The sequence below is a fragment of the Taudactylus pleione genome, unplaced genomic scaffold, assembly GCF_031769625.1.
Source record: "Taudactylus pleione unplaced genomic scaffold, aTauple2 ptg000148l, whole genome shotgun sequence".
NCBI classification, from domain to species: Eukaryota; Metazoa; Chordata; class Amphibia; order Anura; family Myobatrachidae; genus Taudactylus; species Taudactylus pleione.
Window position 1 is genome coordinate 1,622,834 of NW_028284550.1, and position 53,333 is coordinate 1,676,166.

At 45.3% G+C, this 53,333-nt stretch overlaps 2 protein-coding genes across 2 annotated transcripts; both read right to left on the reverse strand.

Annotated features, from left to right (window-relative positions):
* Nucleotides 1–14,474: 14,474 nt before the first annotated feature.
* On the reverse strand, nt 14,475–38,619 carry LOC148522270 (uncharacterized). The gene is made up of 6 exons (XM_088474189.1): nt 38,537–38,619; nt 34,818–34,868; nt 31,630–31,664; nt 21,928–21,954; nt 19,647–19,747; nt 14,475–16,327 (listed from the first exon to the last, which is right to left on the reverse strand). The coding sequence occupies exons 1-6, from the start codon at nt 38,616–38,618 to the stop codon at nt 16,297–16,299; spliced, it is 327 nt and encodes a 108-aa protein (XP_088330315.1). The 5' UTR covers nt 38,619; the 3' UTR covers nt 14,475–16,296.
* A 2,412-nt stretch (nt 38,620–41,031) lies between these two features.
* On the reverse strand, nt 41,032–43,944 carry LOC148522271 (olfactory receptor 5V1-like). Its single transcript, XM_088474188.1, has 2 exons — nt 43,925–43,944; nt 41,032–41,974 (listed from the first exon to the last, which is right to left on the reverse strand). Exon 2 carries the CDS (start codon nt 41,968–41,970, stop codon nt 41,032–41,034), a length of 939 nt encoding a protein of 312 aa, XP_088330314.1. The 5' UTR covers nt 41,971–41,974; nt 43,925–43,944.
* Between the last annotated feature and the right edge of the window lie 9,389 nt (nt 43,945–53,333).

Sequence of the window (53,333 nt, forward strand, 5' to 3'; positions counted from 1 at the left end):
CCGACTACCCCCCATCACCACCCACAAACGACACTTCCTGTCATCACTCTGCTCTGGGTCTGAATAGCCTCTGCAAATGCAGTTTCCATCTCAATTGCTAGTTCATGCATAGGCATGCGCAGAACGCAAAATTGACCTATTGCGTGCGTCTTTGCAACTGTGTTCCTTGCTGAATCAGGCCCATTATCCTTTAGTAGCTTATGGGCTACTATTTAGCAAATTCTTCCAGAGAGGGGTGCTCTGGATCCCTCTCAGTCAGCCACCAGTGACATATGCACCGACCAACAGCCGTGCATGCACAGCGTGCACCGAGGACCCAAACCAGAAAGCAGTGTAATAGCGTTATGCCTTCCGCCCATGGCTTACACTGGGGGCAGCCATACCCACCTGCTAAGGTGGTTCCCTCTGTAAAAAAGCACTACAGATCACCTGATTGTATGTCCGTGTTCTAAGCAAGACATGGGCATCGGCAATGACTTATGGCGTTGTTGACATAGCGGCGCTGATGAAATGGATCATCAGCACCAGGACAGCCAGAGTAAGGGGGGAGACACATTCCTCTGCCCCCCTCTCTCAGGTGTTCTTATTAGGCCAGTCTGCAGTCACACTGCCTGTGCATTAAAGCACTCCTGAATAGAGATTTTTTTTCTTTAAATGGCTCCTTTAGCAGCGGGACCGTATGTGGTTAAGGGATTCAGCACACAGTGTACATGTATATCCCTACACTACATTTATTTCAACCCTGCTTACTCTGTTTGGCTGCACCCAATCTGCAAGCAAAGGCCACAACTCCGAATAGAGAAATAGGATCTGGGGAGCACATAGATCTCAAACTCGGTCCTCAGGACCCCAAACAGTGCATGTTTTCAGGTCTCCTCACAGAATCGCAATTTAAATAATTAGCTCCACTTGTGGATCTTTTAAAATGTGTCAGTGAGTAACGACTACACTTGTGTACCCGCTGGGTGACCTGGAAAACGTGACCTGTGTGGGGTCCCGAGGGCCAAGTTTGAAAACCACTGACATAGAGGAAGGAAAGGAAGAAATGGAGCAGGTAACACATTTCGGGGGTAGGGAGACTGTGGATACATAGCATTATTTTATTTTTTATATATATAATATCATCTCAGCTGATAGAGACAGAAGGGGGATAGAAATTAGAGAGACAGGAGGGAGGGAAGACACACACAGACGTGAGGAAGATGCCTGCTGCTGCCAGTGCTACTGTAAGGACTTAAGCTGGCCACACACACAGTGATTTTTTTACCCGATTTGGCCGATGTCGACGAATTCTGAGGACAAATCGTGTAAAATATGCCCAAATCGTGAGTTTCTACTCACGATCACGATGCCGATGCATGTCCTCACTCGTCGTACATCGCATCTTCAGATCTGCCGTGCTGTAGGGCAGATCTGCCAATCTGGGACACAATGCACTGGATGCACGATGGATCTTGAGTCAGATTGGACATTTTTTACTCCAAATCGTGACCATGACTGCCTGGGGAGAGTTCAGGGGAAATCTTACACATCGTGGGATTGAGAACACATCACTATGTGTGTGGGCACCTTTAGTAAATGCCATGGCCTCACATGCGCAGCCCACCCCTATAGCAGCCAGCGACAACACCCTTGCCTCTCTTCCAGCTGTCCTGCTAACAGTGTTACTGCGTTCCTACCAGCATCTGACTGCTGCGCTGTGTGTCGCTGGCTCTCCCCACACAGCTCTACCCCCACCATGCTGACACAGTGCTTCATCCACACATAGATCCCCCCCTCCCATAACACAGAACACACAGGAGGGGGGGGGAGATCACCTGCTGAGCCTGCATTACATTGAGAGATCATCACCAGTGCCTCCATACTGGGGGTGTGGTGTGGGCGTGGCGGGAGTAGCGAGTGCAGCTCCGCCCACACCACGCCCCCCTGGCTGAAAGCAAAGAGCTCTCAATGTTTCAGGCTCAACAGGTGGTCCCCTAAGGCCCCTCCCACCCTCCCGTGCCCTCCCTTTTTCCGGCAGATTCAGAGCCACTAGTGTATGTGCTGAGTCACATATGTAGTCTGCACATACCTCCGGGGGACCACCCTGTAGTTTCCCCAGTGCCCGTCTGTGTCTGCTGGGCTCCTTCTTGATCTAGTTGCACTGCTGCAGCCTGAGAGTGACAGCTGGGAGGCAGGCACAGGAGCCTCCCCGGCTGTCACTGGTATATGCTCTTAGAGCGCAGCGGCGGCCCTAGTGCTGCACTATTGTACCGGCCCGGGGGGCAGATGGCACCCTGCCCCCCGGCCCAGCCCGCCACTGGTTAAGATGCTCCCTTGCCCACCCTATTAATGCCTTGGTTAGTACTCTCTTGCCCAACCTATTAAATGCCTTGGTTAATACAAATTATTTGACATAAAATCAATACCGGATCCGCCAAACGTGCAACTTGGAAAATTATACTGGGTAATGCTGAAGATAAAGCAGCCTTGGAACGACCCCTGACATAGCAGCTACAGACAAACTCTGCCATACAATCATCAATCGTCTGAAAACTCCCGCTCTTGGAAGCTAAAAACCTTGCCAATCGCACAAAAACCGGCATGTAGGTCTTAATGTACTTGGTGCCAATGACTTCAGTGTGAGGCCCTTGATGCCGGCGCAACGATCCGCCAGGCATGGAAGGGGAAGGATAAACCATGTAAATTAGCAGGAGACGCGAGCGAATGAAACCTGTCCCACTGAACGATATAAGACGTCTGCTATCTCATCAGCAACGCCAGAAACATGCCATGCCCTAACTCAGTATTCCGTACACACATAGCAGTGTAAATGCCTAACAACCGTGAGGCCGGATCTAAGTCCGTCCTTAATTAGTGCCTGCCTATACCACACCTAAGTTATCACCAAAACAGGATTCGCCTATTGCAAAGCTTGCTGGACCGCAGTTCGACTGCCACTACAATTGAAAAAATATCAATAAGGATGTTCCTGTCTAGGCCCTGAACCCCACAAGAAACCGGCCAAGGCTCCGCGCCACACTCCCCTTTAAATGCACCACTTAAGGAAACAGGACGCATCTACAACAGTCTAAGTTCAGACTTGGCTATGGTTGACGCGTGCAGAACTGTACTCCGTTGAATTTGCGCATAAAAACCAAACAACTGCGCAGAATCTCCACTCCGCTCCAGATGGACGCATATGAGGTGACGAGGCTTCCTAACCCCTGCTGTGGCTCCCTCTAGCTGTCTACTGAAAAACCAACCTCTATGTATGACTCTAAATGCCAAACTGAGGGGGCCCAACAGCGACTGCAACTGTACTAGCAAAACATTTTTCGCCAAAATTAAATGCTACTAGCAACTCCCCAAAACGCCACGCCTTCGCCATAGGCAAGCGCCATAATCCTATCAATGTATCGATTTCTATGTCCAAATAAGATATGCGCATAACTGAACTCTCCTTCCTGTCACTAGGCACCAGGGCTCCCATAACAACGAAACTAAGGAAATGAATTAAATACTGGCAAAACTCAGGTATCTACTAGCCCCTTAACATGAAAACATCCAGGTAGTGGGACACAACAGTATGTCCTATACCCGCCTGGACACACTACTGCAAAAAGTACTAAAACACTTAAATAAAGTACACAAAATGGAAAGGCCAATCGGCCGGCATGTCAAAACAGTCATCTTAACCACGAGGCCATAAGGGCTTTCCCTCTATCTAACATAATAAAGCCATGCAACTCCAATCCCCCAATATTTAAAGGACTCGGGGTGAAATGGGCAGCAGTCGAAAAGCAGTTTCGATATCTGCCTTAGCTAGTAGAGCCCTCCCCCCGAAACGTCGCACCATTTCCAGTGCATATCTGCAAGATTGTTAAACGACGCAGTGATCTGACAGATATTTTGTATGATTGCCCAACCCTTCCATTTGGGTAAGACTCTGTAATTCCTTCTACGATGCCCCTTAGAAGTCGATACACCAAACCCTCTAAAAAAGGGGGGAGCAAAAGGGGCCGCACCTGCGCCCCCACCTGACTTCCGCCTCCACTTTACTCCTAACGACTTCTGGATGGTCATGTGCCGCTTTCAGATTCCTCCTAGAAAACCAACAATCAAGAGAAGACTTCACAAGAGTGAATATAGAGGGTTCACCACAAGATGCAAACCATTGGTGAGCCACAGAAACAGGAAGACTAGATTAGAGTTTGCCAAACAACATCTCAAAAAGCCATTACAGTTCTGGAACAACATCCTATTGACAGATGAGACAAAGATCAACTTGTACCAGAGTGATGGGAAGAGAAAAGAAGGATAGGAACTGCTCATGATCCAAAACATACCACCTCATCAGTGAAGCATGGTGGTGGTAGTGTCATGGCGTGGGCATGTATGGCTGCCAATGGAACTGGTTTCCTTGTATTTATTGATGATGTGACTGCTGATAAAAGCAGCAGAATGAATTCTGAAGTGTTTCGGGCAATTTTATAGGCTCATATTCAGTCAAATGCTTCAGAACTCATTGGACAGCGCTTCACAGTGCAGATGGACAATGACCCGAAGCATACTGCAAAAGCAACAAAAGAGTTTTTTAAGGCTAAAAAGTGGAATGTTATGCAATGGCCAAGTCAATCCCCTGACCTGAATCCGATTGAGCATGCATTTCACTTGATGAAGACAAAACTGAAGGGAAAATGCCCCAAGAACAAGCAGGAACTGAAGACATTTGCAGTAGAGGCCTGGCAGAGCATCACCAGGGATGAAACCCAGCGTCTGGTGATGTCTATGCGTTCCAGACTTCAGGCTGTAATTGCCTGCAAAGGATTTGCAACAAAGTATTAAAAAGTGAAAGTTAGATTTAGGATTGTTTAGTTTGTCCCATTACTTTTGGCCCCTTAAAAAGTGGGAGGCACATATAGAAACCGTTGTAATTCCTACACCGTTCACCTGATTTGGATGTAATTACCCTCAAATTAAATCTGAAAGTCTGCAGTTAAATCACATCTTGTTTGTTTCATTTCAAAGCCATTGTGGTGGTGAATAGAGGCCAAAATATGAAAATTCTGTCAATGTCCCAATATTTATGGACCTGACTGTATATATATAATTGTTTTCAAGGAGCTCTAAAAGAGCCCGGGGACCCTGCTTACCCACCTCTGGAGCTTAGATTCAGGCAGAAGTGTCAGGCTTGACCACTCCCCACTGTCCATAGGGTACAATGTTAAATGTGCAATCTGCATGTGGAGAGCACATGCAGAGCACATACACTTAAGTGGATTGGTTGAAGACCACAGGGCCCCCTGTGGTACTGTGTATTAGAGTAGGATATAAGAAGGCCTGTGAGCCTGGTTTAGTGTTTATCTTTGTGGACATCAACTGCTGTAACATCTGTATGCTGTACCCCCTTATAGCTGAGGGGAAGAGTCTTTTTCAAGACTATTGAGCAATAAACATCTTTGCCTTTACGACTGCATCTGAACCCTGTGACAAACAGAATTGCGCAAAACGGTATTCTGTTCTCCGGCTGTTCTGGATTGAGCCCAAGCGTCTCCAAGCTCAAGTCCGCTGCCAGCTACCATGTAGAACCTGGTTCACTGTGAGGAATCAGCCAGCACCGATCAGGAGGTGTGGCCACTGCTCGTCAACACATACCCAGCAGAAAGCAGTTTCAGGGCCGGTGAAGGACCTTGTGGTGGCAGCTAAGTATAACATGCCCACTGTGCAGTGGGCAGAGTCAGTGACAGGTGGTCACTGGCGGTAAGAGGGAATCCCTGATACCCCAAGACCCAGTGGTGATCGAAACCCAATCTGTGGTCGCTTGGGGGAGCTGAGGTCATCCCGCCACAAGGGGTAATCAGTGATCGTGGTGAGTGACAAAATTTGTGGGTCCCAGGGACCCACCACTTTAAAAAAATGGGGTCCTGTCTGACCATTTCTGGGTCTCATCATCATTTATGCTTTAGAGCTCCCCCTATGCCTCTCAGACCTCCCCACATGCCCCTAAAATGCCCATCTGATACCCCCAACAGCATCAGATATCCCCACAAGCCCCTTAAATGCATGTTTTACTGCCTCCACGATCTTTCAGGTAATATGACTTGTCTGTTCACAAAACCCATAGTGAATAAGTAGGCTTACCATATCATCCCTTTAAACTGGGACACTGATGGATTACACAGGTTCTGTGGCCCATTAAAGCCAGGTGAAATCCAGGCATGAAGTCAGCCAGCCACAGAACCTGTGTAATTAATTAATGAGTCCGGTTTTAAAGCGATAGTATGGTTAGCCTATGAATAACGCTTTAGGTTATAGGTATATTTATCAAAGGATAAATGCCCGGTCTTTACACATTATGCCACACATTAATGCCCGGTCTTTACACATTATGCCACACAGCAATGCCCAGCCTTTACACATTATGCCATGCAGTAATACCCCTTACAAATGATGCCTCACATTAATGCCCTTTACACATGATGCCGCACATTAATGCCCTTTAGTCCCCCTATGCAGTGCCCCCAGTAGTAGTCCCCCTATGCAGTGCCCCCAGTAGTAGCTCCCCTCTGCAGTACCCCCAGTAGTAGCTCCCCTCTGCAGTGCCCCCAGTAGTAGCCCCCCTCTGCAGTGCCCACTCTGCAGTGCCCCCAGTAGTAGTTCCTCTCTTTAGTGCCGCCAGTAGTAGTTCCCCTCTGCAGTGCCCCCAGGAGTCCCCCATAAGCCTCTCAGACCCCCTATGCAGTGTAGGTAGTTGTCACTCAAATAGGAGTGACCTGGACATTAGGCCTAGGTCACTAAAGGACAAATTGATGGGTCAACTACTAGGGACCCACCTATTTGCCCTTTAGTTACCTGGGCCTAATGCCCAGGTCACACACCTATTTGGGGGGGGCAGATACCTTCAATTGGGCCTAATGCCCCCTATGTAGCCCGGGCCTTGTGCCCGCCTATATACCTACAGGCCTATTGCCTAAATTAATGCCACAGGCCTAGTGCCCGACAACCCTGGTGGTCTAGGGAGGGGTAAATAACGGTGGCCCAAGGCCGCCTACCCGCACTTTGGAAGAGGCTGCGGGGGGAAGCTTCGATAGCTCTTTTACTTTCCACCCCCGCAGGCCTCTCCAGTCATCAGCTTCAGTCTTCTGCTGCTGACCCGTCCTGGCCAGCGGCGCCGCCTCTTCCTTCTTGATCGCGCCGTCTTCTGGCCTCTTGCGCGGCCACCGGAACTGTTGCCGCGCCGCTCTTCACTTGTCTTCGGGAGGTCTTCACTCCTCCCCTCCGTGACAGACTGAACGTTCCTGCTCAGCAGCGTCTATTCAAGATGCCGCAAGTGGGCGGGGCTATGATGGGACAAGCCGCAATTGGCTCGTCGTGTCTGCCTCCTATTGGCTGCTGGACCGCGAGCTAGTGCCAAACCACTGCCGCTGCTACTTGGCTTCCGGGCAGCGAGCTCCGCTCAGCTCGCGCCATACCCCAGTGTAGTCCCTGTGTCCCCTATGGATGGTGATAAAGAAATCTGCACTGTGAACCTGTGATCTAGAGTAACCACTGAACTGACTTTTTTTTGCCCATCAAAACCAGTCAGAAATTATCAGTTTTTTTTTTCTTCAATTTAATTTAAATAATATTTTTTTGTTAAAATCTTTTTAAATACTTTAATACAAAATGATGTCTAAGGGCATAAGGGGTCCCTCGCACCACCCTGTGTCCATAGGCCCCCAATATAAAATAATTTCCAACCATTGGCAATAGACACCACCCAGTGATCATACATCCTAATAATAGTATACCCCACATCCCCTTTGTAGAAAAAGAATCACTATTTTATAAACCAACCTGACCTGTAAACAGCTCATTTTTTAAACCCTACTCCCTCCCAGGGCCTTAGCTAGGGTAGTGCAGCCGGTGCCATCGCACAGGGCACCATAGGTCAGGGGGCGCTGTTTGGGCCTGTCAAATTTGTGTTTATTATCATTCTCACTTATAACTTCCTCTTATTTCATCCCCAGCATCTCCTGGCCTCCCCTATCTCTTCCCTGGCCCTTCCCCATGAAGCCATGGCCCTTTTTTGGGTGCATTATGTCCCTTCGAAAAATGAGGGGGGCGCCAATGCTCTTTCTGGCACAGGGCACCAAAAAGTCTTGTAATGGCTCTGCCCCCTCCAACTGTGTCCAGAGTATTTTTTTTTAAACTACAGTATTTTACCCCCACCTCTGATGGTAGATTCCCACCCCAGTGGGTTTTTTGTTTTATTAAAACAGATTGCAACAATATAAAATATAATTTATAAATTATACAGTATATATATATTTACACATTATCTATTGTCACATAATATCAATTCATATTCTCTTATCTGCACACGTCACCTCACACTCCCATTTATTAATCTGTACCACCATAATAATTGAACACACCACCCCGTACCACCCCCCCCCCCCCACACCAACCTAACCTAGCCCTACGTAGCGGAAACTTAAATACAGCCATCTAGATGTAGGTAAAGCATTCCTCTAAAATTTTACTTATACTACTCTTGTGATAGGACAGAAAAAGCCATAAAAGATCTTGACAAGAAATTAGATTTTCGCTACCCAATCAAGGGGGCCTCAGATGGCGCCACAACCTGGACCAACTGACGGCGTCCAGTCTCTCCTTGTCAATAACCATCATCCGTTTCACCTCGTGCAGAATCTCAAACACCACTCTCACAAGGAAGGACTCTACTCCGAATTGTAATCTGACACCGTGCTGTCCAAGTGCAAAATCTAACTGCTAAGCTGACTAGAAAATGCCCTCAGGAGAAGCCAACTGTAGACAAGACTTTTGAGTTACTGCTACTGGAGGAGTTACTGGAACAGATCCAGAGGCAACAGGATTATAGTGTCCAGAGTCGACTGAATGGAGAGTAATTGACCCAAGAGTTCCTGGAGATATTGAGCCACCTGATGTTGTGCTGCCTCCTGATTCTCAATGCGAGAGGCGAGATCTTGTAATGCCCCTGCACCCTGAGATCCTACGGCTTCCATAGGTCCTGTACAAACTGTCATGTTCAGACTATGGTGGTCCTCTGTAGAGGGATTGGAAGACATGGACCCAGGTTGAGAATGGAATTGGTTAGCGAGGGGCCTGGATATATGCCTTCCTCATCCACAAGTACCAGATGTTGGCTAGACCTGGCCAAAGGCACGGTCTAACTTACTGGGAGGTGTTCACCAGTGACCCCTCCAAGCGGGATTTGGGTTTAAGCTGCACCCAGCAAGCAGTTCGCGGCCCTTTGGTCAGGTATCCGGCACAAGTGGGAAATGGAAGAACCTGATCACAGGGAAAGCACAGGAGAACGATACTGGGAGTTTTACACTTAGGTGATGTCAGTGGCGTAAATTCATCCCAGACGCCCGGAGGCAAGTTATAATTTGGTGCTCCCCCCACCCTAAAAAAATTAAAATACCATGTATTGGGCGGCCGTGATGGTACACTCTGGGTACATATTTACAGCCCTAAGTGGGGTGAATATATTGTGGGCTATGGAGGAGGTGCCCCTTCAGTGCTGGCGCCTGGCGGCAGGCGCCTCCATTGTCTCCCATAGTTCTGCCCCTGGGCGATGTACTGGGTAGACATCCTGTTGATCCAGAGGCAGGGCTGGGAATGGCACTAGGAAATTGTACTTGGATGATGTGCAAAGTACACACACTGTAGTCCCAGACTGTTCACCAGTGACCCCTCCAGGCGAGATTTGGGTTTAAGCTGCACCCAGCAAGCAGCTCGCGGTCCTTTGGTCAGGTATCCGACACACCTCAGTTCTATGAGAGACATGTGTTACTATAAAATTACCACACATGCCGTATATATATGCTTTCTGTTAGCTCAGTCCGCGATATTGTTGTTATTGTCATTCTGTATATTCTAAAAGACGTTATCCTATATATAATAGCTGGGTGTACTATACAGTAATAGTATTGTCCCATATTTACTTATTTCTGGATTATAACAGATTTTCACCCTAGGTATATTATTACCTTTGAATCTTAATCTCTGGATAGTTACCACTAATTGGTGTCACCATAACATACATGATTTTGGTGTTATTCCACCACAGATGTGTAAATATGTCCTGGTTTGTCTATTTGTGACCAATTACCATTTTACAAGCAATTTCTTGCACAAACGCTCACCATCACTCCACGCAAGCTTTTTTGACGTTTGACATTTGCTGTTTGTTTTATTGTGTGTGATTTACTGTGTTAGGTCTCTTTTGGACACACGCAGTATTTTAATTTCGTACATTTTTATTACTACCACTACCAATAAATGTTAAGTTTTATAATTTAGTAGGTTTAAGTGCCCCCCAAAAAGTCCTTTTCTCATTGTTTCCTAATTGGACTAGTTCCTCACCCTCCTGGGTGCACCTCCACTATACTTCATAAACTCCTTTGGGATCATATTAAATAAATATATGTGGAGAAAACCTACACAACCTAACACCAGTACCAGTGCCAGTGTTTATGGCCTCCCCTTCCCTCACCCCAGCGTATTTATTCAGTATATATTACATTAGCGCCAATAGACTGAACAATGGCCCTGATTCAGAGCCGGTCGCTATTTGCGGTCGTTCGTTCAAAAAAAAGGGGTGGCTATTCAAATGAACCGTTCGCTCTTTGGGGTCTGTTCACGCCTCTAGGTCCGAACGAGCGAACAAAACTTGCGGTCGTTTTTTGGGAAACTACGCCCCCTGGCCGCTCGCACCCTACGTCATGTCCGCTATTTATTAGATTAATCAAGTACATCGACCAGCGTATGAACTGCTCGCTATTCTTATGGTTGTTTTTTGCTACCACAATTTTGCGAGCAGTTCTGGCTATAAAATAACCCAGTGACGTGGTCAATGACGCTGCTGTATTAATTATGCACACCCATAAAACGCCCGTTTTGACCTTTAAGCACGCCTGCGATTGGATCTCCACTCCCCGTTTTCAAGCACCTTCCCCTGTTACCACCCACATACGCCTCTTTCTGTCACTCAAATTATCAGGCATTTGCTATTTTGCGAGCACATGAATTTCGACCGCACTGACTGGTTCGCGCATGCCTATAACGATCCGTACGCATGCGCAGTTGGGCAAACATCGCTCGGAGCGAACGAGCGGCCGTTTACGAGCGGCTCTGAATCAGGCCCAATATTCCCACCTGGTCAGATTCAAGATTATCTATGAGTAGGGGGCTGATTCTCAGCCGGACAGATCTCAGTTCACGGACGCTACTGGTGAGTTTTGCATGAGCAGTTAAAATTGTTTGCATATGTCCGTCCTGTTCTGAGTCGGATTGATCTTAGCCGGATCTGTCTTTCCGTGAAAAAGGGCGTTTCAGGGTGGGAACTGTGCAGCCACAATGAGATACTTGTGTGGGTCTGAACCATCCCGTCTGTTTCTGACAGATCACCTGCACCCAGCATGACGTTTGCGGAGGTCGACGTAAAATCCATTGGTGGCGCGTCTTTCCAGTTGCAGGCGCACAAAACCCCGCCTTAGCTAAACAGAATCTGGCATTAGCATAGTCTAGGTAGACCATGCGCCTAGCGAAGTGCGCAGATCTCCCCAGGCCTATGAAGAAAGGTGCTAACTTGGTCCTATTACACTTGGGCTGAGCGTCCAAATCTCTTCCACCTCAGACTGGGACTTGTTAGTTAGAACAGTGAAAAGATGGCCCACAGGCTGATTACAGTCAGCTTCCGACCACATTTGCCAGCATGCCTGATAATGATTCTATTTATTCCAGTGGGTTCACTGCAGACCATTGTGGTCATTTTGAGGCCACTTGCTCAGTGATACTGGCATAGTTGTGTATACTGTATGTTTAGTAATATCATTAAAGCGTGCCAGAATATATCTCCTTTCATTGGTTGGCTGGGCACCCATTGCATGTAAACCTGAGAGCGTTATTTTTATGCTGGAATTAGACTTTTACTAAATCCAATTTATTCACACGTCTATAATGGGTGCAGGGTGTGTGGGACACAGGGGCCGCTGGTCCCACGCTGCACCCATATAATTATACTCACCTCTCCGGATTCCCGCGTTGGCATTGCGGCATCACCAGAAGTCACCATTAATATGGCATGGCGGCCATTTTCCCAGCAATGTGTGCATGTGCAGTAGGCTCTAGCACAACGCTATAGTCTACTGCGCGGGGAGGAGGTGGCTCACTCAAAGCCCGCACAAGGGCCCCTACCTCTCTTAAACTGCCTCTGTATTTACACATGTAACTTGTAATATATGTTTGATCTCCCCCCCAAAAAACAAAACTAATTATGAAAATATGTATTAAAATATTCAGTGCATGTTTATTAGGTACATTAGGATATTAGGATATTAGGTATTTTGATAGCAGCTTCAAATTTAGCATAAAAATTAGCTGATTTTAAAATGTGTTAAACTGATCTACTGAAATACTGTGTGCACAAAAATTTGGTGATCGCCCTTTATATACACTCAATTTTAAACTCTGCATTTTAACTATGACTGCCTTCAAAACAATATTAGATGCACTTGTATGTATCATTAACGCATTTGTAAGTGATGGTAATCTTTTTTAAAAGTTCAATATTTTTTAAACCATTGAGTTTTTCATTGCATTTTCTTCTTTCACCACCTGGTGGCAGTACAGTTCTAAAAAAAGAAAACAACATCAACTTTAACTATGTGGAATTTTTTGGGTACTTAAAGCTGTCATGTTCTCAGGATATTTGTCTGTCGAAAAAGGTGGGATAATTACTGACCCAGCAAAATTATTTAACTCACTTATTGCATGATTAAAGAAATCCATAAAACATGACCACCTATAGGCGGAACTTGGATTGGAGTTGAAAGATACTCGCTCTATCCAGGGGCGTATTAAGGGGTGTGAACCCGTGTACAGTCTCCGTCCGGGCCTCCTCCTCTCTAGCCGGTGGCGCACAGAGTAGACTGTGGCACTGTGCTGGAGTCCACAGGGCATGCACTGATCTCTGGGAAAATGGTGCTGGGGCCATTTTTCCTGTGATTTTCCTTCTTCGCATTGTCAAGAAAATGTCCGCCACGTAATTTTCCTGGTGATTTCTGCGGCACTGCGGCTAGACATGCGGGACTTCGGAGAGGTAAGTATTAAAGAAAATGGGTGCAGGGTGTGCGGTGTGGGCCACCCTGGACCCAGGGGCCCGTGTGAACAATAGGGCAGACTAGATGGGCCAAGTGGCTCTGCCTCCATCTCTACACTGGCTGTGGCTGAGATATGAGCGGACAGAGGGCCTGATTCAGAGCCGGACGCTATTTGCGCTCGCTCGTCCAGAAAAATGGGGTGGCTATTTAAATTAACCGTTCGCTCTTTGTGGTCTGTTCACGCCTCTATGTCTGAACGAGCGAACAAAACATGCGAACGTAATTTTTTAAAAAACGCCCCCTGGCCGCTCGCATCATACGTCATGTCCACTATATATTAGATTAATCGAGTACATCGGACGGCGTATGAACTGCTCGCTATTCTTGTGGTTGGTTTTTCCTAGCACAATCATGCGAGCAGTTCTGACTATAAAACAACCAAGTGACGTGGTCGCTGACGCTGCTTTAGTAATTATGCACACCCTTAAAACGCCCGTTTTGACCTTTAAGCACGCCTGCGTTCTGATCTCCACTCCCCGTTTTCATGCACCTTCCCCTGTTACCACCCACAAACGCCTCCTCCTGTCACTCAAAATAGCAGGCATTCGCTATTTAGCGAGCACACGATTTTTGGCCGCACTGACTGGTTCGCGCATGCGTATTAAAATCTGTATGCATGCGCAGTTGTGCGAACATCGGTCGGAACGAACGAGCGGCCGCTTACGAGCGGCTCTGAATCAGGCCCAGAGCTCTCTGTGTAATGCATACACCTGGCTGAGAGGGAGCTGCTTCATATACCCAGTAACGATAGTTACTGTCCGATGACCAGTGTCACCCTCTCCTCCTCAGCCCCAGGTAAGTGTACTTGCGCATCATACATGTATGCGTGCGTTTAACCCTGACTCAAATAGCTTATTGTATGCAATTACTACTCCGTTAACAATCTTTGGTTAGGTACAGTACCTAACAGAGGCCCTGATTCAGAGCCGGACGCTCTGACAGAGCTATAGCGAGCTATAGCGAGCGGCCAGGAAGATGGTCGCAATGGTCAAGACCATCGCGACCATCGGGCTTGCGACAAGACCCTTGTGGTAGGGTCTCGTGGCCGCAAGCCCCACAGAGATTTCGGCTCTAACAGAGCCGAAATCTCTCCCACTGACATCACTCGTGATGTCAGTGGGGCCGCCCCCAGACGGAGGCGTTCACATGGGAACGCCTCCGTTTGGGCAGCCACTCCCCCGGCCCGCCCACCAAAGGGGGCGAGCTGTCACTCAACATCGACAGCTCGCCCCCCTTGTAGCGAGACCCGGAGTGACAGAGTGCCCGTCGCTATCTGGGTCTCGCGCATGCGCACGACGGAGCCGGCTCCGTCGTGTGCATGCGCTCTGGGCCACCATCGACCCGGTTGCGAGTGCTCAGCGCTCGCGACTAGGTCTGAATCAGGCCCAGAGTGTATCTAACAGGTAAATCTTTCATCTCCTGGGGTTATGTGTATGTAGTCCTTGCACATTGCTATGAAATATGTTTTTCAGCCATAACTGTGCACCCAACACTTGCAACAAGTTGGTTGCAGCTTTTTTCTTTGCTTTCTTTTTTTTGCACCAACATTAAGGAGAATGCCGTCTATCAGTCCACTAAGGACCATTAACATCAGATACCTGTTTTCTGCTTCATAGATCATTTAATTGCATTCAATGTAACGGCTATTGCTGCACTAGGGGAGCACCACACTTTTTGTGGCATGAACAATAAATACATTTGCACCAATATGTGTCCATATCTACTGTAGATTTGTGTGTCTCATAGACTGCATCCCTTTGCCACTAGGAAGGCGGAATGGGGGTGGGAAGCTGTAAGATGTGTAAGTGCATGTTCTAGTAAGTGTAGCAAAACCGCCGGAGAGTCATTGTGATAAGACGTGGACAGATCCCACAGGTGCAAGAGGGCTGGTGCACAGATAGAAGCCATGAGCATGATGTGGATGACCATCGGCAGAACTATGTAGCAACTTCTGATTGGTTGCTGGTGTATTGATCTCTCCAGCCGATCCTACCTGACTCACCAGCGTCGTAGAGACTGTGTATTATAAAACTTGTGTCACAAATTACCCAGGTCACTATGGAGACTCTTCCTCAGCTGTCAGAAAATTGCTCTCCTACATTATTTCCCTTCCTCAATAAAAACACACAATAAGTATGTTATTGGACATATCCTGACAGCTACGAGGGCGGCTCTGGCACAGTTTTGGAAGAGATCTGATCCCCCACTCCTCTCGACAATAATATCTAAAGTTCAGAGAAGTTTTGAAATGAAAACCTTTGGATTTAAATACTCTACATCAACCTCATCTGCACTGATTCGGTGGCGTCCTTGGTCTGATGACACAAAATGGGTTAACACGTATATATCTCTTTAATAATAGATGTGTGTGTATATGTAATTTTGTTTTCTTTATGTTTTTGTTTTCCTCTGTATTGTATTGCTTTGTTTTTCTCTGTAATATATTGTATTTTATTTTATTTTGTTCTATTTCATTTTGTTTTAATTATTTATATTATTATTTTTCTCTTATCTTATTTTATGTTATTTTATATTTTACAAACTATGTAACATTTTTGCTATTATGATTGTAAACTACTGTTTTTATTGGTTTTTTTTTACTTTTACTGGAAATATTTTTCTCAAATAAAAACTATTTGAGTAAAAAAAAAAAAAAGTTGTGTCATCGTAGCGAGTTGCATTACTTATTTTGTGTAACTGTCAAGGCACTATTCTGCACTATTCTGTATTGTGTCTATGGCACTTCATTATATTGTGTACAAATAGTGAAACGCAACTTTATAATTTGTTATTAATAGTGTGCAGCAGCATCTATAAGGTATCCTTAGGCGGCAGAATCTCGGACCTACCAGACGCACCCCAAATCATCAAAAGCCATGCATTCGTTTTGGGAAAGACGCCGGACAACTATGGCTGGCAATAATTGGGGCTGTTGGCAGCTATGGGTCTAGCCCCCAGAGGGTACACCCGGTGCACAACCTTCCAAGGTGTGGTGTTTGTTCTGTATTCGCAAAGTCAGCAATTTTCTTTTGGATTCAGCATTAGAGTCACATGTTATTTTCGGAGTGAAAAAGATAAGGGGCTTTTAGTCACTGTCTGAACAATGTGTGTTCCACTTCCCTCATTTGTGCTCATGTCTCCTCAGCTCGGCTCTGGAAACAGAAGAAAGAAAATAGCATGAGAAGCCAAAGTGTCTCAATCTAGGAAGTTCCCAACATGCAATGCCTACGTGATCTCCTCTTGTGACTAATGAACAATACAGAGCCCAAACGACTGTTAGGGACAACTAATTATTTTAGGATTTTTCTGCTGTGGGTTCAAAATATGCTGCTTAGTAAATTGGGTGGTTTCTGTCCTTTTAATGGGGGGGGGGGGGAATTGAAACTGTGCAGTGTGATTATTTTTGCCTTTTCTAGGGCGGTTACAAACTTAATAAATCGGTGGGAAAACGCCACAATCACTCCCGAGATTCAAACCTAACGTTTAGTAAGTTTCCCCTTCAGTCTCTACACAATGCTGTATATCAGTCTCTCTAATGTCAGCCATACACGGTGCGATATTATGTTGGTAAGATGTGTTGTACGATTGCCTTCGAAATTCTCCATACGATGTGGTGAAATGGTGTATGATTGATCGTTACGATCATACGATAAGATGCATACATGTGTATCTTGCGGTTTTGCAGTAAGATCTACGATCCGGCTATACGACTGCGGTAACGCGCATCGGCATCGTAACCACACAGAATCGACACAGTATGTGCACGATTGATCGTTACGATTGATCAAAATCGTACACATTGTGCAAAAAATCGTACCGTGTGTACATCTTAAGGTGCGTACACACTAGATGATTTTTAAACAATTTTAACGATAACGACACATCGTTACGACAATTTTGTTTAATCGTCAAGTATGTATGCACTATATCGTTAACGATGCGCGCTCCTGTGGGTCATTAACGATATCACCAGTTGCTTGTACTTGCCATACATTCTGGGGATATCGTTAGCGATACCATGCTGCCGAATGCAGCATGGCCCCGCTCCCCCCCCAACACGTCATTCATCGCTGCCGGTATCAGCAAGTGTGTATGCACTTACCCATGCTGGGTCCCGCCGCTGACGATATCGCTGGGTACACACATCGTTTAGTGTGTACCCAGCTTTACCTTTTTTAGATAGGTAGAGCATCTGCACGTCTCATGTACTTTAATCTGAGACGTCACAGGGACTCATTCTGAGGGATGTAGTCAATATCCTGGCAGTCAGAATCTCAACAGTCACAATACTGGCTCCGGAATCCCGACTGTCATTACAATATCTGTTCCAGAATCTCGGCAGTCATCACAATACTGCATCTAGAATCCCAACGGTCGGAATCAGGTCCGGCGCTAGGCTTCTCTGCGCCCAGCGCTGTCCTGTTCTGCACTGCTGCGCCCCTTCCCCTGAGCGTATACCTAATAACACCAGAGGGACGCTGGGGACGGGATTTTCTGTAGCCGGGCGATGGTGAGTTCAGACAGGGAGCAGAGCTGCACGCTTTTAGACTATGGCGCTCTGGGGGACAACCCTACTAGTGCGTGCCTTGAGCTGCCACTGGTCAGACTCAGAATGCCAACGGTGAGTAATAGGGTTAGCCGCTAGGGGGAGGGTTAGTGTTAGGCACTAGGGGGAGGGTTAGGGTTAGGCTGTAGGAGGGGACAGTTAGGGTTAGGCTGCGGGAACAGTGGTTAGGGTTAGGCACTAGGGGGAGGGTTAGTGTTAGGCACTAGGGAGAGGGTTAGGCTGTAGGAAGGGACAGTTAGGGTTAGGCTGTGGGCAGGGCCGCAACTAGGGGGGGGCTAGAGGTGCACATGCACCGGGTGCCAGAATGCAGGGGGTGAAAAAGGGATGACTCACGGTGGCTTGGGGGCTGGAGAGTCAGAAAACGGCCATCCAAAAATGGCCTCTGCCAAGGAGGAGACAGATGCTAGAGGTCCTTACTGGACCTCTAGTGTCTTTTAGACCAGCGCAACTGCTGGGAGAAGATGCTGACAGCTGCATCTTCTCCCGTGAAGCCCCCTGGCAATGAGCATGAAACGCCCTGGCAACAAACATGAAACCCCTGACAACGAACAAGTAATTTTAAAGTAATTAGAACCCTTACTGTGGGGCATACAATGGTGTCGGGCAAATATGTAAGTGGAACTCGGTAATAGGCATTACAGTGTGTGGCATAATGTGTAATGGGCATTATTGTGTGTGGAATAATGTAAGTCACTATACCAGGGACGTTTGACTAGTGCACTGCCTTATGGGGGAGCAAGGACAAAATCCAGGTACGGGAAGGGGCACAAAATTGCTACCTTGCACTTGGTGACAGATATCCTAGTTTCGGCCCTGCTGTGGGAACGGTGGTATAGGGGGAGGGTTAAGGTTAGAATACTCACCAACATACGTTGGGATTTTGACCGTTGGGATTCCGGAGCCGGCATTGTCTGTCGGGATTCTCACCACCGGATTATCATACCAAACCTGTTTCTGAGTTGGGAGCAAAACAACAACAACAAAAAAGCAAGTAACTTTTCACCTTGGCAAAACCATGTTGCAATGCCAAGAGTTGCACCCCTTTGATAACTAGGTTTGTCTAGGTGCAGAGTTGCATGCTTTTTTTTTTTTGCTTTGCTCCCATCTCAGAATTAGCCCTAAAGATGCAAACACACTGGGCGATATTACTGAGCGATTGCACGAGTACGACATCGCAATCGTGCAATGGCTCAGTAATCGTGCACAAATCGTGCACTTTTATGTCAGAACCGACCAGTCGACATTGCCCATCGCCCGAACATGCAGGCCAATCTGCCGACAACAACAGATTGCCATGTTCAGGATTGATGGAGGGTGCCTACACTGAACGACTGATCGTTCAGTGCAGACACTACAGGTAATCGTACTGTCTTTCCTGATCGCCCAGTGTGTACGCACCTTTAGTCTCATCAGAATTAAGAGAGGGCACATTTTTGGCCTGCGTATCTGCCTTTTTGCTCATCCTGATCTAACATGGGCTGTACAGTAAGAGCGGAGGCATCTCCCCAGTTGTGTGTGGCTCTGCACATGCTGGAAATAGATTATTTTGGCATGTAAATATATATATATATATTTAGAGTAATGTACACCCATCTTTGCATCAGTCCCTCTGTCTAGGGAATTGCCAGTCTTTGCACCTAAGAAAGCTTTGGACACAAAATGTCCGCATTATCGTGAAAAACGGTTAATCCCACAAAATGGCCGCCCCCATCCTGCCAGTGATTGGAACAATAGTTGGTTTGTAACTTTAATATCTGTAACACATACAGTATAAAATTCAGATTTATCCTCACCAGAGTTTTCTGCAGAGATGTACTACAGCGTATAGGTAGAAACTTCAATGCAAAAGGTAAAATAAAATAAATATATATATATATATAAATAACAGCTAGAAAAGAGTTTACCTTCTAGTGACCTGGAAGTCTTGGAGCCATAAAAAGTAGGTGAGGTATAGGAGACAAACTATGATGCTGAAGTAGCCGGGCTGGAGGAATGATCCTGAATCCTGTTAGTAAACACACACAATAAACACACATGCATAAACTTAGGGGGTCATTCAGACCTGCTCGCGAGCGAAGGTCGCTCGCTAGCGGGTCGATGTGGGGCGAATGCGCATGCGCACGAGGGAGGGAGCTCCGTCGTGCGCATGCGCGAGACCCGGCGAGCGACGAGGAATACGTCGCTCGGGGTCTCGCACCAAAGGGGACGTGCTGTCTATGGTGAGTGACAGCACGCCCCTTTTGGTGGGTGTGCCAGGGGCGTGGCTACCATGGGAACGCCTACCGTCTGAGTCCGGCCCCACTGACATCAGTAATGATGTCAGTGGGAGTGATTTTGGCTCTGATAGAGCCAAAATCACTCCTGGGCTTGCGGAAGCGAGACCCTACCGCAGGGTCTCGTCGCAAGCCTGATGGTCGCGATGGTCTTTGACCATCGCGACCATCAACATGGACGCTCGCTATAGCTGTGGGTAGTAACCCACAGCTATACGAGCGTCCATGAGGCCGCTCCAAAAACAGGTAGGAGGGCCCTGATTCAGAGCAAGCGTTCTGGTCAGAGCGTTCAGCTCTGAATCAGGCCCTTAATGCCTAGTTATCAAGCAGTTAGATCCAACCAGCCCGCCAGCATAATATCCACTTGGGCTTCGGGTTCTGGACTATAGATAGATAGTAAAAATGTTGACAATGTCTAGGTAGACACCAGATGTTAGACAGTCAATAGGTCGACTGGGACAAAAGATCGATAGGGACAAAAGGTCGACACACTAAAGGTCGACATGTAAAATGGTCGACACATGCTTTAAAAAAAAAAAAAAGGGCTAGGATTAGGCAATTATCCTAGGGTTAGGCACTAGAAGGGACAGTTAGGGTTCAAGCACCTACCCCGACGGTTAGGGTTAGGCACCAGGAGGGAGGGTTAGGGCTAGGCACTTACTGGAGGGTTAAGCACTAGAAGGGACAGTTAGGGTTCAGGCACTTACCCTGACGGTTAGGGTTAGGCACCAGGAGGGAGGGTTAGGGTTAGGCACTTACCGGAGGGTTAGGCACTAGAAGGGACAGTTAGGGTTCAGGCACCTACCCCGACGGTTAGGCTTAGGCACCAGGATGGAGGGTTAGGGTTAGGCACCAAGGGGAGGGTTAGGGTGAAGATTAGGGTTAGAAAATAAAGAAATATAGTGTCAACCATTTTTGTGTCGGCCTTTTGACCCTGTCGACCATTTGTTCCTGCCTGCCTTCTTACATGTCGACCTTTAGTATGTCGACTTTTTGTCCTAGTCGTCCTATTGCCTGTCTAACATCTGGTGACTAGCTAGACACCATTGACCTTTTTACTGTCTATCTATTATTCCACACCCTTTGGCATCACAGTTCACACACAATCATCTATAAAATGTGCCCTGTCCTCTCTCTCTTCCTAATACAGAGCCTTAGATGTTTAGCTGTTGGTGTGGGTAAAACATCATGTGATACTAATATCATGTGATCCTCCAGAGCCAATATGCTGACGCCTGGCAGACTTCTTCCTACAGCGCGAGGGCACACACAGTTTGTGAAGGGCACAGGTAACCCCCTCACAAACTAATCCTCCCAAATGCTTGTGTATATGTGTGGCAGTTCCATTTGCTGTAAATAATAATAGCAACCAATCTAAGGGGTATATTTACAGAAGGACCGGTTTATAGAAGTGGAGGTGTTGCCCACAGCAACCAATCCGATTCTACTTATCCTTTATCTATCACCTTCTAGAAGCTTATAGCTAGAATCTGATTGGTTGCTATGGGCAACATCTCCACTTATTTTATTTTAGGAACTTTTCAGTATGTAAACTGTTTCTCATATCTTAGGTCCTCAGATAAACAGGTCTGTCTCTGTGATTACATGTTGCATTCCTCCCAACTGTCCCGAATTTGGACGCCCAGCCCTGATTTGTGGACCTCAGTGGGCGAGCTGACTCCAAAGTGACATAATTTCCAAGTGTCCGATGCTGCCTGATGGAAGACCCGGGTCACTGGAAGACCTGGGTCCGGTGTAAATGTTGAACGGGGGTAAGTAGAGAAAACCCTGGATCAGTGTCCCAGGTCCAAGCCGGGGTTTATGTGTACAAGGGGTATTACTTACAAGGTATTATGCTATGGAAAATATACCGACCACAGATATGTGTAAGACGCTGGTACAGTAAACTTACATGATCTTGTATATAGTCTTGTTCGTCCTGCATTAAATAAAAGACAGTGTCAGACAGTGTAGGCACACTATTGGTACAGAAGATTTATTTGTGCTAATACAATATTTGTGAGACGCTGTTATGTTTCCATACTCATAGGAGCAAAATGACCAGGGGTACAGGGGATGTTACTGCCTCTAGGCCGAGCACCTGAAGAATGACCCACACCTTGCGCTCCTTTCTACAATTATATAGGATCTGATACAGAGCCGTATATAATAGGGGTGAGCGGGTTCGGATTTCTGAAATCCGAACCCCCCCGAGCCCCCCCGATCCGAGTCCGATCCGAGTCAGGCTCGACTTTTCCCGCCTGACTCGGATCTGACATCGAGGCAAAACGTCATCATCCCGCCTTCCGAGTCTCGCGGGTTTTGGATCCTATATAAGGTACCCGCGTCGGCGCCATTTTCTCACTCGGCTGTGGACAGTGAAGAGGGAGGGTGGGAGTTAGTGCTGTGTAGTGTAGTGTAGTGTAGTGCTGCTGTTGTCCACTACTTCAAAGTCCATAGGGGCTGGCTGTGTTGTGCTGTGCTGCTGTTGTTAATAGGGGCTGTGTCCACTACTTCAAAGTCCATAGGGGCTGGCTGGACTGTGTTGTGCAGTCAGTTCTCCATAGGGGCTGTGTCCACTCCAAAGTCCTGTGCAGTGTCCCAGTCCTAAAGGGGTGCTGTAGTGTTGTCCAGGGGGTGCTCTGTCCATCAGGGGTGCTCCCCCCAAGTGCTAAAAAAATAATATATTTTCTGTGTTTGTGAATTGTGTGCGCAGTAGCCGCACGTGCATCAACAAAGTAGTGCCAAGCGTGCGCCTGTGTCATAAGTAAAGGGCCGGCTGGCTTGACCGTTAAAGGGTGCTGTAACCCCCGAAAGTACACTCCAGTCCAAACCAAAAAAAAATTATTTTCTGTGTTTGTGAATTGTGTGCGCAGTAGCCGCACGTGCATCAACAAAGTAGTGCCAAGCGTGCGCCTGTGTCATAAGTAAAGGGCCGGCTGGCTTGATCGTTAAGGGTGCTGTAACCCCCGAAAGTACACTCCAGTCCAAACCAAAAAAAAAATTATTTTCTGTGTTTGTGAATTGTGTGCGCAGTAGCCGCACGTGCATCAACAAAGTAGTGCCAAACGTGCGCCTGTGTCATAAGTAAAGGGCCGGCTGGCTTGACCGTTAAGGGTGCTGTAACCCCCGAAAGTACACTCCAGTCCAAACCAAAAAAAAAATTATTTTCTGTGTTTGTGAATTGTGTGCGCAGTAGCCGCACGTGCATCAACAAAGTAGTGCCAAACGTGCGCCTGTGTCATAAGTAAAGGGCCGGCTGGCTTGACCGTTAAGGGTGCTGTAACCCCCGAAAGTACACTCCAGTCCAAACCCAAAAAAAAATTATTTTCTGTGTTTGTGAATTGTGTGCGCAGTAGCCGCACGTGCATCAACAAAGTAGTGCCAAGCGTGCGCCTGTGTCATAAGTAAAGGGCCGGCTGGCTTGACCGTTAAGGGTGCTGTAACCCCCGAAAGTACACTCCAGTCCAAACCAAAAAAAAAATTATTTTCTGTGTTTGTGAATTGTGTGCGCAGTAGCCGCACGTGCATCAACAAAGTAGTGCCAAGCGTGCGCCTGTGTCATAAGTAAAGGGCCGGCTGGCTTGACCGTTAAGGGTGCTGTAACCCCCGAAAGTACACTCCAGTCCAAACCTAAAAAAAAATTATTTTCTGTGTTTGTGAATTGTGTGCGCAGTAGCCGCATGTGCATCAACAAAGTAGTGCCAAGCGTGCGCCTGTGTCATAAGTAAAGGGCCAGCTGGCTTGACCGTTAAAGGGTGCTGTAACCCCCGAAAGTACACTCCAGTCCAAACCAAAAAAAAATTATTTTCTGTGTTTGTGAATTGTGTGCGCAGTAGCCGCACGTGCATCAACAAAGTAGTGCCAAGCGTGCGCCTGTGTCATAAGTAAAGGGCCGGCTGGCTTGATCGTTAAGGGTGCTGTAACCCCCGAAAGTACACTCCAGTCCAAACCAAAAAAAAAATTATTTTCTGTGTTTGTGAATTGTGTGCGCAGTAGCCGCACGTGCATCAACAAAGTAGTGCCAAACGTGCGCCTGTGTCATAAGTAAAGGGCCGGCTGGCTTGACCGTTAAGGGTGCTGTAACCCCCGAAAGTACACTCCAGTCCAAACCAAAAAAAAAATTATTTTCTGTGTTTGTGAATTGTGTGCGCAGTAGCCGCACGTGCATCAACAAAGTAGTGCCAAACGTGCGCCTGTGTCATAAGTAAAGGGCCGGCTGGCTTGACCGTTAAGGGTGCTGTAACCCCCGAAAGTACACTCCAGTCCAAACCCCAAAAAAAATTATTTTCTGTGTTTGTGAATTGTGTGCGCAGTAGCCGCACGTGCATCAACAAAGTAGTGCCAAGCGTGCGCCTGTGTCATAAGTAAAGGGCCGGCTGGCTTGACCGTTAAGGGTGCTGTAACCCCCGAAAGTACACTCCAGTCCAAACCAAAAAAAAAATTATTTTCTGTGTTTGTGAATTGTGTGCGCAGTAGCCGCACGTGCATCAACAAAGTAGTGCCAAGCGTGCGCCTGTGTCATAAGTAAAGGGCCGGCTGGCTTGACCGTTAAGGGTGCTGTAACCCCCGAAAGTACACTCCAGTCCAAACCTAAAAAAAAATTATTTTCTGTGTTTGTGAATTGTGTGCGCAGTAGCCGCATGTGCATCAACAAAGTAGTGCCAAGCGTGCGCCTGTGTCATAAGTAAAGGGCCAGCTGGCTTGACCGTTAAAGGGTGCTGTAACCCCCGAAAGTACACTCCAGTCCAAACCAAAAAAAAATTATTTTCTGTGTTTGTGAATTGTGTGCGCAGTAGCCGCACGTGCATCAACAAAGTAGTGCCAAGCGTGCGCCTGTGTCATAAGTAAAGGGCCGGCTGGCTTGACCGTTAAGGGTGCTGTAACCCCCGAAAGTACACTCCAGTCCAAACCAAAAAAAAATTATTTTCTGTGTTTGTGAATTGTGTGCGCAGTAGCCGCACGTGCATCAACAAAGTAGTGCCAAGCGTGCGCCTGTGTCATAAGTAAAGGGCCGGCTGGCTTGACCGTTAAAGGGTGCTGTAACCCCCGAAAGTACACTCCAGTCCAAACCAAAAAAAAATTATTTTCTGTGTTTGTGAATTGTGTGCGCAGTAGCCGCACGTGCATCAACAAAGTAGTGCCAAGCGTGCGCCTGTGTCATAAGTAAAGGGCCGGCTGGCTTGACCGTTAAAGGGTGCTGTAACCCCCGAAAGTACACTCCAGTCCAAACCAAAAAAAAATTATTTTCTGTGTTTGTGAATTGTGTGCGCAGTAGCCGCACGTGCATCAACAAAGTAGTGCCAAGCGTGCGCCTGTGTCATAAGTAAAGGGCCGGCTGGCTTGACCGTTAAAGGGTGCTGTAACCCCCGAAAGTACACTCCAGTCCAAACCAAAAAAAAATTATTTTCTGTGTTTGTGAATTGTGTGCGCAGTAGCCGCACGTGCATCAACAAAGTAGTGCCAAGCGTGCGCCTGTGTCATAAGTAAAGGGCCGGCTGGCTTGACCGTTAAAGGGTGCTGTAACCCCCGAAAGTACACTCCAGTCCAAACCAAAAAAAAAATTATTTTCTGTGTTTGTGAATTGTGTGCGCAGTAGCCGCACGTGCATCAACAAAGTAGTGCCAAGCGTGCGCCTGTGTCATAAGTAAAGGGCCGGCTGGCTTGACCGTTAAGGGTGCTGTAACCCCCGAAAGTACACTCCAGTCCAAACCTAAAAAAAAATTATTTTCTGTGTTTGTGAATTGTGTGCGCAGTAGCCGCACGTGCATCAACAAAGTAGTGCCAAGCGTGCGCCTGTGTCATAAGTAAAGGGCCGGCTGGCTTGACCGTTAAAGGGTGCTGTAACCCCCGAAAGTACACTCCAGTCCAAACCAAAAAAAAATTATTTTCTGTGTTTGTGAATTGTGTGCGCAGTAGCCGCACGTGCATCAACAAAGTAGTGCCAAGCGTGCGCCTGTGTCATAAGTAAAGGGCCGGCTGGCTTGACCATTAAAGGGTGCTGTAACCCCCGAAAGTACACTCCAGTCCAAACCAAAAAAAAATTATTTTCTGTGTTTGTGAATTGTGTGCGCAGTAGCCGCACGTGCATCAACAAAGTAGTGCCAAGCGTGCGCCTGTGTCATAAGTAAAGGGCCGGCTGGCTTGACCGTTAAAGGGTGCTGTAACCCCCAAAGTACACTCCAGTCCAAACCAAAAAAAAATTATTTTCTGTGTTTGTGAATTGTGTGCGCAGTAGCCGCACGTGCATCAACAAAGTAGTGCCAAGAGTGCGCCTGTGTCATAAGTAAAGGGCCGGCTGGCTTGACCGTTAAAGGGTGCTGTAACCCACAAAGTACACTCCAGTCCAAACCAAAAAAAAAATTATTTTCTGTGTTTAGCCGCACGTATATATCAAATCGATATAACATAAATGGAGGACCAAACTTTCTCCGATAAAAATAAAATAGAGAAAGATCAAGAACCACTTCCTCCTAGTGCTGAAGCTGCTGCCACTAGTCATGACATAGACGATAACATGCCATCAACGTCGTCTGCCAAGGCCGATGCCCAATGTCATAGTAGAGGGCACATACAATCCCAAATGGCAAAGTTCAGGAAAATGACCTTGAAAAAGACATTTAAATCAGCTGAAGAGAAACGTAAACTTGCTAATATGCCATTTACGACACGGAGTGGCAAGGAACGGCTAAGGTCGATCCCTAGTATGTTCATGACTAGTGGTTCAGCTTCACATGACGATGGAAGCACTCCTCCCACTAAAAAAATCAAAAGAGTTAAGCTGGCAAAAGCACAGCGAAGAACTGTGCTTTCTAAGAAGATATCACAAATCCCCAAGGAGAGTCCAAGTGTGGTGGTGGTTGCGATGCCTGACCTTCCCAGCACTGGACGGGAAGAGGTGGCTCTTTCCACCATTTGCACGCCCCCTGCAAGTGCTGAAAGGAGCACCCACAGTCCACTTGCTGATATGCAAATTGAAGATGTCACTGTTGAAGTACAACAGGATGAGGATACTGGTGTAGCTGGCGCTGAGGAGGAAGTTGGCGAGGAGGATTCTGATGGTGATGTGGTTTGTTTAAATCAGGCTCCGGGGGAGACAGTTGTTGTCCGTGGGATGAAAAAGCCCATCACGGTCATGCCTGGGCAGAAGACCAAACATTCCACCTCTTTGGTCTGGCAATATTTCTATCCAAATCCGGACAACAACTGTCTTGCCATATGTACCATATGTAAAGGTGAAATAAGTAGGGGTAGGGACGTCAACCACCTAGGAACATCCTCCCTTATACGGCACCTGCAGCGCGTTCATAAAAAGTTACTGTCAAGTTCAGAAACTTTGGCTCAGACCGTAAGCAGTCCAGGGACACCTAAATCCCGTTGTCCTGTTGTATCCAAGCGCCTGCAAACCACACCGTCAACTCCCTCCTCGTCAATTTCCTCCTTAGTCAGGATCGGAAGTAGTCCTGCAGGCCATATCACTGGCATGACTGACTCTCCTATCCGGGATTCCTCCGGAGGATCCTGCATTGCTACGCCTACTGCTGCCGCTGCTGCTGTTGCTGCTGCTGCTGGGAGTCGTTCATCATCCCAGAGAGGAAGTAGGAACACCACTACTTTTACTAAACAATTGACCCTCCAACAGTCCTTAGCGAGGAGGATGAAGTACGACAGCAGTCATCCTGAAGCAAAACGTATAACTGAGGCCTTGACTGCTATGTTGGTGTTAGACGTGCGTCCGGTATCCGCCATTAGTGCAGTGGGATTTAGACAATTGATGGAGGTAGTGTGTCCCCGGTTCCAAATCCCGTCTAGATTCCACTTCACTAGGCAGGCGATACCGAGACTGTACAGAAACGTCAGAAAAAGTGTCCTCAGTGTCCTGAAAAATGCCGTTGTACACAATGTCCACTTAACCACGGACATGTGGACAAGTGGAACAGGGCAGACTAAGGACTATATGACTGTGACAGCCCACTGGGTAGATGTATCACCTTACGCAGCAACAGCAGCAGCGTCACCAGTAGCAGCATCTCAGAAACGCCAGCTCGTTACAAGGCAGGCTACGCTGTGTATCACCGGTTTCAGTAAGAGGCACACCGCCGACAACCTCTTAGAGAAACTGAGGGAAATCATCGCCCAGTGGCTTACCCCACTTAGACTCTCCTGGGGATTTGTGATATCTGACAACGCCACCAATATTGTGCGGGCATTACATCTGGGCAAATTCCAGCACGTCCCATGTTTTGCTCACACAATAAACTTGGTGGTGCAGAATTTTCTGAAAAGCGACAGGGGCGTGCAGGAGACGCTTTGGGTGGCCCGAAAAATTTCTGGCCACTTTCGCCATTCAGCGACTGCGTGCCGAAGACTGGAGCGCCAGCAAACACTCTTGAACCTGCCCCGCCATCACCTGAAGCAAGAGGTTGTGACGCGGTGGAACTCAACCCTCTATATGCTTCAGAGGATGGAGGAGCAGCAAAAGGCCATACAAGCCTATACATCCACCTATGACATAGGCAAAGGAGGGGGTATGCACCTGACTCAAGCGCAGTGGAGAATGATTTCCGTGTTGTGCAAGGTTCTTCAGCCCTTCGAACTTGCCACACGTGAAGTCAGTTCAGACACTGCCAGCTTGAGTCAGGTCATTCCCCTCATCAGGCTTTTGCAGAAGCAGCTGGAGAAAGTGAAGGAGGAGCTAAGACGGAGCGATTCCGCTCGGCATGTGGGACTTGTGGATGAAGCCCTTCATTCGCTTTGCCAGGATTCCAGGGTGGTCAATCTGTTGAAATCAGACCACTACATTTTGGCCACCGTGCTCGATCCTAGGTTTAAAGCCTATGTGGTGTCTCTCTTTCCGGCCGACACAAGCCTGCAGAGGTGCAAAGACCTGCTGGTGAACACACTGTCAGCTGAAGCGGAACGTGACACGTCAACGGCTCCTTCTTCATTTTCTCCCGCAACTGGGGCTGCCAGGAAAAAACTTAGGTATCCTAAGCAACCCGCTGGCGGTGATGCAGGGCAGGCAGGACCAAGTTTGGACATCTGGTCCGGACTGAAGGACCTGGCAACAATTTCTGACATGTCTACTGTCACTGCATATGATACTGTCACCATTGACAGAATGGTGGAGGATTACATCGGTGACAGCATCCAAGTAGGCATGTCAGACAGTCCATACCTGTACTGGCAGGAAAAAGAGGCAATTTGGAGGCCCCTGTACAAACTGGCTCTATTTTACCTGAGTTGCCCCCCCTCCAGTGTGTACTCCGAAAGAGTGTTTAGTGCAGCCGGGAACCTTGTCAGCGAAAGGCGTAGGAGGTTGCTTCCACAGAATGTGGAGAAGATGATGTTCATCAAAATGAATTATCAGCTCTTCCAGGGAGACCAGCCTCCAGAAGGTACAGAGGGACCTGTGGTGGTGGATTCAAGTGGGGACGAGTTAATACTTTGTGAGGATGAGGATGTACACACTGAAGAGGGTGAGGAATCGGTGGATGAGGAGGATGAGGATGACATCTTGCCTCCGTAGAGCCAGTTTGTGCAGGGACACATTAATTGCCAGCTTGTTTTGTGGGGGCCCAAACGAACCAATCATTTCAGCCACAGTTGTGTGGCAGACCCTGGCGCTGAAATGATTGATTTGTTAAAGTGTGCATGTCCTGTTTATACAACATAAGGGTGGGTGGGAGGGCCCAAGGACAATTCCATCTTGCACCTCTTTTTTTCTTTGCATTATGTACAGTTTGGGGCCTAGTTTTTCTAACTGCCATCCTGTCTGCCACTGCAGTGTCACTCCTAGATGGGTCACGTGTTTGTGCCGCCCACTCGTGTCGCTTAGCATAGTCATCCAGCTACCTCGGTGCAACCTTTTGGACATAAAAACACTATTGTGAGGTGTGAGGTGTTCAGAATAGACTGGAAATGAGTGGAAATTAAGGTTATTGAGGTTAATAATAGCATAGGAGCAGAAAAACCTACAAATTCTGTGATTTTAGCTGTTTTTATGCTTTTTTTCAAAAAAATACAGATCCAAAACACAAAACCCAGAACCCAAAACACGGAAGGGTGGTTTTGGCAAAACCAATCCAGATCCAAAACACGAAGAAAGATCCAGATCCAAAACCAAAACACAAAACACGAAAAGTGGCCGGTGCACACCCCTAGTATATAACCATTATCAAGTTATACCCCTTTCACAGGTTTTTGCCGAGGCACGCTCACCATTCTGGGTCTAGCTCTGTGTGAAAGGGGCCGACCTGGGTCGGAGTCCCGGGTCCCCCATCCTGCTTGGTAGCAGGGTGATTCCCGGGTTCGACCCAGGTTGCCTCTAGTCTGAGTGGCATAACCAGGGTCGCGATGACCTGCATCACGCCTAAAAGGTGAAGATGCATTAATTCTAAACATCAGCATTTATGATCCCATTGCAGGATCCGGCAATCTGTCGGCTAGTGTATGGGGGCCTCGAAGAGGAAGGTTGGCTACTAATTACCTGGCCTTAGGCCTGTCGGAAGCCAAATGTCCCATTTTGTTTAAAATATTTTTTCTGGATGGGGTGTGGCCATGCCTGCCTGATTTGGACACGTCCCCTCCCATACATGTTTGGGGAGATAAGACTGGGAGTACTGCAAAACTTGAAGATAGTTGTTTATAATTATAACGCAAGGTCCACTGCACTGGAAACACAGGTTCATTGATTTGAGGGTGATGCCAAAAGGGCACAAATATACAAAAGGAGTTACCATTTTTGTGAACATTTTTTAATTTGCTAAAATGGGATAATTCAAAGTAACTGTTGTACTATATACTGGATGCGTTCTAGTAAACAGCATCAAAACACCATGTTTGGTCCAAACTGACAAATCCGGGTAACCTCTCGGTTTTCTACTGAACATGTCAGCGTGCTCTATCATCGGGGCAGGCTGGGTAAAGTGGCCGGGGTGGCCTCTGTCTTCCGGGCTCTTGCTATTGTGGACTATGGGCCTGATTCAGAGCGCATAGCGCTTGCAAGCGGGTCGATGGTTGGGCAGTGCGCACGCACGAGCCCCAGAGCGAGTGAGAACTTCACTTGCTGGGGGCTCGCAGCAAAACAAGGCGGCTGTCGATGTTGATCGACAGCTCGCCCCGTTTTGTAGGCGGGTCGGGGGGGGTGGCTGCACAAACGGAGGAGTTCCCGAAGGAACGCCTGCTGTTTGTGGGCGGCCCTACTGACATTACACGTGATGTCAGTAGTGAACTTCCTGCTCTATTAGAGCAGGAAGTTCACTGGGGCTTGCGGTGGACGAGACCCTACCACAAGGGTCTCGTCGCAAGCCCGATGGTCGCGATAATCGCGACCATCGCCAGGTCGCCTGCACAAGCTGTGGGTGGTCACCCACAGCTATGCGAGCGGCCTGGAGGCAGATTTATTTATTAAAAAACATCCGCCCTGATTCAGAGCGAGCACCTGCAAATAGCGAGCGCCTCTGAATCAGGACCTATGTGGCTTGAAGTGGAATAAAGTGAGCTATGAAACAAACCCTATAATATATCCCCCTCTCCCTCATTTCACTCTCGCGGATTTGAAAAAGTACTAAGAAATAGATTGACGCGAAAGGGAACAGACGGTATTACTTACCCATTTGTGGATAATCACTTCAAAATCGGAATAATCTAAAAGCAGCAAGAGAAGACATATTTCATGCCACGTGTGATTAAAGCCCCCAACCCTGACACACTGTACTGTAATAAATACATTCATGAAGAAATTAGTGGGTTTGATGTCAAATCGGGTATCTAATGGTTATTGCTTATGTGGGTACGGTATGTTATTAAAGTCAATATTTGTAGTGATATGTATATATGCAGCTGTATAGTAATAGCTAAAAATCATTTCTAAATTATTATTAAAAAAATTGTAATTAAGGTTTTTCTTGAAGGAAAATTTTTTTTCTCTCATATAGTTCTTACACTTCATCCAATCCCTGGAAAACTTCTTTTTTTTTAAATTAAACGTGCTTAGTGTCTGATCCCTTAAAGTACTGTACCTAACGTACAGTAGCGGCTCCGGAGGTGAGGCTGCAGTCCAAAATTCAAATAGGGGAGCCACACCAACTGCCACCCCAAACGCAGCCAGACAGCACTTGCCAGGGGTTCCGGACTGTAGACAGACAGTAATTAGTTTGACAATGATAAACACCAGATGTTAGACAGTCAAAATAGTAAGACAGGTACAAAAGATCGGCAAGTACAAAAGATCGACAGGGTCAAAAGTTTTTACATGAAAAAGATTGACACAAAAATGGTCAACACATTTTGTTTTTGTTTTTTAGGGTTAGGCACTTACTGGAGGGTTAGGGTTAGGCACCAGGAGGGAGGTATAGGGTTAGGCACCAAGGGGAGGGTTAGGGTGAATATTAAGGCTAAAAAAAAATAATAATTGTCGACCATTTTTGTGTCAAACTTTTGACCCTGTTGACCTTTTGTACCTGTCGAACTTTTTCCATGTCTAACTTTAGTGTATCTGACTTTTGTTTTGTGTCTAACTTTTTCACCTAACTATTGACTGTCTAACATCTGGTGTCTATCTAGCCATTGTCTAACTACTGTCTCTCTCTTATAACATGCCCCTTGCCAGGACTCACTGGCAGTTGGTGTGACTCTCCGCTTTGAATTTTGGCTCCACTCCAGCTGGTAGCCTCAGTGACATCATAAAGTAGGGAGGTAAACGAGTATAGAAGGACACAGTTGTAGGAGCTTCCCATCTCACTGCACATCCTACTGCTGGGGGTCCAGAATGAGGAGATCATTACCTGACTGACTTGTTAGTTCTCACCATGTTTCTGAAGAACCATTAACTTCTCCCCCTTTCTGCCAATTGCTCTTTAACTAGTTTCCTTCTGCTTTCATTGTACACCGAGTACCCACAGAGATCTTATGCTTTTTGGCCATCGCATTTCTTAGAACCTATGTAATACCAAGCCTATTCAGTCTTCAACTCCGTATATCTATCCCTTCTCCATGACGGTGTCGGAGCCTGTGATTGCATGAGTTAGTGAAGCTCCAGTGACCCAGTGCCTAAGGCTGGGTGGTGGAATTGTCTGCAAAGGCCTGATGTGTGATGCATTAATACAGACTGTTGGGAGCCATGGTCTGTAGATGATCTCACCTGGCTTTGAAATGAGATTTCCCAGGGTCAGCCATATCTGAAGGAACTCTTCACTCTAAGTAGTGCGCACTACTCCATATAATGGTTAGATGAGAATCCCTCCACTCAGGGGCAGAACTATGGGAGACAACGGAGGCGCTTGCCGCCAGGCACCTCCTCCATTGCCCACAATATATTCACCCCACTTAGGGCTATTCTATATTAGTGTTTTTGTGCGTATTAGATAGATGGATATGCACCATATTTATTTTCATTTTTTTTAAGGGAGGGGGGACACCAAATTATAACTTGCGTCTGGGATGAACTTACGCCACTGTCTCCACTGTTATCCCTACATATAAGGAGGTCCATATCAAGATGTTATCTGCTGCTAGTTACTTGTTAGTTGCATCTCTGTAAGAGCTACTAAAATAACAAATAAATAGTGTAAAAAGCAGAATTGTGGCTAGTTCTTAGAGCAGTGTGGACATGGGGCCTGATTCAGAGCCGCTCGCTCTGATAGAACGCTCGCTCTGACAGAACGCTCGCTCTGATAGAACGCTCGCTCAGAATCAGTTCTGGGCTATTTTTTTTTTTGGAGCGGCCTCTTGGCTGCTCGCATAGCTGTGGGTGACCACCCACAGCTATAGCGAGCGGCCATGATGATGGTCGTGATGGTCAAGACCATCGCAACCATCGGGCTTGCGACGAGACCCTTGTGGTAGGGTCTCGTTCATCGCAAGCCCCAGAGAGCTTTTGGCTCTAACAGAGCCGGAAGCTCCCCACTGACATCACTTGTGATGTCAGTGGGGCCGCCCCCAAACGGCAGGCGTTCTCATGGGAACGCCTCTGTTTGGGCAGCCACCCGGCCCGCCCACCAAAGGAGGCGAGCTGTCACTCAACATCGACAGCTTGCCCCCTTTGGTGCAAGACCCGGAGCGACGGATTACCTGTCGCTAGCCAGGTCTCGCGCATGCGCACAACGGAGCCGGCTCCGTCGTGCGCATGCGCTGTGGGCCACCATCGACCCGTTGCGAATGCTCAGCGCTTGCGACTGGGTCTGAATCAGGCCCAGGGTTCAGAAGGGAGGAAAGAATAGTGACAGCACAGGTATGCTGAAATCATTGGCAGCCAATCAGCTATCAATGCCAACTGAAAATATTGGACGCCATTTCTACAGTGGACACTACCGTTGATATTTCACCCTGAGTGGATGCAGAAATGTTCAGTAGAATAGTAACCTGGAGAGGTGGAAAATAACTTATAAGTCTTCTTTTCATGTCTCATTGTCTGTTCTAGTGATAGACGGTCACCCCATACCCTTCCTCTAACCCTGAAATCTAGTTTTAAGTTAAAACGACACATTACATTAAATAAATAATCTGTAATAATGCATCAGCAGCCATCTTGATTTAGATCAATGAATTTCGATGTAAGATGAGCAGGTATTATCCCTACTGTATAACAAGTACATCTAAACCACAAATAATACAGGAGCTGGGGGCCGCAGGTGACGCCCAGGAGGGGCCGGCCTGTTCTCTATCACTGGTCTATTAGAGCAAGAAAGGTCTTAGTATAAAGCCAGTTCCCCTCCATCCAGTACAATATAGAGGAGTTCCCAGCATGGGCTCTATGTGCTGTAGTGTACAATATGCCATTATGGCAAAGAAATGAGTTACCCAAATACATGGCAGTTGATGTTGTAAGATCCAGCTCCTCTTCACAGCCCCCTGGAACAAATAACATATATTACAAAGACTATGAATGATCCGTGTCATTACTTAAATACACTATGTCAACCTGTTGGATTTGATAATAATGGAATATAAAGTACCACATGTAAAATCTTTCTCTTTCCTAGTTTAGGGGTCTGTCTGTTCGTTCAGGCTAATCTATTAAACTACTCACTCATATATAGCTATCAGGAATAAAAAAAACAACCAACCATCGAATGATTTCCATTCAATGGTGGCAAACACAGGACCACTACCATCAAAACAAACATCGATGGTTAATAACGATCAGAATCCGATGTCTATCTCTACGTTGAAACTGTAGGCGGACTCCGGCCACCACTCCTCCGTGAAGTGTTCCCTCTGCAGAGAGATGTTCCCGCTCAGCCACACGCTTTTGGTGAATAGGAAGCACCATGGAAGTCAGCGCTGTTCTAGGGACAGGTACACCACAGCGAGGAAGCTCAACAGGAGGTTCAGGAAATACAATACATTGTGCAAAGAGGACATAGCTCATCACCATGTTTGGCAGCTGGGGAAGGGGGGCACATGGAGGCTGTTCCCGGGGCTAATGCCCTAGCCCCGGAGACATGCTGCTGATAATGCTAACGGTAGCTACAATACACATATCTCATCCATGATCCTCCTGCCCTTCCCAGCAAATCCCAGTGACCGGGCCCTATCCAGCAGCAGGGGGGTTGTGGTGATGCTGGTGAGATTCAGGGGACAGGAGTAGGGATGGGCATCGGTGGGGTGTCCATAGATGGGTCCATCGGTGGTTACCAATCGATGACACGTGAACCATCGATGGTTTGCACCCCTCGATGCAAATGAAAATGGCAAGCCGCTAGCCAATCAAAAAACAGGGGTGGGGTTTATCGGCACCGGGGGCGGGGCTAAGCTCTGTCCCCTCAGAAAAAAACACATCCGCTTCCACTTATTCATCGATGGCTAAGAACCATTGGCTCTTAGCCATTAATGGTAAAAATATTCAACATCGGCCATAAACCATCAATTATTTTTAATTATCAATGGTCGATGGCCATCCATAGACAGGGGAGTGAGAAGCAGGGGGTTGTTGTGAGATGCAGGGGGCCGTGGTAACATGGCTACTTTGTTATGGGATGCAGGGGGCCGAGGCAGGTCGCTAGTATGTTTATATATCGTAAAGTCCCAGTGAGTTCTGTTTAGATGATGTCATGCACAGCTTAAAGAACCACTGCAGGCCAATGACCTATCTATAATGGGTGCAGGGTGTGTGGTACATATGAACTCCTAGGTCAAGGGGGCTCACACTACGTACCCTGCACTCTTTACTTACCTTCTGCCTTCCTGCTGGCCGGCCACGTCTTGTTTCCGGCATTATCTTAGGAAATACGGCTCTGGCGTCTTATTTATGTAGTAAATCACCAGAAATAGGGTGGAGGCGCCATATTTCCAAAGACTATGCTGAACATATGCGCAGACGCCATTTTGTTTTTCCAGCGGGGAAGGAAGTCCAAGTACAGGATAGCTCACCCCTTGTTACTGCCCTATGTGTACTGCGTTCTTTATAGAGGTCCATAAGCCATCTGTGCAGTATCGGTGACCTTACCTACTTGTGTCACATTTGTGTGAAGAGAAATAAAATGGAGGGCAAACGGCTTGCCAGTACGCTTACACCCACTATGCTGGTCACATGCGTTATACCTGCTGTTGGACACGTTTGAATACGATTATTTATGCAATGAAAGTGGCATTCTACCAGTGAGGAAATCAGACTTTCACTTTACAGGCTGTTTTTGCAATATGACAGTTAGGAGCTGATTGGTTGGTACTTTATCTTCAGCCACGTTATCTCTCTTCAGGGCTTAGTACATAGACCCCTTAATATATCCGAAAGAAATGTGATGTATGCAGAAAATAATTTGCTCATTACTGGATGAAGGAATCCATTGGTGAACGCTTGGCTTTCTAATTTGGTTATTCAGTATGATCAAAAATTGGCTGAGCGCTCCCAAATACACCTCATAGATTGAATTGCACAAACTTTATTTGAAAATAAGGAAACACACCAAATGTAAAAAAGCATCAAAATATTGATGTTGCAGTTCCAATAATGACCAACAGGTGTAGATAGAGAGCCAAAACATTGTTTCAGTTCACTGCTGTACTGTATATATTATCGTACCACTGCATGCTCTTATTTTATAGTAAGTTTTAAACTGTTTCGTGGACATATGATTTAATTGCCTACCGTCCCTAATTTCCGTACAGTCTCATGGGGTAGATGTACTAAGCTTTGGAGAGAGCTAAAGTGGAGATAGAGAAAGTACCAACTAATCAGCTCCTAACTGTCATGATACAGGCTGTGTTTGAAAAATGGCAGTTAGGAGCTGATTGGTTGGTACTTTCTCTATCATCTGCTAACTGCCATTTTTCAAACAGCCTGTAACATGACAGTTAGGAGCTGATTGGTTGGTAATTTATCTCCGTCCAATTTATCTCACCTCAAGGCTTAGTACATCTCCACCCCCCATGTTTTAAAGATTTGTCACTAAAAATATCCCTATGTTTCAGTACTGGTAAACTGGATATTGAAATTCCTAAAATGCAATTCTTACAATCTATTCATACGTCCTCTATCAGGCGTAAATACGCATAATTGTTGGATTTGCACAAACACGCCGTTACTGAACTTTGTCAACGTCACTTCCCACCTCCGACTCGTAAAGTTTGATACATTGAAAGTGCACAGGAGTCTGCATTTGTTGTTTTTGTATTTTCCAATGCAGTTTGAGTGAATTTATGCTGTTCCAAACTATAGTACTAAGACACTTTCTAGAGAGAAAGGTGAGATTTCCAGAGACTATCTAAATTGCCGACACCATAGACAGAAACTGGGAACAAACATTACTAGATGAACAGATAAGAACATCATAATAAAATAGGAAGAAAAAAAATTACTAGCTCTTTTAACACTGTTTTGAAGCATTATTATAAGTGTTTTTATTTTGTTCTTTATTCAAAATTTAAGAGAATTAAGAATTTAAAAATAGTCTTTTCTACACAATCGTTCCTCACCCAATTCTTGGGATTGTTTGAATTGAGTACTACATCCATATTTCATTACAGCTACAGAGATAACTTACATCACTTGAGCACTGTCATAAACTGTGATATATCTCTAGAGACCTCTTATTATCTATATAGCATAAGGAGAGCAGACTAATGATGGCCACACACTGATTGATATATATATATAATATATATATATATTATATATATATATATCAATCAATCAATCTTTTCTATTTGATTTATTGTAGCACCATCGGCAATGGCCATTGCAGGATCCGGGCATTGATAAATAGGGAGAATCACTAAATTCGGTCAGTTTTGTCCATATTTTGGGATATTCTCCAATGATAATTAAACCCATGGGGTTCGATTCAATTAGGGGCATTACTCGCAGTGTTCTGCTGTAATGGCGTTGGAACGCCAGCATCTGCACCCTTCATTGACCCCATAGTATGATAGAATAGGTGAATTGTAAATTCTCTATGAATTCTTGTTATATGATGCATGTATGTTCATTGCGAAGTTATCTACTAAAATATTGGAAACGAATCACATATGTTCTTCAAGTTAAGATGTTATAGTTATCAGTAAATTATTGTCATTACCTGTGAATATCTGGAGCAGAAACGTTACCAGAAGAAGCAGTAACATTTGGAAGCAGGAGCTAGTGCAGGACGTGCGTCTCATCTGTAACACGGATGGTTCTGCAGTACAGTCAGTGTATAACCAGATTCACTTCTGCATGTCCAGGAAACAGCCGAGACTCTGCCAATTACAGGATCACACTCTGATATACTTCTTAAAGAAGCCTGCTGCCTTTTCTGGCCAGTTGCTGCCTTTTCTGGCCAGTTGCTGCCTTCTCTGACCTGTTGCTACCTTCTCTGACCTGGAAGTAGTTGAAATGCAGGCTGTTGGGATACCGGTGCTCAGAATGCCAGCACCAGCATCCCGACACCAGTCAGAATCCTGGTGCCAGCATCCTAACCGCCGGCAACTGACAGCAAGTACTGAGTTATGGGGAGGGTTAGGAGTAAGGGGTTAGGCGCTAGTAGAAAGGTTAGGGTTAAGTTTGGTGTGCGAGGAAGGGAGGGTTAGGGAGAGGGGGAGGTTAGGATACTTACAACAGGTGTCGGTATCTTAACCCTCCTGGGATGCCGGCGTTGGGATTCTGGGCCTGATTCAGACCCGCTCGCGAATGCTGAACACTCGCAAGCGGGTCGATGTTGGCCCAGTGCGCATGCGCACGACGGGCCGGCTCCGTCGAGAGCATGCGCGAGACCTGGATAGCGACGGGCAAGCCGTCGCTCCGGGCCTCGTACCAAAGGGGGCGTGCTGTCGATGTTGAGTGATAGCACGCCCCTTTTGGTGAGCGGCCCGGGGCATGACTGGCCAGACGGAGGCGTTCCCACCGGAACGCCTACCGTCTAGGGCCAGCCCCACTGACATCACAAGTGATGTCAGTGAGAGTGCTTTCGGCTCTGACAGAGCCGAAAGTACTCTAGGGCTTGTGGCAACGAGACCCTACCACAAGGGTCTCGTCGCAAGCCCGATGGTCGCGATGGTCTTGACCATCGCGACCATCTTCCTGGCCGCTTGCTATAGCTGTGGGTGGGCACCCACAGCTATGCGAGCGGCCAGGAGGCCGCTCTAAAAAACCAGAGGGCCGGCCCTGATTCAGAGCGAGCGCTCTGTCAGAGCGTCCGGCTCTGAATCAGGGCCTCTGACCGCCTGGAACAAGAGCACTAGCAACCCATACCCAACCCCTCTGCCCAGATGCCTTTTTTGACCACATGCTGCCTTTTCTGACCAGATGCCTTATATGACCAAGCATTAGCAAATAATCGCTTAACTGCGGAAACAGTGACACTGCGTCCACCATTAATTACAGAAGCTACTCCCCACATGATTAGGACCAGTGGCGGATTATGCCTAGGGGCTGCTAGAATGCAGCCCCCCCAGCAAAATCCACCACCTCAATGTAGTCAGTGCAGTCCGTGACTGCACTAGCTACACTGTGACTGGCAGTGGCTTCCTATTGGAAGCGCCAACTGCCACTCACATATACAACAGGCAGCCCCAGGGAAAGGTGTCTCCTCCCCCTGGGACTGCCAGTCCGGGCTGCTATTAGCAGAGAGCGGCTTCCAGGAGGAAGCCAATACTCTGCCTTTCCGACAACGTTCTCCACGTACAATTATTTTGTCACAAACTGGGGCCATTTTAGAGATACCACTCTTGGGTGTGCATTGCGCCCTGATCTATGTCATGCAACATCCAGAGGATCCTTAATATTTGTGAGTACTCTCCAAGAATACCTGCTAACTTCCATGATCCCCTGATGTCCCACAATTTTTTTTTTTTAATAAATGCAGCTTGTGAGTGATGAGAAGAATGATAGGGAGAGTGATGAGGGTCTCGTAGTATTCTGGAGACCCCGTTCAGCATTACTGCTCATGTGCAGGGGGCCGACACATATCTGGAACCGGATTCCTGGTTTAAGTAGTATTTTTTTTTTTTTAACTTAATGTATATGTCAAGTGAAAAAAAAAACCCCTCCAAAATGGCTTTTTGCTAATAGTCACAAATGTATACCAGACGTCAGTTTTTATATTGGCACATGAGACCTTCTAATGAGCTACATATAGGCATTATCTAGGTGCGCGAAAAGAAGCCTATAGCACCATCCAAATACCAGTGATACCGTATGTTTTTTAAATACCTGCTCATGAGTGGGGTTACCTATATGGTCAGTAGGAAGATTGTTGCATACGCAGGGTGCAGAAAATGAAACTGGCAAGCCGGACGGACCAAGTAACCAAATGTATTCTATATTCGCTCTCTCGCGCTCTCGCTCTCTCTCTCACACATTGGAATAAGACGGAGTGTTTAACTTAACCACAGGCACCATCCAAATAGAGAAGTAGGCGATGCTTTGACCTCAATTGTGAAACTCGTGCACTGTGACACAATGGGTTTAATTTATATGCAAAACCACGAGACAAATGTATCCACATTTTATGACTCCACCTAGAATTGTGAGCTCAGAATAGGGCACACCAGCGCTAGACTTGACCTTTTTGCTTTTTGTCAGTGCAGTGATTAATTATTTATATACTATCAGAGACCATTTCTTCTTTAGGGTTCCTTTGACATCTTTATTCCTTATACTGTAGATGATGGGGTTCAGCATCGGGGTCACCACTGTGTAGAGTATGGAGACAGCTCTATCCCGATCTGGGGAGTAACTGTGCCGGGGGCGCAAGTACATGAACATGATGGTGCCGTAGTAGAGGAAAACCACGGTTAAATGTGAGGCACAAGTGGAGAATGCCTTGTATCTCCCTTTGCTGGAGCGGATCTTCAGGATGGTAGAAATGATGTGAAAATAAGAAATAATGGTCAAGATGAATGAGCAAAGCGCAATTAATCCACCGGAGATGTACACCGCGACCTCATTGAATAATGTGTCTCTACAGGAGAGCCGGAAGAGAGGGGGCATCTCGCAGAAGAAGTGGTTGACACGGTTGGACCTGCAGTAAGGCAGCTGGAAGGTGAATACGGCATGGATCACAGCGTTCAGAAAGCTGAAAGTCCAGGAACCAGCGGCCAGGCAAAGGCACAATCTATTGTTCATTATAATCTGGTAACGCAGAGGTATGCAGATAGCCACGTATCTATCGTAGGCCATGACGGCCAATACTATGCACTCTGCTGCTCCCAAGGCTAAGGAGAAATACATCTGGGAGGCACATCCTAAGAAAGAAATGCTTTTGTCATGAGATATGGTATTGGCAAGTAGTTTAGGCACAATGGTGGAGGAGAAACAGATGTCGATGACTGACAGGTTGGTGAGGAAGAAGTACATAGGAGTGTGCAGCTGGCTGTCAGCTCTCACAACTACAATCAGGAGAACATTTCCCGAGAGTGTGATGGTGTAAATCACTAGGAAGAGCAGGAAGTATATAACCTGGAGATGCAGGACGGTGGAGAGGCCAAGGAGGACGAACGTGTTCACAAATGTCTTGTTTCCTCGTTCCATCATACTTCTGCACCTGTGTAAAGAGGAAGTTTTGTAAACTGTTGTGAATGTGTATTTTATTTTTTTCATTTTGGCTGTTACTTTAGTCAGTTGTCCCATCAAGGTGACTGATTCATATCTTACCTTAATTTAACCAATATTATTGGGGGGGGGGCTCAATCCTATCTGACCTAACGTCTGCCTGTCTTCAGCTTTGATCATTTGGGTACAACTAGACTGTTTCTTGGACGTATCTGAAGGGCTTTGATTCAGATACTCTATGTTCCTCAAAAGCTCATGCTGTCAGGTAGCTGATTGCAGGTCTGTGCTAAAAGACAGTAGGTGATGTTGGAAGTCACCCTAGACAGAGTTCTGAGGGAGCTTCGCAAGAGATGAGAGGAGCCGCAGAGACATTGAGGAGCTACAGAGACACTGAATGTAATTCTGTTCCTGATGTGGGACCCATAGTACACAAACCCCAAACTCCTACAAAGGGTTCACTCCTAGCTTAAGCCAATCAGCAGTGACCCCAAACCTTTGAGAAAGTATACAGGAGAAGAAGGGTCCATGAAGAAAGCTGCTATAGTGGTCCAGACATAGAGGGGAACATAATGTGGAGGAGATAGGTGTAAGGATATAGACACATGTACTGTCCCCAATGCCAAGTGATACATCTACAGTATATTAATTGAGATGCATAAATTGGCTGATTGGACACAATGTGATGTCTCGTATTGCACAGAAAGACAATAGTTGTATGTGTATGACTATGATCTTAATTTCATAAAGAGGATACGTTACATAGGGAGCTGTCGTTACTTTGAGGATGCTGGTCTATTCATTGATTGGTGCCCTGTTCCGTGTGCACTGCAAGTGCACTTTTTTGTGTCTTCCATTGCACTGAATGGAGTCATGCCCTTTTTACAATCTATTGCTGTTGTTGGGTGTCTCCACGGTTCACATCAGAAAGGTACAACCATCATCCAACCTATCCATTGTGGTTCTTCAATTTTTTTTTTTTTATTGGCAACAACATCCATACACTCTACGGTAATAAAAAAAAATAAAAAAAAAATAAAATATATATATATATATATATATATATAAAATTTATCTCTATATTGTTTTAAACAAACCTCTGACATTTATTAAAATATGTGTCTGTCTGCACTCCAAATTTTAGAAACGTACAGTAAAAGGAACAGGGGTGGACTGGCACTTCTGGCAAATGCCAGAAGGCCCTTCTGGCTTTTGCCAGATGGCCTGATGGCCCACTCTGGCCTGAAAACCATGGCCAAGCTGCTCCGCCTCCCAGTGCTCTGCTAGGCGGAGATATATCATATTTGCATACTTTTAATTGCTCTTCCCGGGGAGGAGAAGCAGGGGGCGGGGATGTCGTTGAGCATCATTACGCCCTACCCCCTTGTGGGAAATTGTCGTGATTAGCTAATATTTAAATAGGCGATGGGGCCAAATGACGCAATTTTTGTAGAATCGTGTCATTAAGCCCTTCCCCCTACTCGAGGTCCCCTGATCTCTAGGCTGAGATCATTTCTGTTGAAAATCCCCAGCTTTTCAAAGACATGGCTTAGTCACGTGTCTTGGTCAGCCATACTATGTTTCTCTTCCCCCTAGAGACTGTATATAAACAGATGAAACATCACTGAAAAAAATTAAATTTTAGGATTATTTGTTTGTGTTTAATATGAAGGGGAAATTCATATTCCTGATTTTTTTTTTCCCTCCCACCAAATACTTTTGAACAGTAAACGAGAGAAACAAATAAAATCAAGAAATAAAATGTTCCCATTATTGACAATTTTTTTACCCTCAGAATATAATTTTTTAATAAATTTCTCTCTGAAAAACTGGGATAATAATAATTCCCAGAAAAATGAATGCTCTATTAACCTAATATGAGGAATTAGGGGGAGATTTAAGAAATCACCAACCAATCAGCGGCTAACTGTCATATTACAGGCTGTGTTTGAAAAATGACAGCAGCTGATTGGTTGGTACTTTATCTCTCTAAGCTTTATTAAATCTCTCCCTAATTCACTAAAGCAAACAGCTGCTTGATTTGCTCTAGTGAATTATTCATTAAAATGGGAATGGGCCCTTAACACAGTAGATACCGGATGTTTTAAGTAACATGTCCCTTCATCATTAGTGCCTCGATGTGGTCGTCAAATACTTATCACCGAAACTAGAAGTGTTTGAAGCTTGATCGCAGGAACGGACGCCATCTTCAGATGCTTCCTGGAGCCACGCCCCTTTCTAACGGAAGGAGATCTGGATTCGGCCCTCCCTCTGTGTGCGTGTATGAACTCAGGGCCTGATTCAGACCCGCTTGCGAGCGCTGAGCGCTCGCAAGCGGGTCGATGTTGGGCCAGTGCGCATGCGCACGACGGACCCGGCTCCGTCGTGCGCATGCTTGAGACCCGGATAGCGACGGGCAAGCCGTCGCTATGGGTCTCGCTACAAAGGGGGCGTGCTGTCGATGGAGAGTGACAGCACGCCCCCTTTGGTGGGCGTGCCGGGGGCGTGGCTGGCCAGACGGAGGCGTTCCCATGATAGAGCCAAAAGCACTCCAGGGCTTGCGGCAGACGAGACCCTACCACAAGGGTCTCGTCGCAAGCCCGATGGTCGCGATGGTCTTGACCATCGCGACCATCTTTTTGGCCGCTCGCTATAGCTGTGGATGGTCACCCACAGCTATGCGAGCGGCCAGGAGGCCGCTCTAAAATTCAGAGGGAGGGCCCTGATTCAGAGCGAGCGCTCTGTCAGAGCGTCCGGCTCTGAATCAGGGCCTCAGTTCACGCGTGCGCACTTACGCTGCCTGAGGGTGTAAACTTTCACCGTTACTATTAGTGGCAACAGTGGCTTTGCCTAAGGATGGCACCGGAGCAATAATGAATTGTTCCGGCACTTTTATATCCACAGCTACAACTCGTGGTGCGTTGAATCATGAATAACAAGGGAAGTCCAATTTGGCTTTTTAATGAATAGACGCCCTAAATCACTAATAGTGGTGTTACTGCCATGTTTATATTGTATTACTCACAAAATTTGTGGTACATGAATAAACAAATTGCAGTACCTGTAAGTAAGAACACACTTAAATAGATGAAGGGTTCAGGGTATAAAGGAAGGAGCTAAAACAACAAATAAAAAACTACAATATTTCCCAGTGAGATACCGTTTGCTGGATTAAATGCATTTCCATTGACCACAATAGTCTCATAATATATAATATTCTGTTTTCTACACTTTTTGCTAATGGGAATATCAACGCGAAAGGATATCAACACCATCCCTCAATCTGTTTGAAGCAATAAGCGTAGAGCGAAGCGTGGCGTGGGCATGTTGTAACCATTGGTGGCACCAGCCGAGGTGGCCCAAGGCGGTTTCAGGGTAAATAACTACATTTTATTCTGTATAAAAACTCCAGCTTCAGCCAGCAGAAACAAACACTTGACAGAAGAATACAGTTATGGTTGTTTTGAAAGGAATCAGTATGTTATAACGCTGGACCTAAGCCCGGCGGATGAAATACTGACGCCAGAAGGCCGGCAGAAGGAGATCCCGACTAGGGTATGTAAGTACCCGAAGACTCCCCTCTCCCTCCCCCTAATCCTCCTTTAGTGGTGCCTAACCCTAACCTCCCCCCCCCTAGTGCCTAACCCTAACCCTCCCGGGTGGGGGGGGGGTGCCTAAACCTTATCTCTCCCCGGTGGTGCCTAACCCTCCCGGGTTGTAATACCTAACCCTCCCAGCTCCCGACGCCTTGCTTACCTACGTTCGGTATGCCGGCAGTCGGCATTCTGACCGTCAGCTTCCTGACTACATCCCGTTTTGAACTACTAAGATACATTCTTATAAAAGCCACAACAAAAAAGGGAAAAAATAAATACAAATAACAGAAATCTAAAAAGGAAGAAAAAGAAAGTTAAATACACTTATTTATAGCCGCTATAACTTTCCCTAAACTAGAGGAAATGAGACATAATAACAGCTATTGTCATTTAACCGGCAATATAGTGGAAATGAGTTGTGTCTACACAGTACCACATTCATTAAGAGGTTGATCTCTACTGAAAGAATATTTTTAAGTTTTGGTTGAAGTCATTGAGTTCTACAATAAAAGTAAGAAGGTCTGTGTGGGAATGATGGAGTTTAAAAAATTAAATAAAAAACTTTATTTTGGAAGAACCATTTGCCATATCTGCCATTGTCCCCAATGGTTGTAACGGTGCCACTCTGGCGCAAATAAAAGGAGAGAAATTCTTGTACAATTTTATCATTATCGACAAAACTTTAAGCATGATTTACTTTTCTTTTTTTAAAAGTTATAATGTCTGTACCTTTTTAAAAGTCACATAAACACCTGTATTATCTACTGTTTACACATTATTTTTAGATTAAACTCATAAATATAATTGACATCTATGTAAGATTTAATATAGGACACAAATAAAATACCAATTCAAGAGATGTAATTCTGTTCCAGGATACATATTCCGGGTGACTGTCCCAAAAATGGCCTTCTTCTGGAAAACTGTAATAACAAGACTATCAAATGAAATCCGGGGAATGGGATCTGCTGACTAACCCTGGATTCTAGTGACTTTTCTATACGTGTGTGTGAGAGATTATATATATATATATATATATATATATATATATATATAATGTGTATGTATATAATTATTGTGGTGGACAGTTGTTAGACGGATGTTAAGGTGGGTATATTTTTGTGCCTGATTTTTTACGTTTTTAGGATCATTTTGGAAGATTGAGGTATTTTGATAAAATAAAAAGTCAGAGAAGCAACTTTTTTTTTTTTATTCCTACTTAGTCTTCAAAAAAAATCAACAAAATAGACAACATCTGTCTTATTGCTGATAACTTATCAGAAAAATAAATTTCATCTAAAATTAAACTTTTTCATTGCGATATTAGATTTTTAAAAATTAAAACAATACAAAAAATATTGTGACACTGAATTTGGGTCACAGTAACATTTTTGGAGTTTAGCTGGCGTCACAGCACAGAGAACGAGTGGTAGTGGAAAAGGGATAGGGTGGAGTCTTCACTCCAGCTACTGAGAGGTTTGTCAAAGTTGCACAACTAAGTAAATAGAAACACGTAATTTAAAATGCCCCGTGTCTTGACCGAACCTCAATGACGCCGGATTAAACACCTGAAATAACGTGACTAAAGTCCTGATATGAATCCAATGGCGATCCCACTTGCCTCCTTCCATTAAGGGACTGGTTTCACCACATTCCTTTATACATATGGTGGACTTAATCACGGCAGATTCTCTGCAAGCTGATTAGCCATTTCCGCTTTCCTCTACATCCCTTCTCCACCTCCTTCTCCCTTTCTTCCTCTACTTATTATACACGGTTACGGTCATGTTATATCTGACAACCTTTATAAATGTTTCTGCTTATTGCACTGTCACTGTCTCATACACGATGTTACATGTTGTACTGGCTTTACTTCTGTTTATGCATCCGAAATGAAAGTAAAGATTTTATGAAAAAAAAAAATCCCAAATTGACCGCTTACTTAAGTCCTGCAGTTTATTCGGAAATCCATGGCTATGTGAGACGGGAAGGTGCCACGTTTACACTGCCTGAGAGGAAGAGTTGGACAGACTGACAGTTCCTTGTTGAGTATGGATTTTGTATCATTTGGAAAAATAAACTCAGATTATGTTTTCTGGGATGAGATTTATTTTAAGTTGAAGTAGAGGATCCATTTACGAGTGTGTTCCCTCTTTAAAAAAAATCCTACATACTTAAATAGGAGATGGGGCAAAAATGACGGGATTCTCATAGAATCACGTCAAGAGGCTGTGTACCCTAAACACGGACCTCCTATCCACGGGAAAATTCTGCCCACTTCACTAGAAAGTGGGCAGGATGCGGGAGACAGGGGAGTATCTATAATGGGTAAAGGGTGTGCAGGGCACACTGGCCCGTGGGTCCAGGAGGGCCCCCGCACTGCACACCCTGCACCCATAGTATACTTAACTCTCCGGAGTCCCATGTCGGCGTTGGGGGGCCGGCGCAGCAAAAACGGCTGGAAAATGGCCGCCGTGACCATTTTCCCATTGTTTGCGCATGCGCAGTACAGGAAAAAATGAGCGCCGTGGCTATTTTCCCGGTGACTTGCGAATACGTTATAGACTCCGGACACACTTGTGCCCAGAGTCTATAAGTGTGGCGCTGGCTGCGCACAGCTCAGTGCGCTGCCGGAGGGAGAGGAGGGGGCCTGTGTCAGAGACTGCACACGGCCCCCCCTCCTCTGTAGAAACACTCCTGGTGGGAGAAGTACCTACTCTTCTGGGGGTACGGGGGATCACCTGAAAAATTGGGAGCTTCCCTCAGGTCCTGGCAGGGTATGCAGTCAGGAAGCCGGCGGACCTAATCCCGACAGCCGGCTTCCCGACTGTCATATCCCAGCAAGTGTCTCTAAAGACAGGCGTCGATATGCCGATGCCTGTCATTAGACATACGCCGGGAGACCGACGCCCGGCATCCCTATCGAAGGGATGCCGAGTGCGGATAGCCGCGGGAGGGTGGGGGAGGGTTAGGTTTAAGGTTCCCGGGGGGGGACTTAGGGTTAGGCACCTCCTCAGGGGACTTGGGTTTAGGCGGCGGGGAAGGGGGGGTTAGGGTTAGGCACTGGGGGGAAGGTTAGGGTTAGGCACCCCTAAGGGAGGGTTAGAGTTAGGGGAGGGAATTAGGTTAATCAATACTTACCTTAGGGATGATCAGGATTTTCACCCATGTCGGGCAGCCGCTGTCGGGATTCCAACCACTGGACATGCGTCCGGCGGTAAATCATACCGATTCCCCCGGCAGAGTAGGTATGTATGAGTATGAAGGAATCAACTGTAACGTAGTTCCTCCAACATATATTGGAGGTCTGGCAGTACATTTTGTGTTGGTAAGAAGGATCTAGCTACCATCTATGGTAAATTTTATACACTGTGGATAACCTAAGCTGTAATTTCATTAAATGTTAGAGCAAGTAAATTGTTCCCAATCTCAGACAGCTGACTGATCACAATTGTTTATCGTATGTTGGATTTATGCCCAGATTTGTTAAGTGTCAGTGTTTTCCCCACATTTGCAACTATGTGGTTGTGTTTTTACTACATACTGTTTCTGTTTATTGTGTCAGTATTTTGCTCCCAACTGTTGCTATGTACTAAGGCTTGGAGAGAAAGAAAGTGGATGGAGAGAAAGTACCAACCAATCAGCTCCTAACTGTAATTTTTCAAACACAACCTGTGAAGTGAAAACAAGCAGAAAGAAGAAATCTCTCCTAATTGGGGCACACTATGTCACAAATTATTAGCAATTAATTAAAAATTAACTTTTATTATAATTGATTAAAATACTCAATATTGGATAGATGACACAACATAAAATTCTACTACATGTACGTAGAAAGATTATTATTGATTTAACTCAATATGACCTGTGTGTAAATCCTACAATGTATCCAGTTAATCCTAATACATATTAAAGTGCACTGTGCAGAAAAAATGTGTAAAGAAAAACAATTATGGAAGGGGGAATGAAGGGAAATTTGAGATTTAGAAGATAAATTATAAATAACTAACTATCATAGACAATGCTAGAACCATCATCTGTGAAAATTACAATGATACAAAAAATCTCTTTACTACAAAATGCCCCTATCTATATTACATTCAACAATAAACCCTAAAGTGACCAATGCAATTAGAAATAAATACATAAAAAATCCAGTGAATTCATAAATAAGAAACAATTGTTTGTGATATGTGCAGAATACAAATATAAATTGTTAGACTATCAAAAGAGATAATAAATAAATAATTATATCAGCAAATTCATGAGTTGCTTGCAATGATGATATAACAGAAAAAATGCAATCTCCTACATTGATGTAAAACATCAAACCAGTAATAATTGCCGAAAGTTAATCACATATATTGAAAATGAATTATTCTATATGTAATCATTCAAATATTAGTCACTGATTCCATATTGAAATCAAATGGACTCAATGACAACCACGTATTCCATTGAATTTACCCTATTATTAGGAAACAAGTTTTGAGGCGTCCCTCAGTGTAAAACAGTTGAAATCATAATCTCCCTTATATAGATAGTTGCAGGTGAAAGTAATATTACCTGTGTGCTTATCAGTACAAAGATCTGCTGTTACCAGTCTTACTAATGCATAGGCCTGGTAATGAGAGTCCCTGTTTCTGTGGCACAGTGAAAGAACAAAAGTATTTTCTCTGCTGTCAGTGCGGGCAATGTAGTCACCCTGTTACAGCAGCATTGCAGGGTGAAACTGACAGAGGTGGCAACTGATGAGAGTCTAATGAATGGTGAGAGAAAGGGAGAAGAGATACCTGTCGGCGGGGAGCAGAGAGAGAACACCCGCTTGTTATTGTAGTCCGTGGTAAGAGGAGTCCCCGTGCACACAGAGACCCCTGCTAATGACGTGGCCCGACGCGCGTTTCGCCTAGCAGCTTTCTCAAGGAGGCACACGTGTAGCTGAGTGGGCTGGATGTAAATACACCCAGCTCCCATGTCATTGGTCAGAAAAAATTGATTGGCAACCAAATCAGTCTATCACCATGTCGCTGACTAGAAGGAAGTATTCTTATCATAACACTGAGCAGAAAAAATCGAGGCTGAATTGAGTCATTCATTACTCAAACCACAATTAATTAGTCAGCCTACATTAAGCACAGATTAAATCACAGGCTTAAAATATAAATCCATTCCATAAGCATGCCTATTAATGTCATATTCCGGAAACAAATAATGATAAGTGAATCAATTAAGTATAACAGGAAAAACATAAAACCGTTAGCACAAATGTCACATTACTAATGTGTCAATTCATCTAACAAATCAACAATAAATGTCATATCATTAGATATATACATATATAACACACAGGAATATCAAAATCAGTCAGATTGATATAAAAATAATGTCATAAAGTCTATTATATCTAGATCTAAATAAGTAAATAGCCTAACAATACATCTGAGAATAAATATTCCAATAAAATTTTGCCACTCTCCTCTCAGTTTCAATACAAAATAAGTGCAAATAAATAATTATAAAAACATTAGTCATATATAATGGTATGAGGAAAAAGGAGGTTTAAAGAAGAAAGAAAAAATGTGATCATGTGAAAAAATAATAATTAATAAAAAATAATATTTGCAAAACGTGAATAGAATAATGTAATTAAGTGAAAAATAATTGATAGCTAATCTGAAAACTATCATATCAGATAAATTATATATAGTGATAAGTGTAAATAGCAAAGAATATGGGGTGTAAGATGTCAATGAAACCAATCTACTGATAATATATTCTAAACTACGTGTCCAATAAACATAGTCATAGTGATAAGATTAAAAAAGGGGGGGCTAATTATAGATATAACCAAATCCAATTTTTTTGACAGAGAATTCCAATCATCCTCTATAGACTGTATATGATATCATATACAGTCTATATAGGATGATTGGAATTTTCCTCACACCATTATATATGACTAATGTTTTTATAATTATTTATTTGCACTTATTTTGTATTGAAACTGAGAGGAGAGTGGCAATATTTTATTGTAATATTTATTCTCAGATGTATTGTTAGGCTATTTACTTATTTAGATCTAGATATAATAGACTTTATGACATTATTTTTATATCAATCTGACTGATTTTGATATTCCTGTGTGTTATATATGTATATATCTAATGATATGACATTTATTGTTGATTTGTTAGATGAATTGACACATTAGTAATGTGACATTTGTGCTAACAGTTTTATGTTTTTCCTGTTATACTTAATTGATTCACTTATCATTATTTGTTTCCGGAATATGATATTAATAGGCATGCTTATGGAATGGATTTATATTTTAAGCCTGTGATTTAATCTGTGCTTAATGTAGGCTGACTAATTAATTGTGGTTTGAGTAATGAATGACTCAATTCAGCCTCGATTTTTTCTGCTCAGTGTTATGATAAGAATACTTCCTTCTAGTCAGCGACATGGTGATAGACTGATTTGGTTGCCAATCAATTTTTTCTGACCAATGACATGGGAGCTGGGTGTATTTACATCCAGCCCACTCAGCTACACGTGTGCCTCCTTGAGAAAGCCGCTAGGCGAAACGCGCATCGGGCCACGTCATTAGCAGGAGTCTCTGTGCGCACGGGGACTCCTCTTACCACGGACTACAATAACAAGCGGGTGTTCTCTCTCTGCTCCCCACAGACAGGTATCTCTTCTCCCTTTCTCTCACCATTCATTAGACTCTCATCAGTTGCCGCCTCTGTCAGTTTCACCCTGCAATGCTGATGTAACAGGGTGACTACATTGCCCGCACTGACAGCAGAGAAAATACTTTTGTTCTTTCACTGTGCCACAGAAACAGGGACTCTCATTACCAGGCCTATGCATTAGTAAGACTGGTAACAGCAGATCTTTGTACTGATAAGCACACAGGTAATATTACTTTCACCTGCAACTATCTATATAAGGGAGATTATGATTTCAACTGTTTTACACTGAGGGACGCCTCAAAACTTGTTTCCCAATAATAGGGTAAATTCAATGGAATACGTTGTTGTCATTGAGTCCATTTGATTTCAATATGGATTCAGTGACTAATATTTGAATGATTACATATAGAATAATTCATTTTCAATATATGTGATTAACTTTCGGCAATTATTACTGGTTTGATGTTTTACATCAATGTAGGAGATTGCATTTTTTCTGTTATATCATCATTGCAAGCAACTCATGAATTTGCTGATATAATTATTTATTTATTATCTCTTTTGATAGTCTAACAATTTATATTTGTATTCTGCACATATCACAAACAATTGTTTCTTATTTATGAATTCACTGGATTTTTTATGTATTTATTTCTAATTGCATTGGTCACTTTAGGGTTTATTGTTGAATGTAATATAGATAGGGGCATTTTGTAGTAAAGAGATTTTTTGTATCATTGTAATTTTCACAGATGATGGTACTAGCATTGTCTACGATAGTTAGTTATTTATAATTTACCTTCTAAATCTCAAATTTCCCTTCATTCCCCTTTCCATAATTGTTTTTCTTTACACATTTTTTCTGCACAGTGCACTTTAATATGTATTAGAATTAACTGGATACATTGTAGGATTTACACACAGGTCATATTGAGTTACATCAATAATAATCTTTCTACGTACATGTAGTAGAATTTTATGTTGTATCATCTATCCAATATTGAGTATTTTAATCAATTATAATAAAAGTTAATTTTTAATTAATTGCTAATAA

Excerpts from the sequence above, each read along its gene's own strand:
- LOC148522271 (XM_088474188.1), bottom strand. The coding sequence starts at position 41,970 with ATGATGGAACGAGGAAACAAGACATTTGTGAACACGTTCGTCCTCCTT.
- LOC148522270 (XM_088474189.1), bottom strand. The coding sequence starts at position 38,618 with ATGAGACGCACGTCCTGCACTAGCTCCTGCTTCCAAATGTTACTGCTT. Across the intron at positions 34,869-38,536 it reads TCTGCTCCAGATATTCACAG|GGGGCTGTGAAGAGGAGCTG; the intron begins GTAATGACAATA and ends TATTTGTTCCAG. Across the intron at positions 19,748-21,927 it reads AAGACTATATACAAGATCAT|GATTCAGGATCATTCCTCCA; the intron begins GTAAGTTTACTG and ends GTTTACTAACAG.